We start from the raw sequence: 72089 nt of genomic DNA, 5'->3' as shown, positions 1-72089 counted from the left end.
TCATCGTTGCTTTTGTTTTTTAGATGTGTTCTGAAAGAATTGGAATCATTGGGGAAACCGCTGTATGGAGCAAAATTAATTGCCCAAAGATGTGAAGTTCAAAACTGTTCTCACCGTAAGGATCCTGTGAGCGGCTCGGCCTGTTTACTTTCCATGGTTGAAGAAGGCAACCCTCATCACTTCTTTGTTGCTACCCAGGTAAATGCTCATGGGAAATGTAACACCATTTCAAATGAATGTCGTCCTTTGATACCTAAGGATAATGAAATCTACGGAAACCTCGATTATGAGATTTTTAAATAGCTTGTGGAAATTAATCTTGTAAACCCTTCTTCACTCTTAAATGTAATTGCTAATTATGAAATAGAGAATATTCTGTATTACTTGATATTACTTGAACAACTTGTTTGCTTTACCCAGGGAAGCATATTACTTACTTTAGCAGGAAGTGGAGAAAATGCACTGACTACCTACAGATATGTAAGAAAAAAGCTGAATGTCAGTTTGCCTATTGCTTGTATGTGTATCCACAACCCTGAACTGCTGTGCACAGTAGTCTGAAAAGTGAAATGATATTGTGTTAAAACACCGTATAACTGCAATTTTAAGGATTTTTTAAGAAAGGCAAGTTGTTGTGTTTTTTTTTTTTTCTTAGATCTGGTATTGGGACTGTAGATGTAACACTTATGCAAGATATTAAATGGTTTACAGTAAAATTCTTTATCCCTATGTAAGATACAGAGAGTTTTAAATGACTTGGTATAGAATGAACTATGTCAGTTCTTTGTAAAATCATGGACTAAATACCAATAAACAGGGACTTTTTCTCAAAAATCCATATGTGCTTACACATCCAAGAAAAAAGGAAACAATAAATTTTCCGTCAGAAGTACAGCTAATCAGAAGGCAAAAAAAATAAATTTAAATTGCTCTGAAAGACTCTGCCAGTTATATCTACTAGATTAGGTTTCTTATCTTTTTTGTAATGTAATTTATCTTTATAGTTTTGTATTAAAAGTAGGTGCATTTGAATTGCAAATTTTGTTTAATCCCAAAATATTGACTAAAGTATTTAATTTTACAGGACCAGGATTTAGCAAACAAAGTGAAAAAGAAGGCTGGCGTTCCTCTCCTCTTTATTATTCAGAACACTATGGTGCTAGACAAACCTTCTCCTAAGTCTTTGGCATTTGTTCAAACGTTGCAGACAAGTCAGCTTGTTCCAGAGCACCAAAAGCAAAGCATTGTGCAACTTAAAGAAAAAGAAGGACTAGCAAAGCAAGAAGGTGAAAAGAGAAGAAAACGTAAAAGGGCAGGTGGCCCCAATCCTCTCAGCTGTCTGAAAAAGAAGAAGAAAACACAGGAGAGCAAGGAGCCTTCAGCTGAAAAGAAGAAAAGAAGAAGAAAGCGAAATAGGGTTAAAACAAAAGCTGTGCAATCAGTGCAGAAGAATGAGGAGGAATAGGTCCATGTTTGTGCAACAGCACAGGACTAGAGCATTGTTTGAACTTTGCAAATAGCGAGATTAATCTGTAATAATTGCAATTAAGTTGTTAACATTAAAACTTTATTTTTATGAGATGGTACTGCTTATTATTGCATTTTAAACATGTTGAGGTTATTGTCCTAATAATTTATTCTGTTGTTTAGAAATCGGGTGTGCAGCAAAATATTTAGGAAGCCTTGAGTTTCATTGTTCTCTCCAGCTTCATGATTCCTGCTGGAGCATTCACATGATCATTAACAATTTTTAGAAATATTTCTTTGACTTCATCTGGGTTTTTGGTAGGATACTAGACTTCTTTCTAAATCGAAGTTGCTATTCTTACTAAAACTAGTTTTGGCAGTTGTTCAGTTACAGAATGTGAAATGGACCTAGAAGAGTGTAGTATTTTCGTAGAATCATTAGGGTTGGAAACGACCTTCAAGATCATCTGGTCCAACCATCACCCTACTACCAACATCACCCACTAAACCATGTCCCTAAGCACCAAGTCCAACCTTTCTTTATTTATCAGTATTGTTTGAATGCAGATCTGCTTTTACAAAAGCTAACACTTTTGCAAAATGACTAGGTGACCTTAACAAGTCACTTCAGGCATGAATTACCCCATGTGAACTGGTATGTCTGTTCATCATCTTTATTAAGGGGATCCTGGAGTGCATGTGATTGCATTGGTATACCTGACATATTATAATAGCATCTAGTTTATCCTACCTTTTTAAATGGGAAGAATGCAAATTTAAAATGCTGAAACAAAGTACTGACTTATAACTAGAGCCATCACAGCATAGCGTGGCTGTGGAGGAGCCCGAAGACAGCCAGCTGGCCCTGATGGGACTCGTGTGCTGTTGCCCTTGTTTCACTGTTCTGGAAGGTTACGACCAGAACAGAACTGCGTTGGAGGAGGGAACTGCCAAGAATGTTCTGAGTATCTGACTTATCTGAGTAGCTGTTTCCTGTACCCTGCATGTCTGGTAACGTTAGGAGGCAGAAGTGAGTAACTGAGATGACATAGTGCAGGGATCAGCTGTATAATACATACTGTGGCACGGGTACAATGCTATGTTGTTGCCAGCCATCCCTTATCAGTCGTTAAACTTTTCTCCATGCATTTCTGCTTAACAGAAATGTAATTCTTACAATGAAAAGTTTCTTCCCCTATATGAGTTTAAGGCACGTTTGTAAACAATCCCTCAACGTGTGCATCATATGCTTGCAAAATATTTCTCACCTGTGCATTATCTGCACAGATTCCTACATATATAGGGTCTGTACACAGCTGTAGCATACGATGCCTTCTATTGGCTTTTCAGAATAGAAGGGCAGTTACTTCGTGGAGTTTAAGAAACCAGCCCGAGTGATGGGAGTTGGCTGGTCTTAGTGGAAACTGCAAGGTCAGTCCCTAGAGTCTGCAGATTTCCCTCAAGGCCATGCAAGAGAGGTTTATCAGTGTGCTCTGCTTACAGCACAGCGCGTTCCCATTAGGACTGCTTTGCCCCTTTTATTTTTCCGTATGAGAGAGTACGTGCACCTTGGGAACTGGCTGCCAGAGATCAAAACAGCAAGGAAGGTTAATGTACTTGAGATGAAAGCTTTAATTAAAACAGTCACACTCATCATGGTATTGTTCCTCCACTGATTGCTAATAGCGAGTGCTGAAGAGAAATCTAATAATTCCTAGAAATTCCTTAGTGCAGCATATTTATTTAATGTGTATCACCTTTTGCAAGCTGTCTTATTCCCTTCCTCATTTATTTGGGCACAGTGCCACGCTAATGTAGTTTGTTTCCTGTTCCCCCTTGAGAGTTGTTTGTATTTCTTCCCCCCTCCCCAAACCCAGCTCCAGAAAGCGCTGCTTTGAGTAAAGTTTGGAGTAGACATCAGAGGTGCCTCATCTTTAAAATCTCCTTCTGAGTAAAAAGTATATTAAAAAACAATGGCTTTGCTATAAATTTTATTTAAAAAAAAAAGGCAGAAAAATAAACCCTTATCATTTACAACAGTCCATTTCAGTGCAGTTGGGCCACAAAACTTAAATTCACCTTTGTGAAGACGAGGCAGACAGAAAAATAAAGATTAACATAATTACTGCGAAAAGAATATTTTAACAGTCCTCGAATGACTCCTACCTTAAGAAGTTTAAACAAATATTTATCTCTGTTTCCTTAGTATTCTGTTAACACAGACTGAGTCATGATGCCATTGGGAAGAAATGGGATGAAAAGGGAGTGAGCTCTTAGGAGAAAAGCTGTAAAAATTCGTCTGCAGCATAGCAGCAGCTCCCGACCAGCAAGGTAAATAACACGCCTTCCAGTTCTGGGGGAGAGCTCCTGCCCAGGCAACGAGCAGAGGCAATCAGACCGTGTGTTGTTACCATTTTGAAAATTGAAAAAAAATAATAATTTCCAAGTAAAACAAGTGTACCAGGCCAAAACTGAAGGGATGTATTTATATTATTAAATCAGGAGTGCTCCAAGCAGTCTGTAAGGCAGCCCTGCTGGCAGGGACCGGCCCGTACTGGGTGTTCGCAGCCCAAACTGGTGCGGCTGCGTGGTCTGGTGGGGCTGGGGCTGGTCCAGGCTGGAAACGGTGCCAGGATCCCCTACTGATTTAGCCATGCAAAGCACTGGGACTGGCCCTAGGTGCAGCGTACAACACCCCTGCGGAAGAGTCTGTTGGGCTGCTCACATCTGGCTGTCGGTGTATGCACCTCAGCTCCCTGCTCTGCCCACACCCACGGTGGCCGGTCCCATTCCCCTAGTTATTTAAATGGTCTGGAGGTCTGGCCACATCTCCCCTGCAGACAGGGTCCCCAGCGTGACTTTTCTGATAAAGATTAAGATTGTTTTGCTGCAGCGTGTTGGACGGACTGCTTTTGTTCTCGAGCCTACAGAAAGCTAGAGGTAAATGAAAAGGAGCTTGAGCGAAAACTTCTTCGGGGCTATTGATTTCTTCTTAGACAAGATAAATACGTATCCCCCATCCTCTGCAGAACCTCACTAAATCTTTTCTTCTAAAAGAGAGAAATAACCAGCGTTGCAGAGCGCAGCTCCGTGTGCACAGCAATAGAAGAAGAAAATAATGCTTCAGCCGCAGCCCGCAGAGCATTAATACTGCATTTAGGACGGAGCCTCATCCACCAGCAGCCCAAGATATTTACCCAGCCTGCCTGCCAATTCAATTGGCTGGATTTATACGTTGGTATTGTACAATAAATCACTCCCTGAGCATCTGTTAACAGCACTAAATAGATGAGTTAATTAGAAGCTTCTGGAACCTGGGCTGTTTATGAATCATTAAAGTAAATATGAATATAGCATGACTCGAAGAATAAACACGCGCCGAAAGGAAAATAGGATGTCCAGAGCAGTCCCGCTCATCTGTTTTCGGCTACGCTGATACAGCGCGAATGACTTCTTGATCATCTTTAGTGTGCTCCCGTAGCTTCCCGAACGTGTCCTGCCGCAGGCGAGATGAGCAATGTCAGAGCTCCGCCATCGCTTACGCTCCCTGCGCCTTTCGTACAGAAGTTCCCCGGCGCGCTGCAGCGTATTTCATGCCTCCGCGTGGGCGTAATGCCTCACCCAGGGAGCAGCCAGAGATACGGGGAACGAACAAATAAGAGCCCCACAGGTGTTATCATTTACAATTTCGGGGAGAAAGATTGCAGCGGAGGGAGGGAGGATGACAGAAAGCAAGGTTTTTGCACCCAGAGCGTCGGCGGCAGCAGCAGAGAGACGGCACCTGATGGCTGAGGGGGGACTAACGGATGCATTTCGGGTAATTACTGTGTCTGTGCACTCCGAGTCCCAGATTTATCTCGGAGAACTCAGCCGCCTGCCCGGGGAGGCTGACATTTCTCAAAAAGTTGCTTCAGCTTGTTAAGGAGAGAGGCTGGGCTCTCAGGGGACTGCGCTGCCTGCTTGCTCCGTCTGCAGCTGTGTGCACGAGCGGGGGAACAACCAGGCAGCTAACGAGGGCCCAGGCACAAACAACCCAGAGCCAGGCTGTGGGAGGAGGAGAAGAGACGGTGAATTAGGCACTGGGATTTCAAAGAAACCGAGGAAGAGAGGAAAATGTATATATGAAGCTTTCCGGGCGTTAAGCTGAGGAGAGGAGGATTGGTCAGGAGGGAAAAGTGAACCAGAAATGGCTTAGCTGTAGTTGAGAGTAGGGAACAAAATGATAAACCATAAGTAAATGAAAATAAAAAAATCTTCCTGATTCCCTCAGGAGAAAGGCATTGCCTTTTCTGACCCAGTTCCTGCATCCTTAAAACAGGGAGCTGGAGTGACCGGCCCTGCCGCCGATCCTGCATTCGTGGCCTTGGATTTCCAGCAGAACAAGCCTCTCCCCGTGCCAAAGGCGCCTCGGCTTTATGGTTTTTCAGTGTTACACTTTGCAGCACCGGCAGGTTTGCAGCCAAATCCTTCTTCTGTAGAGCTAGCCTGACGCTGCGTGTGGCTGGCCGCCCGGCAGGCAGATACGACATCCAGGAGCAACCTTGTCCGTGCCACCACTGATGGGGTGAAGCGATGCAGTTAACTGCTCCCGAGGGTACTCGCAGCGAGATACAGGCTTCTCTGGCCGTGGAAATCATGGCCCAGAGCATGGTATGTATTCTTAAAGTCTGATCTTCCGGAAACTCCACGGGGGACTTTGAAGATTTTCGTTGCAGTCCTGACTTCTCGCTGATGCAGAATGATCTTTTGGACACGTTCGACCCGTGGGGACCAAAGATGCTACTGGTCTGACTCTTCGGGCTGGTTTCTCTTTTGGGATGTCATGGAGAAATGCTGGGGATATATTTCACTGTGTGAATTGGCACCTGTTTTGACAGGCAGGTTTTGCAGAAAAAGTAAAGAATAGAGCAGTTTTCTAGATTTCCTGGCTCCCTCGTTCCACCTCTGACCTCTCCGGCAGCTCCTAGGAATACAGGCATGCCTGCTCGGGGACAGTCCAAAAATCTGTTGAGCCCAGCATCACGCCTCCAATAGTGGCCAAAAGCTGTTCCCCGGGAATGGGATGAAAACAGATAAAATGTTTCTTGGTACTTCCCCAGATTAGTTTCCAAATTTCTGACAATTTGTTAGGGAATTCCTGACCCAGAAAAAAAAATGTTGTTTTTAACAGCACACAAAAACTTTCTGTTTCACTAATTTGTCCAGTCTTTCCTTGAGACCATGTCAGGGTTTAACCTCTATTATTTTCCGTGGTAAGGAGCTGCACAACTTGAGCATATTTTGTTAAAAATACCTTCTTTTGTCTGCTTTGAGTGTGCTACTTACTAGTTAGCCTCTGTAATGGATGAAACATTACACAGGCATTCCTTAGTCATCCTTCCCATGCTACTCATGACTGCACAAAGCTCTGTGATTTTTCCCCTCTTTCATCTCTTTTCCAGGTTGAAGGCAGAGCATCTTTCTCTTCTTGCCACCAAACAGCAGCACCTAACATGACAAGTTTAATCTTTTTCAAGCCCACCCAAAGACCAGCACGTCTGCTTTCTGCTGGATATCCTCTGTGTGAGAGCATAGACAAGAAGAGTCTGGTGAGAAGAGGCTCAGGACAGGAGCTCTGCATTCATTCCTTCGCTTGCCACGAGCCACCCGGGTGCCTGAGCTCTATGCCCCTGGATGTGCATTGCCTGGGGACGTGTCTTGGCTCCTCACTTGTGCAATGATGGTGTAAACATTTCCCTGAGCTCCCAGGCTCTGCAGAGGTTGTGAACACTAGCATACACAAGCCAACTGACTAACACTATTGTAAGAGACCAGTCTTCATCCAACAATTGATAAATCTTTGATAAAACTCAGCTGCACACTTACCACCTGTACCCCTCTATCCTAAAATTATTATTTAAATGATAGTTTGAACAGAATTCTTCCCCCAGGTCTTGTGACTGTATTCCTATCCCACTTATCCACAATGCAGTTCTCAGAATTAGAGCTTTTTGTTTACTTGGGATACTTTTTATAAATTAACCGTTGATTACTTAATGACGTAAAGTTTCTGCATCATCAGTAGAATGCTTGCAGAATTGTATTTCCTTTTGCGTCATGCAGAAAAGAAGTCGGATCTGTAGCTGTGCTGTCCTAAACAAGAACAATACCATCAGTGTCGAGCTTGAGCCAGGGAGAAACTTGCACAAGTAATCCAAAATCGGTGACCAGGGTGCTACGAGAACCCAGGCAGGCCAGCCAAGCTTCTGCACTGAAGACAGTAAAACTAAGATGGGGATACGACGTTCATAAAAATCACCTCTTTGTGATACTTGGAGAACTTGATTTCATGTCTGTATTTATGCTCTTAATGCTAATGTGAGCTAGAACATTGTTATTACATATGCTTGACCATATCAAAATGGTAGATAATTAGTTTCAGTTACGTAGAATATCTGAGGGATGTTTAATTTATTAGATTTTTAATTGGTCTCTGTGTGTAATGGGCTAGAAAAAAAGGTAAGAAATGAGGCTGTATAATTCATCTGAAAAAAATCCTTTTTCCTCCCCTCATTCCTTCCTTTTCAACTGTTGAGATTTCTTTTTGTTATTTATAACTTATTTAATTATCTGCTTTGGAATAATTTTTAGTGGATACTTGCCAGTTTACTAATATTCACTGCCCACTACCTGATGGTGTCAAAAACATACCATCTGTTCACTTGTGCCTTCCAAAGTCTCTGAAGTAGCTAGCTGACTCAAGCTGCAGGTGGTAGGATTGCTCAAAGTACATAATCTCCAAACTTTTTAATAACAAAACTTTTCTTTCATGTCTGCTTTTTAAAACTACATTCACGACTTGATTAAGGCTTTCTCAGCCACCCTTCTGCTGTATGCAAACCTACCTCCACCACAAACACACCTGGTACTTCTGTACTAAAGAAGACTAGTGCCCTACTTTCACCTTTCTTTTCTTTTTTCTTTTCTTTTTTCTTTTCTTTTCTTTTCTTTTCTTTTCTTTTCTTTTCTTTTCTTTTCTTTTCTTTTCTTTTCTTTTCTTTTCTTTTCTTTTCTTTTCTTTTCTTTTCTTTTCTTTTCTTTTCTTTTCTTCTCTTCTCTTCTCTTCTCTTCTCTTCTCTTCTCTTCTCTTCTCTTCTCTTCTCTTCTCTTCTCTTCTCTTCTCTTCTCTTCTCTTCTCTTCTCTTCTCTTCTCTTCTCTTCTCTTCTCTTCTCTTCTCTTCTCTTCTCTTTTCAGTGTCTCTTTTTTCTGTTACACACACCACCACATTTCCCTCCAGGAAGGATTTCTCAGCATTTTTGCTGTGCTTGGGCCAAGATTATGTGTCCCAGCGCCTGGTCACATTTCTCTTAATATCCTACTCAATTCCATAGTGGTGACCACCACTTGTTTGGTATTTTTGAGAGACACGAACACTGCTCCTCTTTGCCTGGACCCCTGCACCAGCATCGCTATTTCAAAGCTGGATCCCCCCGGCCTTTGCATCTCTTTTCCCCTCTTCCCCTCTCCCTCCTCCTTCCCCTACCAGGTTCTCTCCTGCCTGGAAGCCAGAGAGAAATCCGTGGCATTTATGTGCGTAGGTCTTCTGCATGGACATACGGGGTGTAACGGGCTGTGGGCCGGGCAGAGCTGGCACTTACCAGGTGGAGATGAAAGTCGGGGGGGGCACTGGGTGCATTTACATGTACAGGTAGACTGGGCCCTGCAAATAAGATCTAACCTAAAAATTAATTGATAACTGTAACAGTTCCTAAGTTTAATTAAGTTTATCTAGTTGCTAAGTTTAAGTTAAAGCTTGAGACGGTGGAATTTCTGTGGGGGAGCTGGGAGCAAAGCAAGCAGCTGAAAAATGTGTAGCCTGAAAACATTTACTGTTCACTGATGCCCTTGGCTTTATGACTATCCTTATCTGTCTAGCTGTAAACTTTTGCAGAATCAGCTTTGTGATCAGCACTTTTTTATTAGAAATCTTAGAATCTTAGATTTCTTAGGATCACCTGGGAGTTTCCCAGTCACCCCGGGAGATGACCTGTTATGTTACCTTGGACGAGCTCCCAGGGGTGCTGGGTACCTAACTCACGTTGCAGGACTCAGGCATGGTAAAGGACCCTGTAAAACACAAACTTGGTTCATCCTTCTGCCAAATTAGGACTGGGAGAGTGGATCTGGAAGCTGGGAACCCTGGCTCAGCCTGCTGCTTGTACAGGACAATCACTAATAAATTAATCCCCATTAAAACATCTTAAATTAAGAACTATCAATAGGTTAAAAGGCTAATAATACAATAAAAACATATGCTTTTAAAAGGGAAAATAGTTCAGTGTTTTTGGTGGGAGAGTGGCTATCTCTACAGGCTTTTACTTAAACTCCATGAAACGCCCAGCGTTACTTCGGCCACGGAAGATTAATTTCAGTGCCATTATCAAACGTAACCCTTGAGGAATTAATTGCATTTATATCTCATATCTAGGTTCTATTTATATAATCAAGCAATCTGGAACAGATAAGCTCCTTCTTGAGAAACCTCTGCTGCTCAACAGCATTTGACTTTGCCTCAGACAGGTTACGGCCCCCTGGGACCTGAGGAGCTCACTAAAACGCCATTTGTAATGCAGCATGACAAATCCCGGAGCCAGGGCGATAATCTCCAAGAACTCTGTGCAAATAGTCCCTCTGTCTCCGCAAAAGTGATTAATGGGCTCTGCAGAATCAGCATACAGCCCTCTGTATTAATTACTTCAGAGGCCTGCTACATGCAAACCCCAAAGCCCTGCAGGGAGCCTCGGTCTGAAGCACCGAGCTGCTTCCCAAATGTGGGGTTGCAGCTCGGCTCCCCGGGGGACTTCATGTCCCCAAGCCAGGACTGATGGGCCGGTGGATGGATGGGAAAATGTAAGAGGAGCCTGGTTTTCACATGAGGATGGGGAGGACGTTCAGGTGGGGACCGGGAGCTGGAGGGAAAGGGATGGTCCAGAAGGGAGCGTGGTTTGCAGTATTCCCTCTGTCTCTGCCATAACTGACATGATTTAAAATGCATACGCCCTCTGTAAATCATTGCAGCTCTACTGCAACGAGTGAAACTATGCCAATTTATCTCCAGGGAAGATCTAAGCCTAAATGTTTTACAGAGAGGGAAAGGAGATGCGGAGAGAAGTATGCATTTATCTTACCAGTACGTTCTCTGGGCCTCATCCAAGGGGAAAATTTCTACGTCTTGTCTCAGGACCTTTAAATCCCGGCTGTGGGACATTGGTTAGAGGCCCCATGGAAAAGTCTTAATGAATTTACCATGGATTTTTTTTTTTTTAATTCATTAAAAATATGTTGAATCCAGTAAAGCACACCAGTCTGCCTGCGTATTTTTCACTTGTCCCGTAGAAGTCCATGGCAGGGAGATCGCTGCCTGCCCAGCCCTCAGGAGTTACCGGGTGGTGGCACAACCCCGCCTGCTCTGCCAGATAGGATGCGTTTATGCGCTGCAGTCTTAGCTCCCAGTCATTACACAGTAAAAAATATTTCAGCTGGAATAAATCATTTGGCCGTTCCGACTGTTCTGCATGGCCTGGTGACCACACGGAGCTTCCCTGCAGTGAGACAGGGATTGTACTGATTACCCGTGGTGCTGCATCAGGTGTGGGGCCACCTCGACCAGGAGAGGTCTGTCCCTCTCCCCTGTCACGCCGTGTGATGGGGATGATGGGCCGCAGCAAAGGAGGGCCCCGATTCCCTACCCTGCATTACGCACAAGGAAATAAAGGCAGAAATATCTTTTCCGTGTGAGGGAAAAAAAAAAAATGCATGCTGTGCTTATCGTAGTGTCCTAATGAATTCCTAAGGACCACATTTGTCTGATGGTCACCCTCTAGACTGAAACAATACATCAGAATGGATAAACATAGGAAAAGATACCCACCTGGCCACTTTGCCGCTAGCTGTGTAGTAACAGAAAGATTTTTTGAGCATTGGGAAATCCATAGAACAATTTTTCACTTGTTCATAGCACCCACTCATTAAGCATTAAACCTGATTTCCTAAGGCACTGATCTAAGTGAGAGTTAGAAACTCAAAAAATTCACACATCACCCATAAATGGGTAGGAAATGTCTTGCAATTCATCTGCCAGTATCTTCAAGCATCAAAGCATCTTTAAAAATCTGGTTCTCAAAACTTCACTGGTGAAGCCTGATCTGAATTTCCACAGATAAAAGCTCAGTTTTCCTTGTACTACTTTGTCTTGAAAGGAGTGTTTGGAAAATAGCACAGCATTTAGTTTTGCAGGGTATTCTCCCCCGAAATTGCCTGGATAAAGGCAGTGCAGCAAGAAAGCCGCAGCCACACCAAGGAGGCTGTGGTCTCTCTTCTGAGAAGCAAGACAGCTTGGAGTTAAAGGGACTTTAAGTAAAACAAGCAACAACACAGAATAATTATTCCAATCTCTCCCGAATTCTTTTCGCTTAGTTGGCTGATTAGCGGGTAGGGAGCAGTGGCACTTGGTCCAAAAGGTCTGGAGGGAGGATGCGCCGCGCCATCCGCACAAGGGGCTCTCTGTCTGCCAGGAGCGCTCTGGTGGACGTTTTATTCTGGCATAACAAATTCCGAGTAATTTATGTTGAGTTGTGGATGTACTCAAAAGCAAAGCGTCTTTAATCTCAAAGTAACTTTTCCATTGCAGAGCTACCCAAGTGGAGCAATTAGTGCAGGATCTGTTTACCTCTGCGCTGGGGCAGCCTCCCCGCAGGGCAGGCGGGTTGGACGAGCACCGCTTGGCCTTCTGCTGGTGGGAATAAGTGCCCGGGGAGTGGAAAGAGCTGTTGGTCCGGGGGAGGCAGGCTCCTCTTCGTATCCCTTCTTCTCCAGCTCATGGAAGGAGTCTTGATTCTTTTCCGAGAAGTTTCTAGCCGTTGTGCTGCTCGGAGAGAGCAGTTAACCCGTAACTGCTAGCAGCAGCCAAGCATGAAGAGGAACCACTGAGAACCTCCTAAATTGCATTTCCTTAAAATGAAACAGGATGGGATTACCACGTCTCCTTGGCATGGGCCTCAAACCAAAATGATTCTTCACTGGCTAAATGATTTCGTGCGCTGGTTAGACTGCAGCCTGCAGCCCTAGATGGGAAGGAAGCTGGCGTTTCCTTGAGTTTTGTCTCTTGTCTCCAGAGAGCTTGAAACAGGGCTAGCACCACGCGATTTCTCGCATTGCCAGCCTCCTGCTCCAGTCTGATTACCTGCTGCATTAATGTAGCAATGCCATGGTTTGAATCCATTGGTTTATTGATTTAGCCCTAATTGGAAGCCTGATGTAATCACTGCGTTGTTCCATTTTTAATTAAATTAGCCGAATTGTAGCAGGTTAACCCTTGCTGCCTGAAGAGTGTATACTCCCTTGCTTATTGTTTTCAATAAAATCCATTTAAGCGAAATCCACCACAGCAGTTTATTCTGTCAGACTGCACCACGGGTCAGAAACCCAAGTGCACATGTAATTTAAAATAAGGTATTTGCAGGCCTCTTGGTTCTTCCCTCAGATTAGTGTGAATCCCTCACATAATACTTGGAGAGTGAAAGCAGCACAGAAGGGAGCATGGAAAACAAAGCTGAAGGGGAAAAAAAAAAAAAAAAAAAAAAGACCTGTTTTCTCATACTGCTTATTTTTTCCAGAAACACACTGTTGAATCATGTAATTATTTCTAACTTAACTACTTACAGATTGAAAATGTTCAGAAATATGATTTAGGCATGGACAAAATAACTGTTCTTACTGGTAGATGGATTTCCAGGTATCAGACTATTCAGTAGGGTGGCTTAAAATAGTGGTCATAGTTCATACTTCTACAGTACCTTACAGTCTGCTTTGCGTTCTGTCATTTTTGATAAGGAAATAGCCCATTTAGTGTACCGAAATTTCAGCTGCAAGCCTCTGGTGTGGAGAGTAATCATACATTTTTAGGGCATTTTCCATTCTGGCTATCTGGTGCTATTACTGAACTTTTCAACAAGTTGCCCATGCTTTTTGCAGTGTGATCATCCCTTTTATATCTTTCCCAGCAAGCTTTACATTAGCTGTTGTTCACAGAAATCTCCAGTACCGAACACAGTGGCGCAAAGCAAGGCTGCACAGTCCAGGACCTCTGTTCTTATTGTCCCCACATCTTAAACAGAGAGCTCCTACACTTGCCGTGTGCCTCCTGGCACTGCCAGAAAGGTGCTGTCCTTTTTCCATTTCCCTTGCCCTACTGGTATTATATTTACGTCTGGTCTTCTTGCTTGGATGAACCGGAGACAAAACAAGTCACCATAGTCTGAATATGTGAATCTGCAGATTAAAAGCACGGTGAGATTGTTCACAAATTTTATTTTCTTATTTAAACAATGCATACAAAGAAGGGGGATAACGAGTGTCTTGGCTGCCTAGAAAAAGTAGGCTGTCTGTAAAGGAAAAGATGGGTAAGAAAGCACCAGAAATTACCAGAATGTTGCTGCAGCTCACTTTCAGTCTCCAAAACTACAAGCAAGAAAACGAACTGCAACTCAACAACTTGTAAAAGAAACTGGGTCATTGACTGCAAGGAGCCTGAAGCTGCTCTAATGGAATCATTCCCTCAAATGGGTGTAAACAGCTGGGAGAGGAAAACAGCTGGTAGAAATACTAGAGATCCCAGAGCCTGGGATAAATTGCTCACCAAAGTAATAGAAACTGCAGAAAAAAAAAATGTCAAATTTGCTCAGGTTTCAAGGAGAAAAGACAGCTGCTGACCACACTGGTGCAAAGGACAGGGTGGCTGCCAAGAAAAGGCAAAGGTTATGAGCCATGAAACGTCTACGGCGTCAGCAAAACAGATCCTCTCCTCTCAGCAGCTCGCACTGGGAATTTTGCCACTGCTGGGAGCTCGAAAAACGCTGGTGTCTGAGCGTTTACCCATGCTGATCCTGCACGGCCACGCAGAAGGGATCCTCCACCAGCAGCAGGGCTGCTCACTGCAGGGCCTTGCTGGTGGTGCTGGGACGTGCTGGGAACTGGTGGGATCCGCACTGGGACCGTGCTGGGACAAGGGGTGGCAGGAAGGGAGCTGGATTTGCTCCCCCCGTGGCTTGGTTTGCCAGAAGCTGGCGCGGCAGGCTTTTGTTTTCCTGTGTTCGGCGTGTTATACTGTCAATATTTGAGCTAACTTTTGATGCAGAACAAGTCCATCTGCTCTCTGCTAACGGGAGTATTTCATTTATCGTCACGCTTTTCCCCAGTTTTCAAACGTACGCTGCTGAAAGAGCTCAGAGGTAATCCCGTGCATCTTGTGAGTGGGACAGAGCAAACAGAAAGGCCACAGCTCTGCTAGCTCACCCACTCATCCCGTTGTAAATCTGTGCTTTCCTGATAAAGTGCTTTACAAACTAATATTATACACCCAAAAGATTAAGCTTTTGCAAAGAAGGAAGCAGCTGGGCCGCAGCTCGGTGTGCAGCGCGTGAGTGGCAACTGGAAAAAAGCCTGTTTAATGTCAAATACAATGGGATCTTTGCAGCGTCTGGTAGGAGATGCTTATTTTAAGTCTTATACAATGGACCTTCCTTCCTCTGGTCACACACCCAGTAAACTGGGCGATCCTTAACCTCCCGTGTCTCCCATAAGAGAGGAGGAGGCTGGATCGACTCAGCCACGAAAAGTGTGATTCCAGAGAGTCCCCGCGGCTTCGATTCAGAGCTCAGATCAATAAGGCATCCCTGTGCCTCCGAATAAAGGCTTGTAAATACGTACTCGCCGCCTGATTCTCTTTGTGATACGGCCAGGGGGTATGTCTCAACAAGTGATAATTGGAAAACAACCACATGTGCGAAATCACCTTCTTTCAGCAAGGAGACGGCCAAAAATAGAACCGAGCAGATCACAGCCCAAGGCGCTCCGGGATCTTTCCACATGAATGAGAGCGAGTGGAAATGAAATGGCAAGACCAGAGCTGACGGCAGGCTGCCTGCCTGCGAGATGTGACCCGCAAATGGATTTTAAAACGTTCCCAACTACTATCGCAATTCAGGCTGCCTGTCCCTGTTACCTGCGGACATTTTAGAGGGAAAGGGGTAGCTTTTTCCTGGCTCCCTCTCAGTAGGTGTGAGGCATCCCCAAACTCCTTGGCTTGGTCCGTGCTATCTGCCGTGCATCTTTCTGCGCTAAGCACCCCACTTCCAAGCTCAGCAAATCATTTCAGGAATAACGAAACATTTCCATCAGATGGGAGTGCTGAGCCAGCCCCGGCTTGGTGCTGGGAGGCAGGGTCTGATGGGTGGGCTGGAGCCTGAGCAGGAGGATGGGAGCGGGATGGCTTTCAAGAAGGAAGCAGGGTATTTAAGAGCAGGAGACCCAACCCCAGCCCATTCGGCCCCATACCCTGCTTCCAAGCACAGCCAGGGCTGATCAGAAGACATCTGGAGTGCGGGATTCGAGGACAGGCTTCTGGTAGGTGCCCTCCTTGCCTCCTTCACCCCGTCAAATATCTTGAGAGGAGAATGACTGAGAACCTTGTAACTGGGCATGGAAACAGCTGGCAGACAGCTAGAAGAGGACAGCAACACAGCAGAGAGCCCTTAAGGAAACAAGGTAACAGACTGGTGGTCAGTACTGAGCTGCCATGCTCGCCTGGCAGCTGATCTTGCCCCTCAACCATAGAATCACAGAATCATTAGGGTTGGAAAAGCCCTCCAAGATCCTCTGGTCCAACCATCCCCCTACCACCAATGCCACCCACTGAACCATGTCCCCAGGCACCACGTCCAACCTTTCCTTGAACACCCCCAGGGACGGTGACTCCACCACCTCCCTGGGCAACCCGTCCCAATGCCTGACTGCTCTTTCTGAGAAGAAATGTCTCTTCATTTCCTACCTGAACCTCCCCCGACGCAACTTGAGGCCATTCCCTCTGGTCCTATCACTGGTTACCTGTGAGAAGAGGCCGACCCCCAGCTCCCCACACCTTCCTTTCAGCAAGATCTTTGCCCATGTCTCCCACCTATCTTGTTCAATCTACCAAAAATAAAGAATCTGCCTTCCCTCTCTGGACTGCTGTTGCAGTTGCTCCAATCATTTGTGTTTCTTGTTCCGTTTCGGGGGAAGGAGGAACCTCTACGTGCTCCTGCTTCCAGGAGCAGTCATGGCATGGGTCATGGGTCAGGAGGAGGCCCTGGTTTGGACTCCCCCAGCCCTTGCCAGCTAAGACAAAAGGGCAGCACGTGAGTTAGCTGACCAATTTGGCACGTGGCTGTGTAGTGATAATGTCTGAATGCTAGCTGCATTTTCTCAGCATAAGAAGCGTCCATCAGTTCCCTTAATCCGGACAAAACAGCTTTTTATTTTCTCACAGTGTCACTTGCTGGTCTTGTTGCGAACTACTGTGTCTATAAACTTCCTTTCAAGAGGAACATTGGATGCTGTCTCGGATGGATATCAGGGTTAAATTACCAAGCCTTCTCTGGCACAGGGAGGAATAAGGAGCGCGTGAAACCCCGAGCGAGTGGGCAGCCACACCACCATTTCTGCTCCTTCCAGCACCAGAGGTGAGTGAGAGAGAGCAGTGGCACGCAGCCAGCTCCCAGGGGACACGGCCCCAGGGTGTCCCCTGGGGAGCCCAGCTCCGCGGTGTCAAAGCCCAGGGTGAAGCACTGGCTTCACTGAGATCCAAAGGGAAATTTCCTCTCCCTTCAGTGCGGCTGGCATTTCAGCTCATTTCTGTTTCACGTGACAAGACATCGCACTTCTCCATTTGTTCCATGGTCTGAGTTTAATAAAGGAAAATAAAAAATAAAAAATAAAATACAAAATAAAAAATAAAAAGAAATAGAGGAAGACAGAGCAACAGCCGAGGAGGCTAGGAGATCTGAAATGAGAAACTCCCATGGAGATGGGGTATTAGGAAGACAATAGGTAAGAGCTGCATGATGAATTTATCACCAGGCTGTTATTTTTTTACAGAGTTGTGTCATCCATCACAAGGGTGTTTCCTCTAAATGAGTGAAGTATATGGCAAGCTCATCTTACAGTTACAGGCATGGAGAGGAGTAAAATACCTTGTCCTAATTTTCGCAAGAACTTTCTGAATTTCCTAAGAATGCAATGAGACTTTTTTTTTTTTTTTTTTTTCTGCAGGAGCATTGTGCTGTAGGAACATTTTTCCCCGCTTTATAATAACCCTGCTGTGAAGGTGGGACATCAGTTGGATTCATTGTACTTCATTTATCAGGTTTGCAATGATACACAGAAGATATCCCTCGAGGGATAGGAAGTTCTGATACTCACAGAAATAAAATTTAATATCTACTTTGCTGGTGTAATGGAAAATTTTATTACTTTCAGAAATATATTTCAAGCTGGGAGACAAAGGTTTTAGGCAGATCTTTTGGAGAAAATTGTGTTTTATTGAAAATGGATATAAAAGTAGATTAAGCCTCTTCCCATACACTAATGCAACATTCTTTGGGCTGCTTGAAGAAGTCTGGCCAGCTGGTGAAAAATCTGAGCTTGTATAACTGACAGTCAGGTTTATCAGGAGACATCCTACAGGTAAGCTCAATATTTACATTAAAGCATCCTGAACCCTGGGAAGTGTCTGTAACACCAGACAAAAGAAAATAAAACTAAACAATTAGAAAATCCCTTGTAACTGAAAAAAAAAGAAATGCATATGACAGACATCTGGGCAAACACTCAAACGCTGGAAAATAATGTAGCAGCGGTAACGTCAGCAGACAGAGTGGAGCTGGCGTCTTGGATACATAATCACAGTCTTGTCTTCTGCTCTTCTGGCAACACCTCGATAGTTATTTAGGACTTGATACCGCTGCCTGAAAGTTGGTTAATGTCTCAGACCAAAATGTCAGCCACTGGTGTTAATGTTCTTCTTACTTGGCAGTAGGCTTGTAAAGCAGAGGGCAGAACATGCTTAGATGGGACTCTTGCCACCAAGAGTAGTCTGAGATTCCCGTCTCAGCATCACAAAGGGATACAAAGGTGGATATGCAGCAGAACCCTGTGGTGGACTGTAACTGGCACCACTGGTAGGCAGGCTGGCCGCCCTGGGGTAGTGACAAAGCCTGTCAGACCTGCCCCAGCCTCCAGTAACAGGTCGGGAAATGACAGCTTCCAGGAAAAGAAAATCATTTCTTTCTGAAGGATATAGGGGAAGTTGTTAGCCTGGTGCCATAAAGGAAACAAAAAGGAGAAAAGAGAAATTAAAAAAAAAAAATGAAAAGAAAAAAAAAGCAGGAAAAAGGGAAAGGGAAAGGGAAAGGGAAAGGGAAAGGGAAAGGGAAAGGGAAAGGGAAAGGGAAAGGGAAAGGGAAAGGGAAAGGGAAAGGGAAAGGAAGAACCTATGAAGCTCCTTGGCTATAGGTAACCTGTTGTTCCTCCCCAAAATTCTCCTGAACAACCCTTTTTTGCCACTTGCTCCCAATGCCTACCTATATGAACTCCTCTGTACAATTCTGCCAAACCCCGGTGTGTGTCAGCAACACCGCCCTTGTCTCCACCCTTCAGGTGCATCCCACACTTGATGCACCGACAGCATGAACTGCTCCCTGCATGGGAGGTCTCCCACAGCAGCTGCCTTGCAGTGAGCCCTCTTCCTTCCTGATGCTTCTCTTAGGACCTTGGCACCCACCAGCTTCTCCCATACGTCCTGGAGCTCCAGCCACTGGGGGGTTTCTTGTATCAGGGAACAGGCCCTGCATGCACCCAGATAAGCAAGCACCACTCGTGTACGCTTTCAACTTGATGGACAATCTGAGCAGATTCTGAAAAAGTGGGACGTCATTTGTATGCTGCTTCCACTGCATCTACAGGAGAAAACTAGAAATAAAGTGATTTATATGGGGAAAATGCAGGAGGGAACACTTCTGTGCTATTGGAACTGAATTTGTGATGCTTTGCTAAGCTGAGCATTGCTGTTGATAGCAGATCTGTGCCAGAAGTGCCCTGGGACGGGAATTTATGGTAGTGGAGAGAGAGCGACTGCCAGAAAGGGTGGGAAAAACAGTCCTCCAAGGATTTTCTTGTAAAGAACATTCCCTGCTGGGCGGTTTCCTAACTGGAGAATTTTAAATGAGATTTTAAATTCTCTGTCTAGGTTATTTAGCTTTTATTGGTTGTTTTAGCAGTTGAAGAGTCTGGGTGACTCCCTTTGCTAGCTGTGATTATCTCCAGGGCAGCTTTTTGGCCTTTCCTGGGAGGTTCTGCCCCAGCGCCGACCTTCAGCCACCTCCTGACCCCCCCTGACACCTCCCCTTGCTCAGGAGCAGTCCTTCTCTGGCCCACCTGGCTGTAAATGCCACCCTGAGAACCACAGCTCCTTCAGGAACAAGCTGGTTGCTTTCACCACCAGTGGCTGCTCAAACACTTTTGGAGTATGCGGATGACCTTGGCCTTTGGGATTTCAAACGAAGGCTCCAAAACAAGCTGGTTAACCTAAATCCGAGTCAAGAAGGAAGCGGGCAATTCCTTTCAAAACCCCGCCATGTATCTAAGCTATGTGGGAGCACTCTTAAGATGTGGTCTGGTTCTAACCAGCAGGATGAATGGGCCCACAAAGACTTTTCTGCCTAGAAGACCGCTCAGATTTGAGGGGAGAGGGCGAAGGGAATAGAAAGAGTCTCAAAATCTGTTTTCCATACAGCTAAACTTCTCCATGGCAAAGAAAGCATATGGTATGAATGCAGAAACTCATTAGCGCAGACCTTTGGGAGACACCACGATTAAACAAAACAGAGCCAGATGAACATTTGAGAGAAACAACAAATTGCCAGTGCTGGAGAAAAATAACTGAGCGCCAAATGACTACAGTTGCAGACTCATGAAAAGAATATTTAGGAATGTGATTTCTGAGAAAGAAAATTTCTGAGGAAGGTTTCTGATCTGCGAGACCAATCCAGGCACAGAAGGAATAGGTTAGGTGTCTCAGTGGCAATGGGGGCTGATATTTGGGCTGACAGCAGGTAGCTGATCACTTTTTTCTATGGACAGTCTCTGTTTCATACTACCTTAAATATTTCAAGAAGTTAAGATCCTTCCATGGATCACTTAGACTCTTGGTTCTTCTTTTACACTGGGGTCCTCTGAAATTAAAACAGCAGCACAGAAATGCCATGAAGACAAGTTCCCTTCTCCTTCCAGGAGGAAATACAGAGTTGTGATGGAAGATAAATACGTGACCTCATCCACAACCTTCAGTCAGCAGGAAATTAACTCCTTTAAATCTTCGTTTCTTGGCCTTTTGCCCACCATTGCTTGGCTTTCATCAAGCGCTCATACCTGCCAGACTATATTGTGCTTCGAAACCATAAGCCTGAAAAAAAAAAATCATCTAATTTAGCTGATTGGGAAAAAACAAAGCAAAACAAAAAAAAACAAACAACAAAAAAAAACCAACACCATAGGAATTGTAGTTTGCAAGGGGTTCGTTTAAATACTAGCTACTTCAGCTACATTTAACTGAGACCTAGAAGCTCCTTATAGGAGGACATTTTCAACATGCTGACTATGTATTGTACTGGTGACTTGTCAAATTATGAGCCGATTAGTTATGCAAGCAAACTTCATAAACGTAACGCCTCATTGCTACCTGTACTTTTTGGTTAAATTGGATTTCTCTACCCTGTTTAGAGCAGAATGATTTTGGACAGCATTAATTGGAAGCTGAAGTTTTCAAACAATAGTCATTTTTTTTTGTGACAGGATGGTCCAATGACCTTAAAACCCTATTTTTTGTTTTAAATATCAGTACCTAATTCACTGTGACATTTTAAGCTACCTCTTTGCATATAAAACCTGGTGCTGACTTAATACCTGTTCACTGTAATAGCTGGAGGACATCTGTGTGATGTGCAGATTAAATTGACTGGCATCCTGCTTGAAAGTTGTGTTGTTTTCACGTTCCTACTACAAAGCATAAAGATTTTTTTTTTTATTTTTTTTTTCCCCCTTCTCCACAGGCCTTGTCCTGGTGCTTCATTCTAAGTCTTAGCCAAGTGACAAAGACCTGACTGAGCACCACTGACCTGGGTACAAGGACCCCAGCCTCCCTGTGAGGCTCCCGGTGAGACAGCACTCTTTGCACCTCATTCCTCACTTCTGCCTCTGGCAGGTGAAGGGGAAGAGAGTATTGGCTTCCCTCTGCAGCTGCGAGGTGCTTGAGCTGACGAGACATAGCAGTGAAATGGCAGGGTACACACCTTCATCACCTTCGTGGCGTTCTTCACATGAGCTTCCCCCTGGTTAGCCATGACCTGGCTTTCCAGCAGGACAGGCTGGGAAATGCTTCTGTGGGAGAGGAATACCAGTGGGCATTTTGTGTTCCTGGTGAATTGCCAAGTGCAGTTCACAGAGGAGTATTTCCACATGTCCTTGCATAGTGCTTACCAAGAAAAATGTCAGTTCTTATGGAGCAGGCAAACTACTGGTCCACGGCTGTAAGGGAGCTCTTAGCAGCTCACTGGTAAGTACCAAACTTGTTAACTAAAACCAGACATTAATACAAAAATGGAAGCGCCATGTGTAGTAGGTAGGAGCATGTAATCACCAGGATCTAAAGAGTTGCCTCCTTTTTCTTTCTAGTATGGTAAATATGTTTTGATTGGGGTTTTCCACTGATGAAGCCTTATTTGCTCGTGAGGTAAAGGTGTGGTTTGCTTTCCAGTGCAGAATGATTTTCCTGGGAGGGAGCACATGGAGCCTTGGTTCCAGAAACCTGGTCCTTTGAGAGAAAAAGTCTTGGACCTAACATTAAGCAGGAAACTCGCTGTTACAGCTGAAAAACTGGGCCTCAGGGACCACAGCAACAGAGGGAGGCTTTGAGGAAAGAACACAGAGACAATACACATTCATGTTTGCACCTGTGAGTCTTTTGAACAGGGGGGGAGCTTTGTCACATCCTTGTCCCAGGCCCTGGGAATAACGTTCAGGTAGGTGTTGTGGCTACAGAAGCAGCCACACTGCAGGCCCTGGCCTTCCTCCTGCTGAATTCGTGATGAAAACCCGCAGTCCTCTCACTTTCAGACTAGCCCCAGGGCTTCAGAGTCCTACAGCTCATCTATATGTACGCTAGATGTGGTACCTGCTGTATTTCCTGAGGAGTTAATGATCCGCACCTCACACCGACCCAGAAGGGCCTTTCCATGACAGAACCCATGCTGACTGAGTCATAACAACAAAGCCTGCCGTAACGGCAAAACAACTTTGGGTAGGGATACGTGCGTACCTATCTAGCCAGATCTAAAGCTCCCATCTGAGGCAGGCTCAGCCGCCTTCCCCCGGGCTCTGCGTGTTGGGAGCAATCTGCATCTCCCGGCGAGGGAACAGCTCTTGGCAGCCAGGACGGGGCCTGCTGGCTCCCGGGACAAGCCGCACCAAAACTTCCTCCGCAGTCGTGCACCAGAGGTTGAGCTGCTTGCTCAGCTGCGTCTCATCAAGGGAAGCTCTTCGGTAATCATTAAGAACTGTCTAACGTCTGCAGAGCTCTGATGATCCTATCTCTGCTGCCAAAGAGACAACACAAACGAGACAGGGGGATGGCAGCCGCTCCAGCACGGAGTAACCAGGAATGGGTTAAGCATTCCCGAGACATTCCTCTCACATGCAGCAGGTATGCTGCTGTTCTTGGGTCTGATTTTAAACTTTTTTTTAAATAACAGGGCTCCCTCTTCAGCTCTGTACATAGCCACCGTGTAATTCCAGAGTCGGTGGCGAAGGCGACAGAGATCCCAGCCCCAATTCACACCGCAGGGAGCTGACTGCCACAATTAACCAACTGGAACCACTTCTGACAGATGTGAAGATGAAACTTAGCACTGGAAGCACCCGGTGTCTTCCGCACTTATTTCAGTCTTGAGAAATGATCGAGAAAACCTGCAGCTTGTGTTGCTAAGTAGCTGCCACCATAACAAATCTTCTCGTGCCTTTTCTGGCTCATTGCTGCCTCCCTCAGCTTCATCAAGGCTATCTACAAGTTTGCATTCACACGATTACAGAACTCAAAATCAGGTATTTATTTTATTTTCCGGATCTCTCATCGGTTATTTGACCAGTCAAAGAAACATTCCTATGCTAAGCATTGAATTTGGCTTTTGTATCCAAATGCTAAGCTACTTCTATTTTTTTTTTTTTCTCTCACAACATTGACTGTGGTTTCTCATTCCTTAAACATCAGCATTTCTTTTGTTTTGGAGATTAGTCCTCTAGTCAAGGAACATGAGAAGCAGTTTAATTTGTACAATAACAGATTTAGCTGAACTTTTCTGTAAAAATGCTCAGCAAGGGAATGGTTTGTGCTATCCCTATCCCTTCGTTTCAGAGTCAGCAATCCACTGTGATGTGTAATCCACACTGCCTGTAAAGTGCACGTTGATTCTAATTCTGGCTTACTCTGAATTAATGAGGACTGGATATATTAACTTTTATGAAATGAATAGGAAGCTAGTGCAGACATATTCTCTGGCACAGGTCAGACTTGAACTCTGTCATAGAAATATCTGATTTGAAGGAGAACATTCAACTTTTGCCTCGAAAATGCGGAATATTAATAGTCGTCCGCAAGTTGATGAAAAACATGCCAATACACCAGTTTTGGCCAGTGCTAGGACTCCTGAATTCAAACAGCATTATTATGAATAATTTTCTTAAACTAATACAACACACATGTAAAGTTGGCACACTCATCTAAAAAAGCAGTCCTCATCCCTTCCCTTCTCTATTCTCCTGCCTGGTGCTTCTTGTGTTATGCTGGCACAAGTTTTTGTAAGGCTGCCCAGTGAACAGGATGTAGGAATTGATCCAGCTGGAAAAAATAAATAAATTTGGTGGGTTTTACCCTGAATCGTTTCCCACCATCCCCAAACTTAGATAACTAGTACAAATAATTGCCAGCAGTACCTAGGCATTGCAAGACAGGGAAGGGGAAAGCATTCCAAGAAGGAAGCAGAATAGTTTAATTTAGAGAGGAGTCCATTACATAAAGAACGCTACTGGCTTCAAACCCCCATCTGCTCAAGATGAATGTTAAGTGTCAGGAGCAAATTCAGTGTTTCTCATTGCATGCATTCTTGATCAATGTCAAACAACATTTATAAACATCCATGATTAAAGGTCAACCACATAGTCCTCAATTATTCAGCCTAAGTTTCAGGATACATTATGATGTTCAATATTTTTATTGAAAACAAAAGTTGGGCAAGCAAGAAAAGGGGGGATGGGGCGGGGGGAAGAACATGTAGAGACCTAGCTCATGACAGCCAAACTACTTCTTGTATCCTTCCTGGCTGCTGGGAAATAGCTGGGGCCAAATGAAATTGGAGGGTGTGTTCTCCCAGAAAGTTTCTGGCACTTCACTTATAACACATTAACTTTAGCATTTGGCTAATACAAATATTTTCTCCTAGTTGCGTTTTTGGACTTTTTTGGACTGTGTGCATAAACTGTTTTGAACTAAAACAAAAGTAAAAACAGCTCCTGTGAGAATAGCAAGGGAAAACTTTCCTTTTCTCTAGTTCCTGTTCTTGCCTTTCTGGTGGCTTCATTAGACTTTTGGAGTTTAGTAAGAAACGGAGAGAACCATCTTTTGCTCTCTATAGGTACCTTAGGCTGTAGCGAGGTGGGGGTTGGTCTATTCTCCCACGCGCCTGGTGACAGGATAAGGGGGAATGGGCTAAAGTTGTGCCAGGGGAGGTTTAGGTTGGATATTAGGAAAAACTTTACTGAAAGGGTTGTTAGGCATTGGAATGGGCTGCCCAGGGAAGTGGTTGAGTCACCATCCCTGGAGGTCTTTAAAAGACGTTTAGATGTAGCCCTTAGTGATATGGTTTAGTGGAGGACTTGTTAGTGTTAGGTCAGAGGTTGGACTGGGTGATCTTGGAGGTCTCTTCCAACCTAGACGATTCTGTGATCCTTTTCCCCTTGAGATGGGACAATCAATTTCCTGGTCCTTCAGTTTTCCAACATACACTACAGAAATTCACAGTGTATAACCTACCCATTTTTTTCCCATGTTGAATAAAAGAACTGTTGAAAAGCACAAGCAAGAACATCATATGAACCTGAGGAATTAGGCACCACAAGGAGTGAACGCTTGAGAGGTTTCCAAATAGACTTACCAAAACCCCTGCTCCCTCTCCCCCCCCCCCCCCCCAGGTCATTTCATGTACCGCCACACAGACACATCTGTGGCAATGGGATGACAACAGGGAGTGGACAATAACCTTCTGAATTTTGACTTTATTTGCAGGTGGAGTATGTTAACTCAAAAGACAATCTAGTGAGCACTTAAAAAAGATGTTAAAACTTGCCTCATGTCCTGCCAATTATCAAGTCCTCTATACATATCCTTCCCAGAAAGAAAGGGCTATTTAACCCTACAGATAACATTCCCTGCCTGGCTTCCTTCCCTCCACCCCAGCTAGAGTGATAGCAGAGCTCCCCCAAGGTGCAGTTGGAGCAGTATGTCTTCAAGGTAGTCAGACACACAGGGAGAGAATTAATTTCACAGCTGAATCCGCTTACAGGAATGCTTTCCTCAGATTTACTAACTGCTTTCCCTTTCACCCACCAAGGACGAACAATTTGGAAAGCAGTGCATGGATGGTAATCAGTGATGTAAATACTTCAGATTTGAAGACAGAACAAACCTGCTGCTGATGATGATTGAGCAGTAACAGATTCACAGCAGTTTCTTCCCCTCACTGGTGTAGTATAATGCTATAGCCAAACAAGCTGGAGACATTCCAGCCTCAGTATTAAAGCTGCAAGGAACATCTTAAAGAAAAGGTATCAGTCAAGTCTAAATCTCTCACAAGATTGGTTCTGAGAAGTAGCTGCATTACTCACTAAATTGCTAGGAAGGCAGCTTCTTCACTAGCAAAAACGGAATGCTTATGGCTAATTCTTTCAAAGTCACTTAGACATTTATTTGAGGAGTAACTATAATAAAATGCAATTTTAAAAAAATGCTCCAGTATCTGTGTAAAGTGCAGCAATCATAGGATAACAAAATAAATGCTGTGCAACAGATAGCCCTTCTGCACCTCATCATCTGTCAGAGGCAGGGAAATACACTTCTTGTAGATATATGAAAGATACAGAGAGCAAGTTGTCTATCATCATTCCTTAGACCTTATTCAATAGCTAATAGTGTAATACCACGAAGCCTGCTTTCTAAGAAAGATTTCTCAGTACTACATACAGGCCGTGTTCAAAACTAACAACAGATCCTGTATGTACAAAGCAGAGCTTGCATAGGTTGCTCCAGATTATGTTTAGTGTCATCAGGAGTACATATTTGTGTAAAACCAAATGAGTGCTGATCACAGCAGTGTAACAGAGCAACATTGGTGATAAGTGTTCTAGATTTATCTATATGAGAAGACCCAGAGAAGTTATCTTTCATTAGTCTGAATGTCCCTGAGCAACCTGATCTAGTGGGTGGCATCCCTGCCTATGGCAGGGGGGTTGGAACTAAGTGGTCTTTAAGGTCCCTTCCAACATGAGCCATTCTACAATTCTCTGATCTGTTTATAATCTATTCCGTACTTTTTTCCTTCCAGAGAGCTTTAACCAAAGAAATGAAAAACCAACTCCTCGTTGCCCAGCACAGATGAGCTGCGCACATATGCACACACACAACCTAGCTCAGCACAGGCCAGCCTCCAAGTCTTGCAGCACAAAAACAAACGAGCTGCTTCCACAGGTAGCTCAAACTCCAAAGCAGCACTGTCACTTCTGCGTGGAGCCCAGATTAAGTTCTCTTATTGGATCCAGGCTGGTTCTTCAATTTCCAGAGACAGCATGTGTCAAACAGAATTCATTACACTGGGCTCTGTATAAGCCCTGCAGGTAACCTAAGTGACTCCATAGGATACCCACTGCTTCTACACGCTTGGATCCAAGTGTTTGGATCTACGAGGAGCAGAAAACACTGACATATCCAAAGAGGCAATTCTAGAAGCAAGAAAACAGCAGAGCTAAAAGAATTAAAGCTGGATATGTTCTGGCATTCAGAAGGGACTGGCATGGAGATGAATCGGTTTATAGACAGTCTCCTCTAATTTTCCCCACAGACATTCCTAGCATAGAACGCTTCAACAAAACCACAGTACGGCCACTAAAGTAAATCTTCCTTCCTAATGGCAAGAAATCTATTTACATAGTCAAGCTTTAAATCTCTCAAACAGCTAAATCATTACACTTTCACTTCTAATACTCAAATAAGCAACCTGTAAATACAAGGTCCCTATTACATAAATGAAAGGTGTTCAAAGAAGATACAGAGCTAATACATAACAGCTTATAACACAACTTTTATTAGAAAAGTTATACATAACAGCATCAACTATTTTCAAGAATATTAACCTTGAAAAGCAACAAAAACAGACTAAAAATGTGTAACAAGAAACTAATGACCTTTTCTATAATTAAACATTCAAGTTATCTACAATGTCTCTTTTTACAAAGGGGAAAAATCATGGTTTTACAGGCACATCATGTTGAAAATAAAGCTGCAGTAACTTTATACAATTAACTTTTTCAAGGATTATTAAAACATGGTCATCATGTTGTCTCAGATTTTTTTAAACATTCACATAATTTTACACTTGAGTATACACTGAAATTTCAGTCCCAAAATTATATCACAAAAGTGCCAACATTAAAACCAGAACCTTCAGTGTGAATAATTTTGCCCTAAAAAAAGTTAAGACAGGTTTCCATAATCAACATATTCACATAATTTCTGGTACTACCTGGTCTAACAGTAAAGCTTCATTCTTGATAGATAAAATCAAATGGGACTTCTTGCAAAACTGATAAAATGTTTCGAACACAGGAGTGTGCATTATTGGAAAAATTTATACTAAAACCATAAATATATCCAAAGAGTCATTAATACGCTACACAATTAAGTGGAACTGTGCCCGTTCGTACTGTATATTCAAGTTTGTTGCCCTTTCAGTACAGGTGGTATCTGAATTTAGCATCTTTACAAAGGCAATCTGCTCAACTTCTTTTATTCTTATCTTCATATGCCTGCTTAATAAAAATCAGATAATTTACAATCTAGAAGTCTGTTTTAAAAAGTCTGGAGTTTATATACAGGTCTAACAAACCTAAAGCATTTTGATATCTTAAAAGGTTTAAATGAAATGAGTAGAGTTTTCATTCGATACTTATTAACAGTAATTAGCCATTATCAGTAGTGGACCGTAATGAGGTGATAAGTGAAGAAGAATGTTTCATCTAAAATGCTTAACACATGTTCTGTCCTTTCATGTATGTAATAGTATCACTCACAGGAAGTGCTTTCCACAGACACCCGTTTCCCCTTAGCATCAAGGGCTACAAAAATCTGACTGCAAAAATGCAGTGACAAAGCAAGCTGACATATCAGGCACTACCTTTCATATTGGCAGCTGTAAGAGACCCACGGTATGCACGAAGATCTAGGGAAGGGGAAAAAACACTACTATGAGAAGCAGACTGAACATTTTGGACAAGTTTGGCAAAGTTTTTAATCAGACAATAGGTTGGCCATTCAGGTTTACTTGTATAGGTTAAAATATCACTATTGAATCAACTAGTCAAATTATAGTAAGACATTTTCATTGATACTCAACATTACATGCACCAATATTGCACACATCTGCTCTGCGCTGGTAGAACAATCTTCACCTGGGTCCTTGAGCTGTCTGGTTCCTGCAGCTGGAACTCAAGACACCCACCCCAGCAGTTTCACTAAAATTTTAAGTGGTAGATTTAAAATACAAAAACCAAAGTAACCCAAAAAGAAAACCAAGGACTTTATACAGACAATAAAATCTAAAATTTTCTGCACTGGTCTTGTGGGCCCTACAGATGGGGCAATACACGTACGCGCTAGTGAAACGAACACTAGGTCTGCTGTATCTAACCATTCAAATAATGTGAAATCTGGGACCAGGTGTCGCGATGATGTCACTGTAAGGCTCCTCCTGTGTCAGCTCTATAGCTTGCTGTTTTTTAAGTACCAGGAAACTGTAGAATTTTGCAGCTGCTTGTTTTCTATTTGTATTCCTGCACAGCTCAAGCAAACTGATAGATTCTGCTCCAGTCTTCGCAAGAGCTCTCTGAAAAACACAAACATCAATACCACAAACTAAAAAAATTACATACACAGGTGAACATCAACTGGAAGGTTCTGTTTGTCACCCCCAAGACACTGTGAAAGACTGGGAAGGACTCAATGCTGGATGGGGACATTATAACACGTACATAAAAATTCTGCATGGGTCTTATCTAAATGAAACCAAGTAGGTTTCCCAGGGATGTATGAAAAAAATCAATCCTGAGGTCTGTTCAACTTAGTTACATGTTCCAGAAACTCCAAAAATAATCATTATTTATTTTAAAAAATCAGGAGCTAAGGTTCTTTAATGAGGCATAGTTTTCCAAAGGTGAAAGCCTGTTTATTTCTAAAAATCTTGTTTGTCTGAAACTAAGTACCCAAAAGTTGCTTATGTTTTTTTCAAAGTCTTGGCCAGAATATTGAAAAAAAATCAGGAAAATACATCTGTTTGCTGGCTAGAACAACTACTGACGTCTTCAATTTAAAACAGAACCGTCTGCTCTGGAATATCTACGAGATGAAAAGATATTAGGCTGGCCAAACCAAATTACTTTATATTAAACAGATCTTAACTTTGAATCTCATTACAGATTTAATGTTTCTGTTATCCAGTCTGATCCTTTTTGGGCACATGGAAGAAAGAATCAAACGAAAAACTAGACATGGCCCGAAGAGAATTAGAATTCTGAAGCTCTTTTCAGAAATCCATGATGAAACAGAAAAAGAACACATCAGGCAATATTACCAACTAAACATCTGTACAATTTAAAAATACTTTTTAAGTGACAGTTGCACTGGTTTTAGCTGGGGCAGAATTAATTTTCTTCTTAGCAGCTCATCTGGTGTCATGTTTTGAATTTGTGATCCAAACCCTGTTGATAACACACCAATGTTTTAGCTGTTGCTGAGCAGTGCTCGCACAGCACCAAGGCCATCTCTGTTTCTCGTGCTATCGCACCAGTGAGTAGGCTGAGAAATGAACAAGCTGGGAGGGAACCCAGACAAAACAGCTGACCCCAATTGATCCAAGGGATATTCCATGCCATATGATGATGTGCTCAGCACTAAAAGCTGGGGGATAATAGGAATGGGAGGGGGCGTAGGACATGTCTTCAGAGTTAGTGTTACTTTCCTGGAAAATGGCTAAACATCTGCTTGCTGATGGGAAGTAGTGAATGAGTTCCTTATTCTGCTTTGCCAGCATGCACAGCTATGCTCCATTTATTACACTGCTTTTACATCAACCCATGAGTTTTCTTGCTTTTAACTTTTCAATGTTGTCCCCCATCCTGCTGAGAGGAAGGAGGGAGTGACTATGTGGTGCCTACTGGGGTTAACCCACTTGAACAGTTTAAAACAACCTTAAACTGGCAGAATTCTTGAAGACATGCAAGAGAACTGACTTAATTCACATTAGTCTCCTATGTAACACATCTGTGTTCCAAAAATTTAAAGCTTTTGCTTGATTATGTATTTCTGAGAAAATACAGATTATTCCTAAATCTTGTTTTATTGAAAACTCAGCAGCTCCAGAAAAAAACAAACTAATGGAACTTCAGAGATACAATAGTGACAAGAAGTTTCTACCAGGAGATAGAGCCTAATTTCAGACAAAAAAAGACAACTTTGGAAAATCTGGAAAACAAAACCAGCTTAGAGAGATTGGATTGACCCTTCTCAAGATTTGCCAAGACAATTAAGGGGGGGAATGGGGATAAAACCGCAAACCAGACTGAAGAGCAGAGATAGACCTCTACATGCAAGTAGAGACAAGTTTGCACTTAGGTTTAAGGATATACTACAGGTTTTCAAATTGATTATCAGAAAAAAGCCCTTTAGTTTTAGCAAGCAAGAATCCATTCTACAGAACATTATCTGTGCAGACGAACACTGGCAGTCTGAGGCCACATGCTGAAAAGTAATGCAGCACTTCAGCCAAGGACATGTTCCCAGTTGTTGCAGATTCAGCTTATCATAGCACAGAAGTTTTCAAACCAGCCTATCCAGGAGCAAACATCCTGTAAAATAGTTTTATCCCCAGACCTCAGTGATGTTTCCTTAGTCTTATAGAACACAAAGTCAGTGGTCCGAAGGTTTCATTACGAAAACACAATCAAACCCCATTATTTTAGAGTTTGTATTTCTGGGAATCTTACTTGCACACAAAGCATGTCTGTAAAATAATTAAGCGAAAAGTTTTGCTTCAAATATTCTTTGAAAGAGTGGCAATTATATTACAATTTATTCAATTACAAGCCATTTTTTCCTTCCCTAAGACAAAACAGATATTTTAAATCTATAACATCTTCTGACAATAAAGTTCTTACTTAAACTTTTAACTCCAGTTGAAAGCATCAGTGGGCACACTCAAAAGCTACCTTAACAGAAAGTAAATTATGATGCGTACCTGAAGCCCATGAAGCATTTGTTGAGTCCTCTTATTCCATCTCCGTTCCTCTTGATCCTGATCACCGCCTGTGCCATCTTCTTCCTGCAAGCAGCCAAAACTCAACACACTTACTAAAACACCAGAAGATCTCATCTACTGAGTTATAAGAGAGGCATTTCTAAATATCACTGCAGCTCTTTCATCTAGATAGACATGATTTAGCCAGGTTTAGACAACTTGATTCACAGGATACAGCTAGGAGAGGCAGGAAATGGGGTACAGAGGAAGACACGCATAAGCTGATGTACCTTAGTAAAGGTTGCAAGCCACTAGGATTATACCTCAAAATGTTATGCTGACAAGTAGTAAAACAAAGTTGTTCAGTCATGATGGCTGAAAACAGTCTACTCTAGGACCATTAGTATTGAGCATAGTATCAGCAATGCTTTTATTTTGTAAACATTAATAAACACAGACCTGCTCTCATTTCACTGTGGAAATAGAACCAGTGAAAAGGAAAATAGGTTGCTAAAAGCTGCAAAAGAGAGCTGAGTTGTTATTGCTGACCATGTCCAGTGAAGCACTTAAGACAGAAGAGTGCTTATTTATAGAAGATATGTTGCATATGGCTTTAAAAATGAAAGTTGTGTTTCAAAACAGCAATTTAAAAATCACCATATGCAAGCAATATCTGTTTTGTTTCCAGTCTTAAGAACTTCAAACTGAACAGAAAACACTGTTTGGACAAATTTTATGTTCTTCAAAATTAAGTCAGCATTTATTTCTTCATTGTATTACTGAAATTAACATTTCTCTGCAAACAACAGCATTTTTTTTTGCATTGCTAAGAAAACCATCTTGACTAAAGTCATTCACAATGCTTTGTATAAGTGATCTATTAGAGAAGAAAACTGCGTAAGTCCAGATACATTCTTTTTCCAACAGTAAAATCACTTTTTAAAAATCTAGTTTACTATTTTGGATGTAAATAAAAACATAAATAAAGTTTGTTTTAATATCCGCAAAATATTAAATATTGGGGCTAAGAACAACTTCACTTTTTTTTTTTCAATATCTAGTTAAGGTGGGATCAACTAGTTAAGTAAGATGAAATCATAAGAGTTCAAAACTTCTTGTGTAAGGCATCAAAACTATAATGGGTGGTTTAATCAGACCATACCTGAGAAATGAAGCACCCCCTAGTTCTAAGGTGAATGCATATGTAATTTGTAAAACGGTCATGCAGCAACTTTAAAATCTCTATTTCCAAAGTGTATCACTTCCCAAGTAAGGAGTAAAGATTTGGTTCTTATGAATCTACTAAATTCAAGTCAAAACAGTGCCAGGAAACACACAAACCCTTTCTGTATAGCTTGCTTTTAAAGAGCTCAGATCTTACCTCCTCTTCTTCCTCTTCCTCCTTCTCCTTTTCCTTCTCCTTCTCTTTTTCTGGCAGAAGTTCCAGCTCTGGTATTAGCTGGCAGATGTTTTGGGGCTCCTCTGGAGGCATTTCTACAGGTGGTATTTCCAACTGTTGTGATGGTGGATGCTTTAAGAGTACACAGTACAGGTAAGCAGAGACCATTAGCTTATAGATCCTTTTACCATAGAATACTGATGCTACAAAACAGTTTCACAAAATCCAAGTCTCTGAATCTTAGCTGTTTATCTGAAGCTTTGAAAAAAATAGAAGCTTTTTTGTTTTGCTCTCCATACCTGTTGTTTTAGTCCTCTAGGTTCTACTCAAACCAAAATCGTGGTATTACAACTTTACTAGGAAAAAGGCTTTCCAGCAACTTTTTTTAGTTAATCACCCAAGCTACCAATCTTATTTCTTGGATCAGCACGTGCAACTTTAAAACCCCATGTAACCAGATGCAGTGCTACATGAGCACACTTACTGGAACAAGACATATTCAGAGTATCAAAATATCTTCCTTTGCAATATAAGCAGGAAGGATATATTTTTTTTAAGTAGGCACTTTGAAAAGTTTCTGAATATATTATGAGTGATTCTGGTGCTAGATTATCATTCTTAGAAGATATTTTTATCAACAGGAAAATCCAGAAAAACTGTTTAGAATGGACTACATAAACCTTTTTAATGAAAAATATACAGTATTCCCCCCACCCCCAAGCTATACACAGTTAAATGTTTGCCAGTAAAGTTACTTCTGCACCAGAAACTGGGGTATATGAATACCCCAAACTAGGTCAAAATAACTTGTATTTGAGCATCATACTGCAGGTATTTCTAGACGTATGCTTCTGGCTGGCATGATCCATGATTTCCCAATACATTGTTCACTTCAGCACAAAGTACAAGCAATTGATGCAAATTTCATCCAGTGCCTCTCCCTTTTTGTAAGGCAATGTAACATTTAGTAGTTTCATTCAACAGGAACCCATTACCCATGAAACACAAGGCGCTGGATAAAAAAATTGTACAAATATGAGAAAGACCACACAATCCAGGACTGTTCTTTCTCACCAGATTAGCAATCAGAAAGAACACATCTTCATTTAACATTGTTTCTCTCCCCCTTGACAAATACGGTTTCATTTCAGGTTGTATCACAGTTTTTACAGAAGGGGAAGATATGAAACAGTTTCCATGTCTACCCAGCAAAAAAGCCCTTCCTGAAGATCGGAGTTTTGTTTGAACCCTTAACCATGGACCACTGGTACTGTCTTTCAAAAAGGAAGAGTTTGTGCAGTTTGCACTATCCTTTCTGATGGTGAAAGCTGTTCACATACACTTGACACAACAAAAGATCTTCATATAATTTACTCCTTGACGACTTCTTTTGGATGAAACAATGACACATCCCTATTCTACTTGACTTCAGGGAAAAGCTTAATCATTTAAGAAAAACACCGTAGAGACTACCCATGTAAAGAGATTCTACTATTCCAGCACTACAAAAAGACTACCTCAAATCCACATCACTTCCTGCTCAAAGATACCTCCCACTTCTAAAGTACAGAAGAAAAATCTTACTCACAGGTAACACTGGTTCTGGTTCCACTTGCTGCAGTTTGCGTTTAACACCAGTCTGAGGTGGTGGCGGTGGCATAACAGATTCATCTAGGTTGGTTCTGCTGCCTTCCATCATTGATTCTTGCAAGCGACTTGGTTCTTCCAGAATAGGTTCATCTATATTCCATAACAAAACCAGTTTTAGATACATCAGCACAGTTTGTAATTACATTTCAAAGTCCAATCTGTTATTTAGAATGAAGCACCCTAACAGTTTGCATAGTTTCTGCAGTGACTTAAATGGAATCGGTACAGATGTGCATACATACCAATACAATACCCACTTAATCCACTGGATCAAAACAAATCTCTGGTCTTCTATTTCTAGACAAAAAGCTATTTTAAGTCAGAGACTGTATAGAAAGCTAAGCAAACTAAGTCCTTTGCTTCATTATCTTTGGTGACTTAATATAAAGCACAGAGGAAAACAAAAGCTCTGAGGGAAAGCATAGCATCCTGGACAAGAAACAAACCAATGACTTCTCGCTGCTGTTGCTGCTGCTGCTGTTGCTGCTCCTCTCTGGGAACCTCTGGGTTTTCAAAGTCTTTAAGGAACTCATCAAGGTTGTCAGCTTCGCCACCTTTCCTCCTCTTTCTTAGGTCTTCTGGTACCAGGGGTGTCAGACAACGAGTAAAGAGCTATAGGGGAAAGGTTACATTATTCACTATTGTAGCTCACTGTCCTCTTAATTCAGATCAAGTAATCATAGGTCATCTTCCCTTCCCATTTTTAAGCTCCTCTCCAAGAGCAACATTAAAAAAAAAGATCAAGTTTTCATTTGTTTCTGTAACTGATCAATATTTAAGTACTGGTGTTTAGTGTTGTATTTAATTATTATTTTGATTATGAATACTCCTAACACTACATTGCTATTCATATACTGATGTTTACTATCTGAGGCACAAATCTGAATGCAGTCCATTTAGAAATAAACCTGTACAAAAACATTACCTTCAGTAGCCTGTTATTCCACAAAGGCTGTGCAGGCAGAGAGAAAAGCTTTTCAACTCCCCCAGTTTCTTTCCACATCATCAGTTTCTTTGTAGGAGGTGCCAAGTCCAAAGTAGTAACAATATCAGAGTAGTCACTTAATTGAGCTCGAATGGTCTTGCTGTCCAGTTCTTTCACACTGTCCACAATCAGCTTTCTCTTCCTCTTTGCTTTGGTTTCCTTGACTGTTGAGATTTTTAGTAATTAATGAAGGTTAGCTCAGCCAGATACCACGTTGTAGTAGGAATCTTATGGGGTCTCTACGGGTCTTCCTTGGCCATGCATAAAGCAGCCTCAAGAAAGAGGCCATGTTAACACTGGAAGGAATGAAAGCCTCTAAGCGCTATCAAAGGCTAAACACTGTGAATGCTGTCCCACAGCTTACAAATTCTTTTGTGTACGCTCACAGCCCAACTGAATCTCTCTAAACATCATCAATATCCTCAGCTGCATATGCCTCCCTCCCTCATGGCTTCCTTGTTAGACTGATGTTCTTCATGAGCAAACCCAAGATGTAAGGGCCCTCTGGCCAAAAAGCCAAAGTACTACATCAAGTTTTTTCCCTTAAGCCCTATCTGAATTTCAGTAATGTTAACATGGGTGGTTATCTTACCTGTGCCTCTCATCCTGCTCTAGAATGACTTTACTGTAAATTGTTTACAGCCTGGCCCTCTGCAGCAGACCCTGAAGCTCTGGCAAACGCTGTCTTTGCTGGCCCCAGCTGATCAGCTAGGACCTCTGTTGCTAGCTTGCCACCAGAGGGCAGTGCTAGGGCTTTCTAACTGGCCAAGCAGTAAATCAGAGCCTGGAGTTCAGTCTGAAAATACAGGATAAACTACATTTTTTCTAGATCTTTTTCTTTTTGAATAAAGCAGGGATCTGTTTTTATTGAGCCAAATACAGCATGAGTTAAAATACAGTGCCTTGCATTAGTGAAATTCCTCATCTTTATTTACTACAACTTCAATACAAAGACTTACCTGCTGGATTCAGCAATTCATTGAAGTCATGAATCACTAGAAAAGTAACACTCATTCTACAGGCAACATTCACAGCGTAAACAGGCACACTTGGCCACCAAAAATACCATACCAAGAACGCTGCTGTGCTACAGGCACTGCATTAGAATTGAAGACATGAGGAGGTCTACTCCAATTCATTTTATAACTCACACATTGCTTGAAAGCTACAGAATCATGCTGCTATCCATTTTAGCTGCAAAAGCTACAAACCAGTACTGTCGAAGACTATTGCTACAAGTTACCTGTTTGGAAAGCACTGGAAGACCACATTAGAATAAAAGGAATTCAGCACTCAAATCCCTGGTTTCTCTCAGCTGAGCAGCACTCAGTAGAAGCACTACACATTCATCTCCATCCATCAATCTAAGGTAGTCTCTTTTGACCCAAATAAAATATTCCCAGTTTACTCACCAGTAATGTCAATAGGCTCCAGAGCAAAAGCTTCCTCTTCATTGGGAACGAGCGTTGTCTGATCAGTCATAGTTGGTAATGGCTCTACTGGGTCTACTGAATCTGGACTATCTGGTCCACCCACTGCCAGTAAGAACAAATATCATGCACCGTAACATCAGAACAAACAAACTCTGCTACCCTTCCCATCCCCTCCTCCACGCCTTAAAGTAGACCACCACATTTCATACCTTTCAGTTCAACATGCTCCAAAGTCATTAGATTCTTAATCAAATTAGTTAAAAACAAGTAATTCTAGATCTAGTCCTAGATCACACTCACTTGAAACGTTATCATCATCATCCATATCATCATGGGGAGGTTGCTCTGGCATCATTACTCCACCTTCTGAGAGTGCAGGTGGGTCATCAAAAATACCACCATCATTATTACTGAGAAGTTTATCATCTGAAAAGAACGTATGGAAACATTAGTTTTGCATGTACAAATTCACGAAATCAGTACAAGCAAGTTTATAAAGTACAGAAATTTATGACAAGATGGATAAAGACAGTGCAAAAGTTAGTGAAACCTATACTTTCAATGCTGACATGAAAGCCATTAGGAGTATTTTTCCAAGGTGCATTTCAAATTTTGAGCATACACATAACCTTTATTACAATAACATTTGCCACATGTTTGCATCTTGCTAGGTTTCTTAGTACTTCAAAAAAACATTCAATAAAAGTCGCAGTGTACTAATGAAACCCTGTGAGGGGTCAAACAAGGTGCAGAACTGCACATTGATTTTTCTCTGAAGAACGTTATGTACACAAAGGAAAAGCTCTGGATGTTTTAGTTTTATTTCATTTAAAAATAAGCAGCACTTAATATGGTACACATCATCAATGCTGCTGTAGCACGCAAAAACCAGAATTCCACTCCTGAATGCACAACCTAGAGAGGTACCTCAGCTACAAAGGAAACAGCCTCCCCATCTCCTCCCCAAGAACTAATTGAGGCACAACGTAGGACAGGAAAAAAGTTAATTTCTCAAACATACCCAATATTCCACCATCATTTCCTTCTCCAAAATTATCATCTTTGTATTGGTCTTCGTATTCCAGGTGATTAGCTTTCTCGTTAAGGTGACTGGTGCTCTGTTCAGGTTCCAGCAGGAGATTGGAAGCACTGGTGCTCACTAGCATGTCATCCTCAAATGCACTACCTTCTCTCATCATCTCACGATCATCCATCCCGAAGTCACCTGCAAGAATATGATTTCATCGCTATAAACGCCAACGAACCATTATGTGAGAGACCTAGCTTATCAATCAAGAAAGACACGATTGCAAGACCAAAACTTTTTCATTGTTTTAATCTTGCAATTTTTCATGAAGTACAAAAATCTCTATTGAAACAAATTTTTCATAGTTATTGATTGCAGAGTTAATGACAAAACAGAAGAAATAACACCCAGGAATACTACAGCAAATATACTGTTCAATTACAAAAAATAACCATCTCTGCTCCTTAAATCATTTTTTTTTTATTATAACCTATTTGAAATTGATTTTAACAAGATCCTGTAACCACATACTCCAAAAAAAAGTTACATCTTATGCCTCAAGGTTGGGCTGCATGTGCAGAGACTGGACCAATAACAAATCAACAACCTAATCAATACCTAGATTACATTTCCAGTAAGATTTCTAAATTATAGATATTATTACACTTTGGAAATTGTTTATCTTTGGATATTCAAACAACTGCTTTCAGGCTTTGATTCAGTTCTTAGAACACTGTCCTTGCACAGATACTGGGAGCAGCAGTAAACCAGTCATCTCTAACTGCTCCAACTTTATAAACCTCGTAACAGTTACTGACTGAAAATATGCCTAAAACTAAAGTGACTGCTGACTTATTCATACCACGTTTTAAGAAGTAATACTGATACAGTATTTCACTAATTCACCTGACTAAACGTCCTTCGGCTTTGTATGGGCAGCTAGAAGCTTGCTGAATATTAGAAGACAGACTTCCTGGAAAAACTCAACAACACGAAAATTAAATGTATGGAAACACATCACGTTTGATCTAATTTGTTTTTTGTACTTAATAATGGAAATTCCATTCCAGAAGCGCAAGATTACAGCTTCTGAGTTATCAAAATTAGCTTAGTAACAACATAACACAAGATTTTACCGAAGTCATTATCCTGGAGGATACTGATGTTGCCTACTTCTTCTCTCATGGTAATTTCTTCCACTCTGCTCTGGTTTAAACTGAACTGCTGGGCCACATCAATATCACTTAAACAAACAGAAGGCAATTATTAAAATCTCCATAAGGAAAAGTAACAGATAAAGCCTTAGATAAATGTGACATTAATTCCTAAATAGTACACTATATGTTTAAGTCAGTTAATGAAAATGTTGACAATGAACACAGAATAGTAAGCACTACTTGTAACACTAAGACTATTAAAGGTTAAAATCTAAAATTCAAATTGTGTTAGCTTCTGGAAAACATATCAATAACCACTCTTACTCCTTGTTATGCTGGGTCGCTAACTTAAAGTCCAATTTAGTAAGAACAGCCTCTCCCCCCTTCAACTCCAAAAACTATTAATACAATTTATCAAAAAGCATAACTAGTACCAGGTTACTTTCTTAGCAATGTGTTAAAGTACATTTCTTAACAGAGCATAATTTTTCTGCAGTTGAAGTTTAGTACATAATCCAAATTGAGTATAAACTAAACAGAGCACTGATTAAAGCAAATTGGATCCCACAAAATTTCCTTATGAATAATCCACAAAATGGTAGCATCAACTTTTTAAAAGTTAAGAACAATTAAAGTTGCATATCGTCAGCGTGTTTACAGGCAACTCAGTATTAGCAAGTTATAACAAAAGTACCACTACACAAGCTCAGCTAGGACATTTCTGTAAAATTAATCTTGTCTAATTTGAGGAATTAAACGTTGTGTCAGGTACAGAAGAAAAATACAAAATGAAGAAACCTGAGTTTTTCCAAAAGTTTTTATCATAACAGTTATAACTTTGGTTAAAATCACAGGCCACAATGAGCTTCAAGTCCATACAAAGATGACTGCATACTTGCTTGGTGTATTTAAAAGCCTCAAAAGGTACCTGCTGCCCTTTTCTCTTTAAAGAACTTAGCAATGACACTGCTCTTTAAAACCAGATCCTCCTCACATAAAACCAAACAGCATTTGCATTAAAAAAAGCAAAAATAAATCATCAGCTTACTCCAGGTCAGGAAGTGGTTGATCAAAATCATGAAATTCCTCGGGTAAGGTAATAGCATTGTAAGCAGCCTCTCTGTTTTCCTCAGGCAAGTCGACAACCCCTGCAGAGAAGAACACTCAGAAATGAGTTCCCATTCCTTACAAGTATAGCATTTTTCCCTGTGCTTTCACTGAAGCTGTGCCTTCAGCATTATTCTATCTGCATAAACTTTTTATGGTCTTTAAACTGTTGTGTTGACCTGGTGCTAGGTATCTACGAAGAAACCTTAGATAATGTCAGTTTCGGGAATTCAGCCTAAATGCAAAATACCTATCTCTTAAGCCACTGTACTGCATTGTGTAACCCTGCAAGAACCACAAGCCTTCACTCACTCACTAATGTTTGTGTGGCACAATGCTGAGCCATGTGGCTACTACAGGCATTTTATGTCATCACATCACTGTACAGGCATCTACCAGTGCAGGTACCTGATAGGAAATAATTTTATGAAGATGCTCCAGATGGGCTAGTTGGTCCTATATTTTGGGTTGGGTAAAGCAGTGGCAACACAATCACTACACAGCTTCTGCTCACTTAGCCAGCTCAACCAACCCCTCAAGTCCCAGCACAGTACTGACTGTACTTGGGCTACATGCACAAATCTTCCATTTCAGCATTTAAAATACCTCGATTATCTAAACCACATATATGTATATATATATTTAAATCCTCCTGAGATGCTTAATCTGTTATTCAATGGGTATCCTCAGAGTATGACTATCAGGTTAGCTATCACACAAAAACAGTGCCAGGTGCCTGCTTTATTCAAAAGCTTAGAGGTCAGGACACTTGAAAGTAGATGGGAAATGCAGGTTCAGTTCCTGCTGTAACTTGCAGGAGATCTGAGCTTTATGTTCTGCCTCCTGACCCACACAACACAGGCCGTTCTGAGGTACTGATACTTCAGAAGCACTGCCCGCTGTATTTTCCTCTGCAATGGATAATCAAAGAACCACTGCCCAGAGAGACCAGGAACAAGCATGAGCCTACATTTTACTCATCTTTGTCCTTGGCTAGGAATAAAGAAGCTTAGTCCTCCTTTCAAGGCTATCCAATATTTTTACCTGCTAGCTGCTTAAAACAAAACATGTAAACGATCCTCAGAGCAGACATAAACAAGACAATGCCCAAGCCACAAATCTTGTCTCTGTTCTCAGTTTACAAGTGCCTCAGCTTGCTTCAGGTCAGCATGCTGTTTTTTCTAAGTCTCATTTTAAGGTCCTTCACCTTCTACGAGCACTCTGGTGGGAGCAGGAAAACTGGGAAAAAAAATTACCTTGTGAAAATACATAAACTTTTGACAACATCACCAAAAATTGGCAGCTTTCAGAAATCTACCACTGAAAGCTAGACAGTTTAAAAAGCTGAAAGCTAGAAAGTTTAAAACCTTGATCACAACATGAAGATCAGGAAATGAAGATAAAAACACTATACCCAGATCTAGAAATGAAGATAAAAACATTATACGCATTAATTATTCTCAAATTTATTGGTGCATTGGCTTCCAAAAGCTGCCTTTTAGAAGAGGCTTCCTGAAGTTCAGCTCTAAAATCTATTACACTCACACAAAACTAAAAAGGTGATTAAGCAGCTGTGAGTATCCAGCAGTGTCAAAGCAACAGCTACGCTCCATCTGCAGAAAATATTTCCCGGGATAAGGATGGAATTAAACAAAAACTATCAACTGTGTATATAACCCAAGCAATTCATTGTCGGACGGACTGTCATTTTCAGTATACGGCTCCCCCCTCAGTCTTTATTGGAAAAACTTAACAGAGTAAGCAACAATAGGGGGGAAAGCTGTGCGTTGCACCTACAAAAGTGAAAATACCTTTGTTCCGTTGCAGTTCACACTTCAAAAAAAAACAAAAACAAAATGCAAAAGCGTCAAAAAAAACAGCCTATTTCCATTTCCTTTTGTACCTCACAGCAAGGCAATCTTTCTCCCGACAGAAAAAAGCTCCCTTCTGTTCAGTACATGCAAATACAACTGGTATTTTTCAGACTTGTGCCAGAAGGTAAAAGCCACGCAGTATATTCCCATTTAACACCATACACCAACAACAGCCAAAATCGTATTTGAGATCATTTTACTGAATCAGCCCTAATATGAAAAGCTTTGGTTCAGAATTCAATCAAGAGATTTTTCAGCACACAACTCAGTCACATAGCCAGCCTGAAGCTCACACTAAAGAAAATAGCTTCTCCTGTAATTACCCTATATAAATTTATGCAGTTCTTCTATTAAGACAAGACAGTAGAATTCTGTATCTGCTTCATACATGTTGTCATAGAACTTAAGACAGGTACCTGGACGAAAAGCCATCTTAATCTTAATGAAGGCCTCATTACAGTCTGCAAGAAGGTATTTTGCTTTCCTGTGGTAGATCCTAACAACGCCTAGTAAGAGATGTCCTGAGGTTCGAAGTGCCATCTTCACCTAAAAGCACAGTGTACAACCAGTGAGTTAGATGTAGCCTTACTTTTTTCCTCCCATCAAGTTTAGTTTCAGTCAGCTTCACGTGAGTTTTTCAGTAACATCAAATATCCAAAACAAGTATAAAAAACAGTAGAAAACTCTAAACAAAGAATGCAAACTCTGCAGTTCTAGATGATCCTCTACATATTACCCATGGATGAGATGGAAAAACATTAGTAAATCAATAGGAATTTCACTCAAGAATCTACAAACACTGCTATGTCTACTAGGAAAGAGATGACAAGACAAAATCCATTTTACCACAACCTTTCCTGACACCTTTGTTATTTTAATTGCATATAAAAATAAAAAAAAAAAAGGACAGCCAGAAATTATGATTTGGTTAAGCAAAAAGTCTGGTTAAAACCAGTACCTCACTACCTCTCCATCATCCGTCCCTCAGTTAAGAAAAGCATAGAAGAACAGCTGAAGATACAGGGTATTCATAAACAAGCACTGTCACATTAAAATAAGCTTCAATTCCCCTCCTCTTTAACCTCACTGCTTTGCTATGAAATTGAGTACTTCATGAACTACCGGAACAGAAGACCAATAAAAACAATTTCCAGGGAAGGACTCAAATATTTTAGTCCAGAAGAGCATGAGACTTACATTGAAGCATATACGGAATATATTAGCTCCTAGAAAGATTAAACCATACAGGGTCTAACCTCAAACTTTGAGAATTCAAAATGGCACATATCATCTCATATTTCAGCTAACTGATGAAAGTCTTACAGAGTTAAACATATGAAGGAGTGCCTAGCAGTTCCTCCTTTCTCTTCAGGAACTCTGCAGCTCACTAGCGAGTCCATGAACATTATCTTCTCTCTAAATCCTTCCAGAGCTGACACTGAATGAAATCACCCTGTTCTGCAACAGTAAGCATGCCTGTGATTGTATTATAAATACTTTGCTTACAAACAGCAGTTCTTCTAAAATCCATAGCAACACTATTGAAACATTGTATTGGTTTCAACTAAAACAAAAGATAAAAATAAGTCTTATTTCTTTTTAACATAGTGGCTTTTCTTATAAGGTATTCAAACATCTGCTAAGTGACAAAGCTTACAACCAAATCAGTCCACTAGCTCTTGAATAGTAAATTCCAGTTTTATAAGCAGCGGAGGAAAAAAAACACATTAAGACCACCAAGTTCTTCAAATCTTCCCTCTGTTTCACAATAACCATACAGAAGTTTTACATTCTTTCAGTTTTGTCCATATCTGTTTGCTTTCTATAAAACCAAGCAAGAAACTAGAAACTTCAAAAACAAGGCTTTTACACTACAGTGCTGTATTTTTACTGCATGGAAAACCATCTTCACACCACCAGTAACATTACTAGCTACCGTGATTCTTCAGTTCTTTTTGCTGTGGCTAAGAAGAAACCTGCTTTGTACTTGAGTCACAAGCATAAACAAGAAAATTTCAAGTATTATTTCTACAGCTTCCAGTAACAACACCACCTCTGAAAGCACATCATCATAAGGCCTTTAGAAGTTACTTTGTAGGAAAGCCCAGGCTTTTTCTCTTCCAAACATTTGCTTTTAAATGATGCATGATACATCAAGATACTAGTCCTCCATTTAAGTAAAGCAAAACATTTTTTACAATAAATTGCACAATAATCCATTACTAGAAAATTGACAACAAAATACTTTCTTGAATCAAACAGCCTGAACAGACCTTTTCACCCTTTAAAACAGCAACATCAAGTGACCCAAATAGTAACTACCGAGGCATCCACAATTTCTTTTCAGTACAAGATAACATTACATCAGTGTAAAATAGATACCTTTGGTGAAATGATACTCTCCACGCTGCTCTCCAGGTTACATTCAAAAACATGGGCTTTGGTTAGCTTCTTATCCCAGTGGGCAGCCAGCCATATTTTGGCCAGTGGCCCACGCTTGCTGAGGACAAAGTGGGCATAGAACATGGTCCCAGATGTCTATAACAAAGTGCAAATCTGTAAATAGAAAGGCAAACACATACATATATATTTAGAGAATTCTTGATGGGTAACATCCTTGTACACACACCCCTCACATTTGCTTTGCAATCATTTAGATCAAACTATCTGTATTTAAAGAAGCCAACACTTAGAGGTGGTGGTCATGTTATACACACATTTACTGCAAAATATGAAGCAGGAAGATCAGTGACCAACCAATACTCCTTTCACAGGTTAAGACCATTTACATAACTTTAAAACGTTTACCATCCCACAAGGCAAAAACCCCTTAAGTACATTAAGCAAAGTTGATGAAGATGATACCAAGCTGTCATAACATAAACATACACACCTTGGTTTTCCCTCCCACAGACATCTTCTACCTCGTCCGTTTCTTTCTGCTCTAGCTTTTCCAGTAGCTACTACTATACTATACCATTAAATATTCAGCACTGTTTCAGTAACCCATTAAGCATTTTAAAATATATAGCTGTAAACTTTTCAGATTGCTCCATGTTTTCTTAAAGAGAAAGTACAACTCTCCTCATTTCGGAGCAGACTGCTCTCTGTTTCAGAATCCTCTTAGTAACACTTCATATATTTTATTCAAGAGTTGATTAAAATTACAAGAAAACTGCCTGCATTATCCCAAATTTCCTTAAGATTTCACTTCCTTCTTCCTCCTCCACTACAAGGCCAGACTTCCTTTGGCTAGTAGCTACCTGACTACCTTCTTACTGCTGGTAATGATGCCAACGCTGAAAGCCCCAGGGAAGCAGGACACCATGATGTCTTACAAGCTAAAAAAGCCAATGCCACACATGAGGCAAGCATTTGATTCAGTTCAACTACAAGCTGGAGATAAGTCTGCTTTAAAGAGGTAGAAGATTCCCCACATGCAGTTTTTTCTCCAGCAATATCCATAACCTAAAAAAAAAAAAAAAGGAATAATAAAGAAATGAAATAGAACAGGAGAGATGCAACAAGTGCATTGCAGTTTTTGCCTCCTCTGTGCCCACAGGAACACTGCCAGAAGCACACCACTGCAGTGAGCAGGGTGATTTAATCTAGGCAGAACCAAGGCGAGAAGCATTAATTCCTAACCATAAAAAACATGTTTCCCAAATGCATGCCAACGCAATTTGCAAGCAAATAGGGATCACAGGGAAACACAAAGCCTTGGTAAACATGATAGCCAGAGAAAGATTCTCAGGAAGCCAGTTTCTAAACCATTACAATTAACTTGTAATGGTAAATAGGTTTCAAAGCAGCTAGTGGCTGATATTTATAGGGTAAGCTTCACAAAAAGCACAGGCATCGTTAACTAAGTGGAAGCAAAGCCAGTCTCTAGATACATGGATAACAAATGAAAAATCCCTGAAAGTAAATGCCAACAATTTGTTGTTGTTAAGTAATAAATGGATATTGATGGATAACAAAGCATAGGGAAAAATAATCTTTGTGGTGTTACCATACTCCGTACTTGTACCCACTCAGAGGTACTGTTCAATACACAAAACGAAAGCTTTGAATTTCTGCTCCATTAAATACAGAGTCTGTTCTGTTGTCCAAACAATTATTAAGCCTGTTGGTCTAACCAACAGGCTGGCCAATAGTTCTGGCCGTAACCAAGAACGGACACCCCACACAAGATTTAAAGAAAACCAAGGCCACGTTCAGTTTGAACTAACACCGTAGATACCAAGCATTAACACTACTGCTAGGACTTTAGTAGACAGGTCTAAGTCATAACGGAGCTGCAAATTTAAAACCGAAGTAACATTTTTATGGTGCTGAAAACGTGCGGAGCTATGAACAGCACTGTACAATGCTGGAAATGAGCAAGTTTTGCTAGGAAGCACAAAAAAAATTTCAAAATCTCCTTGAGGAATAAAAGTATTTTTCCCCAGTGGTTTTTGAAAAGCATCACGCTGTCCCAAAGGTCACTGGACAATTCAGTCCCCCACACATTTTCAAGAGCCTCACAGTATTTGTGTATACGCAGACACCTAACTCTGCAGCACAGCATTTTGGTATCTGGAGTTGCTACCACAACCTTCCACGGCTCTGATGGCAGCAGGCCTGTAAATTACCCAGAAAAGTGAGGAGTATGAGCAGGGGAAGATGTGGTGCACAAAACCACTTACATTACTCTGTTAAAACCTTCCAACAGTTTCAAAAGAATGTGCTTTGATTCATGGAGTTTGGCATGATTATTCACTAATGTTTACAATCATTAAAATATGTAGCATGGAATTCATATGATTTCAAATATATTGTTAACTGTAAGCCTGAAAATATAGTGAAGATTTCCTGTTAAATGCAGAACGTACTACCCGGACAATTCAGAGTGAATAACTTACCACTGCTTTCCAGGATTTAAAGGGATAATGCAAATATAAAACAAATGGCTGAGATATCTAAGAGGAAGCAAGGTTCCTCCCAAAATTGAGATGTCAGAATCACAACAAGGCGGATTATGTCACAGAGTTGAGGGTTTCTTTTTTGTTTGTTTTGACTTGAAAAAAAAGAGCAGACATCACTAATAACTTGTCTTCCAAAGACGTGCCAATCCAAGCCAAAATACTCCCTGTAAAGGGAGCTCACACATGCCAATGGGTTTCAAAACATCTGCTCCATTAGCAATTAAATCAAAGAATAGAGCCTGAAAACTGTTACACCACAGAAACAGTAAATGGTCATCTGCTTGTAGTCCTGTCTGCAAGCCTGGTGAGAGGAGCACATTGCATGTAGATGGTATTTAGAAACTTTTGTAGCAAAGGAGAACCAAAGGTAACTGACTTCTGACAGAGGTTGTCTGTTTCTCTTCAGCCATTAATGAAGTCTTGCCAAGTGATGACCATCAGACTAGAGATCATTTAAAGTGCTTTAATCTGAACTATTGTTAATAGATACTGCTTCTGTTCATCAAAGCACCAGCTTCCTGCGTCACAACAGGCATCTCTGCCACTTCCAAATTCCAGCAAACATGCTGTACAGTAACACCTGGACTATAGCCAGTGCACAAAACACGTCTTTACATTCTTAGCGGCATCAAGAAGTTCTGCTGCTGTTGTTCAGAGCATCGGCACAACTGCTTAAAGCAGACCTCGATGGTTGCTCTCGTTTTCTTGATACTTTTCTTTTGCTTTCTCTTCAGATAATCCCTTTCCTTCTTCCAGGGTATTTGCCTGATCTTTTATTCATAGGGAGTGTGCTGTTGCAGAGGCATAAAAGGAGAAATACATTTTCTGGCATAATGTAAGACTGGGATGAATGTTAAAGGAACTAAAGAGTGTTTTGGAGTGGCAGAGTGCTCATGCAGGCACACAAGGAACATATGTCCTTGGCTGCAAAAGCAACTCCGTAAGAACCCTCAAAAGCAAATGGGTAGCTGATGGCTCTTAACAGGCTTATACAGTAAAATCAAATTGCTAATTTTTGAGATTGACTGGTTATGAACCAGGACCTTAAAACTTGTTCTAAGAGCTTCAAAAACGACAGATAAACACGTGAGGCAAAAAGTCATATGTACTCACACAAGACCAACTGATAGCAAATCCTGACCCTGCCCAATTGTGCTTTTAAGAGTTTTAGCTTGATTTTAATTAACTTTGAATTTGCTTCAATGTGCTGTTATTGTCCTCAGGTTCCTCTGCCTAACTATGTGCCCAAGAATTGCATGGTTTTATTTATTTATTTATTTATTTTAACTATTTTTCTTTCTGCAGAAGTATTAAAAATTACTCATTTTATACACAAAGTAACCAAACATGCAGAGTGACACAAATACAATACTGATAGTATTTCATTTTCCTACCTGGGGATCTGGTAATTGAGCCTCCCAAAGAAGCAACTAGAAAGCTGGGCAGATGCTACCCATGAAACTTCATCTTAACCATCAATTCAAAAATATGAAGTCTTAAAATCCTTCTGCATGTTAGAAGGACAAGTGTATACACTCTGAAAAGAACCCTCTCATGGCCTGAGTACCATCTGTCAACGCACTCAGAAAGCTTTATGAAATGACAGTTGACAACAACATTGCAGACAACAGAAACAACATTCAGCTGTGGCACTTTTTAATCTGACCATGGTTCATTCAAAGCAACTACCTTTTAAAAATTAGAATTTCAGATGAGAATTCCTCCATTCTAGCCCATTAAATCCACATCTGCTACCCTACTAGGCCATGTTATGCATACACACACCAGTTCTTAGGTCAAGTCTTAATCTACTGTCACCTATTCCTGTTATAAAGTTATTCCAGAACCACGCTCATCCACTGATCAGCAGATACTTCCCATATTAAAGTTTAAAATCAGCCAGTCATTTTAATTCTTTTGTCCTTATGCTATCCTTCTACTTCAGTTTCTCACTTTCTCTGTTGTTCCCACACATACACAGTTTCTGTTTTGCTAAGCTAAACAAGTCCTGGGGAAGAATAAGCTGACCTTGGGCACCTGCAGCTGTCAGAGCTGGACCTTGGAAGTCCCACAGGACAGCACACTCCCCACGAAGCCTCGCAACACTGTGTGACATCCACTCTTCCTCACCTTCACTAGCAGGGCGCTACTTGACTCACCCCGTGACATCTGTGTCTCCCTCACACATCACACCAGTGATCCAAAGCCTTCCAGATGCCAAGTTCTTCATCTGTTTTTATTTACCTGTTCCCAAATCAATAGAAGTGTCATGAACTGTAGCGCTTACTAATTCCCAGGTCCCCTGACCCTGCACATTGGGTTCTCTATTTTCACCTCATAGCCTGTCACCATGCAGCCAGCCCTGTCTAAAACTTCCTCAGTGCAGATACACCTACCAGCGCTGTCTCACTCCACGACCAACTTTCATTAGCACGCTTAACACCTGATGCCACTGAAAATAAAAAAATCGATCACAGGATCGGCCTTTACAAACTCCACTAGTAACTCCTTACAGCTCTCAATGCCTGTTTTCAGTATTATTTCCTCTCTTTTCTTCAACCGCCTTTGTAATATCCTTGTTAGTCTGCATTTTTCTACAATTTAATAGATTTCTTTGTGTCACCTTCAGCTTTACTGAACTTCAGTGACAAGTCACCTCAATTTCTTATGTCTACAAAATCAATTATTGAAAAGATGAAATTGAACTAGTCCAACTTGACTGATAAATGCATACACAGCGTTTTTTATTTGCCTCCAGATCTTTGTTTCTCCCATTAACTCTTATTCTAACATCCTATGGCCAAGGTTGCACCACCAGGTCTGTAACTGCTCAAAACACACCTCTCACTTACAGGAACTGCATTCCCTGTTCTCCAGTTACAATACACTGCACATCTACGTCATCGCACTGCTAGAACCAGCACCCCACTAATCCAAAAGGCAGATCTTTCAGAATGCTCCTACAGTTTGAGATGTTTAAACCTTATGAGTAAATAGGGCTTCTCTCACCTTGCCATCCCACCCAACTCTAGCTCAATATCTAAACCTCAGCAAGTATCCTGCCCTATCAGCCAGAGTCAGTACGTCCATTCATCCAGTAGAAAAAATAATCTTACTATTCTTAGGTCCTATCTCGACCATCCCAGACAGTTTTGTGCAATTGCAGTTCCAAGTCAAAACAGAGATGCACTTGCACAAACCATGTATTAACACATTCCTTAAGGGTACAAAAGTTAAGAGGCTAGAACTGCATCTATCAGACTTTTTTTTCCCAGCAGTTATTCCTCTGTGCTGTTCACCCAAAAAGCTGCATGTAAAAATACTTTCTTCAACTTTGAGGCAAGATGTGACACAGTTAACTGAACAACTACTCCCATTTCTGTGGGAAACCCCAATAAGTACACTATCAACATCCCCGATGGTAAGAAAACACTAATTTGTGTGGTGATTTAAATTTACCGTAGGTCTCACTAACTTTTTGCTCCTCCTTTTTATTCCCCCCCAAATGCCTTCTCTGTAGTTAACGTTTTAGATCGGTGTGGTCAGTGTTGCCAAGTTTCACAGAATGTCAAATATTTACAAAAGAACATTCGCAAAATAAAACTCAAGCCTAACCCTAGGAAAGCTTTGATGTTTCCACACTTTTCGCGTAACTCGTTTTATGGAAGAATGGGTCAATGAAACAGTATGCTTAATGTAAACATTCACACAATGGGGGCCTAAATGGTAACTTGCATAAACTTACAGCATTTTTTTCCACGGGTCTAAACCTAAGCGAAAGCCATTTTCACTTCGGCGGTGCCATGCCAATGAACCACAGTGACCCCGAATTCCTTTGTTACCGATACAAACACAACACCTTGCTGTACGCTCAGCAGAAGCCTTTCATTCAGAATCAGACAGAAATCACGAGGAGGACAGCAAGGTTAACGCGAGACCGGCCAGAGATACCGAAGAAAGACCTACGTTTCCCCGAAAAGTAAACATTTTTAAAGGGGCCTTTTGCCGGCCAACACCCCCAGCGCCCAGCAGCCAGCTCACACGCCATTAAGGAGAACCACGAGCACGCTCAACGCTCTGCCATTGCCCAAGCGAAAGCTTACATTACACCCGCAAATAAAGGGCCGGGAGACAAAACTCTGCTCCTCCCCACGTCCCCCCGAGCCCGCAACAACCCCGCGGACGCCCCCTTTACAACGCGGGGCAGTGGCCGCTCCGTTAGCGGGAGCGAACCACGGTTTCTATCGGCGTGCCCCGGCCTGGCAGCGGGGAGCCCCCCCGGTGCTCGGCGCCGGGCAGGCCGCAGAGGCGGAGCGCCTGGGCCCGACCCCTTAAGCGAAGCCGCCCAGCGGCCGAGGAGCCGCCGCGGCTCCCTCAGGGGCTGCTCCTTACCCGGGTCGGGGGCAGGCTGGCGAGGCCGGGCTGCGAACCCGCTCCGCTCCCTCCTCCTCCTCCTCTCGTCCCGTCCCCCGCGAGGCGCTCCCTCACCCGACCAAGATGGCGGCCGCGGCCCTTCCTGCCGCCCAAAGCGCCCGTTCAAATCGGCAGGATGTTTACGGTTAAACTGCCCCCCGCCGCCGACCGCCGCCGCGCATGCGCGGCACGCCACCGCCGGCCGAGGGAGGGAGGGAGGGCGGTGGGAACGGGAGAGCCGCGCATGCGCAGCGCCCCGCCGGCTCCCTCCGGGGAAAGGGGCGTGGTGAGGAGAGGGGCGGCGCATGCGCGGTTCGCAGGGATCCGCCCCCGGGGAGGGGCGGGAGGCGGAAGTGTGGAGGGGTGCGGTTGCCGTGGCAACGGTTGGGCTGCAGGGCCTGGTTGGGAAGGCCTGACCCCGCTCTGGTGGGGATGTCGGGGGGCTCGGCCTCTCTGCCCTGCCGCAGCCCCGCAGCCTGTTACGGACACTAAGCCGTAGAATCATACAATCATACAATCAGTAAACTTGGAAAAGACCTCCAAGATCACCTGCTCCAACCACCCCCCTACCACCAATGCCACCCACTAAACCATGTCCCTAAGCACCACGTCCAACCTTTCCTTGAACACCCCCACGGACGGTGACTCCACCACCTCCCTGCACAACCTGTTCCAATGCCTGACAATAACTATACTCCTGAACACAACATTAAATTTCTAGTTAACTTGTAAAAAAGGACTCTCCTTTAAAATAAATGGCCCTTTTTACAGCCTCCTTCCTTAAGGAGGTCAACGCGCTTGAGGTGTTCTTTCTGAGCTCTGCTGTGTACTCGTGCCATCTGGAACACTGCAGGTGTTATTTTTATGCTTTGTTGAGTACTTCAGGAACAGCTGCACGCACCATCATGCATTTTTCTTTGTTTGGAGTAATTTGACTTCAGTAGGACGTGAAACGGTTTTCTTGTTTTGAATTTGACCACCAGGGGTATAACAGAGAGAGAATTGTGGACACAACTAGGCTTAAACGGGAGTGGATGACTAGTAAATATGGACGGGAAAGCAAGGAGGCTCTTTTGGGGATTTTTTTTTTCTGGTCTTCACTCCAAGGCACAAGCAAATCTAAAGCTAAAAGTTCATAAAATAACACTCTGGATCAACAAGAATCAGGTTTTAACCCAAAGGAAACCAAAATACATTAAGGTTATTAAAATAGCCTTAAAGAAATAATTTGCTTTGTGTGTGTATGTAAACATGGCATCGGTTCACACACACACACTCACACACACACAAAACTGAAATATCAGAATACCTAGAAAATCCTCCTACCAAGGGTTTGAAAGCGTTACTGCTATTTGTGAATCTATCATATCAGATAATGTATTTTAGTAGATGATAACATCAACAAATAATGTGTAATAATATGCACGTTCAAGTGTCTTGATCCTTTTTCCTCAAACACAGTTATGTGGATTTCAATATTCATTTAATAATGCCTCATTAGAAACTTTATTCAAAACACACATTGATTCTCCATATGCTCCACATGGAGTTTGCTACGTATTGTAGTGTTTCAAGTTTTTTGTTGTTTGTTTGTTTGTTTTTCTGCAAGAAAACATCTGGTGTACCACCACTATTTATTTGCTCCTTTTACCTCTGTATGAAATGACTTAATGGTCCAGACATTGAACCAGCTAGTGTCTAGGTTATAGTCCACTGGACCACAGATTAGAAATTCATAAATCAGAGTAACATTACTGATATACTGGATTGCATCAAATCAAGCATCCACCAAAAGTGTGGACTAGAAAATATGCAAAATTTGCTGCTATAGGAAAGCAATCACTCACTCACTGGAAAAAAAAAATAAGCCATACCAGCAAAGCCATATTTTTTTCTTGTTCAACTATGTTAATAACGGGGCTTCTTCAGGCACAACTGTGTGAGTTGGAAATGTAAACTCCTTGTACTCCAACTTACATTATTACTGAAAAGTCTATAGCATATCCTTGCTTTTGCTTATGTAATGATGACTACTTATTTCAGAGTTGCATGCATTTTAATAAGAAATACTTCTTTCTCTGTCTCAGCAGATACTGCGTGTTAGCGGTTTTTGGCCAAAATTACTTTTCTAGCTAGTATTGGCCACTGCATGCTGCTTGGCTGGCTGGCAGAAAACGTCAAAATTGCATTTGACTTATAACAGAAATTACCTGTGGGAAAGAATTTTATTTTTCATTTTTAAATCTTCATTACCATTTCCTTAACAATTGCCCAATTTTTTTCATAAAGTACTAAAAAATGTCTCAGATTGTATTTATTTATTTATTTATTTGTCTCGCACTCTAAACTGCTTAAGCAAGCAATTCCGTATGTAAAATACATCTTTTGTTAAAAAACAAATCTAGGATGTTTGATGTTACATGTTTGAGGGCTACAAAGATGGTGAAGGGTCTGGAGGGGAAGGTGTATGAGGAACAGTTGAGGTCCCTGTGTTTTTTCAGCCCAGAGCAGAGCAGGCTGAGGGGAGGCCTCATGGCGGCCTGCAGCTCCCTCACGAGGGGAGCGGAGGGGCAGGCGCTGAGCTCTGCTCTCTGGGGACAGCGACAGGACCCGAGGGAACGGCATGGAGCTGGGACAGGGGAGGGTCAGGCTGGGGGTTAGGGAAAGGTTCTGCACCCAGAGGTGGTCGGGCACTGGGACAGGCTCCCCAGGGCAGTGGTCACAGCACCGAGCCTCCTAGAGTTCAAGAAGTGTTTGGACAATGCTCTCAGACACAGGGTCTGATTTTTTGGATGGCCTTTGGGGACACATGAGTTCAACTCAATGGTCCTTGTGGGTCCCATCCAACTCGGGATATTCTATGATTCTATGACTCTATGTTAAGTTTTTGGCAGTACCTACCACCTAATTAAAAGCATAAACATAGTGCATAGGTTCAGTCCTTTCCAGGTGACTCTTGGTAGACAGATATTGCAGTTCTTCCAAAGTTTAGTTTCCAAGTTTCCAGTCTTTCCATACTTAGTTATGATCAGGCTTTAAAAATGCATACTTCAAAGAAGCAAGTATATGCAAATCCCAAAGAGTTTATAGTCTAAATTTGGCTCAATTTAAATCTGAAGTATTTGAATTATCACATCTGTTTCTCATGGCGGTATGTGACTACTGTGAAGATCAGTCTGTAATCTTGTCCTCTAGTTTATTCTGAAATGTATTATAAAATGGTGTCAGTCTAATTTAATTTGGCTTATTTTTTCCAAGTTGTTTTAGTAGGTACTTTTCTGCTTCAACTAACAAGAATGCTTCCTTCCATCAAAATGAAAATCAAGACAGTCTCTTTGCATGGTCCAAAGCTAAGGTTAATTGCCCAACATAAAAATGCTTCATTTTTATTGTGGAGATGAATGGACTTGACGAGTAAGTCAATTATTTTAAACTTGTGCATATTTTTCAGGTATTCTGCTAAAAATGAAAATAATACAGTACATTAAACAAGAAAGACTAAAATACAGTGCATTGGAACTCATGTCCACTGAGTTCCATCTACTGACCTATCAGTTTTAAAGAACATAAGTTCTCTTCATAACTGATTATATATTGAATTATTGCATGACTGATTCAAATGTTTATGATGAAGTACATTATTTTTCAAATGTAATTTTTGCACTTTAGTTCTCAGGAAGATCAATTCTTTGGAAAAGCAAATTTTCTCCATTACAAATGTTTGTTCACAGTTTTCTTTTCACCCAGATTGGAAAGTGCCTGAATGTCCTGACCTCAAACAGACCATGTAACTCATCTTCCTGCCCCCCAACTTTTTTTTTTTTTCCTAAAAATCTAACACAAAGAAAAGAAGCATGCTGTTTGATTTGTGTGCTGCACTGAGTACTTTGCTGATTTTTTCCTCTGGCTCTGCTCAGCCACATGCATTCCAGATGGTACTTTAAAAAGCAAACTTGTGACTGTTATGTACACTCTTGCTGGCATATAGCAAACCACATTATGCAGTGACATTTAGATAGAAACTGAGGCAAAAAGCCTTTTTCATTTCTAGCTTCAGCCAAGTGTATCTATCGGGCTACACACCCATAATTTTAAAGTACATAACAGCTTAGTTCATATATAAATAACTTTTTCTTCATAGAGAGGACAACACGCTGAAGTTCATTTTGAATAACTGAAGTAATCATTTTTCCCTGGTAAACACTGGAATTTCAGATCCAGATCATAAGTCACACACCCATACTCCAGTTCCTTCCAATCTAAGCCATTTTGCTGAATCACTACAAATTACTAGTAACATGTTTGCCAGATAAACTGCTTTTTTGACCCATCAAATAAGAAAATCGTGACAGTCACAGTCATACTTAACATAAAGTTATAGAACAGTTTAGGTTGGAATGAACCTTAAAGATCATCTAATTCCAACCCCCCTGCCATGGGCAGGGACACCTCCCACCAGACCAGGTTGCGCAAAGCCCCATCCAGCCTGGCCTTGAGCGCCTCCAGGGATGGGGCATCCACAGCTTCTCTGGGCAACCTGCAACACTGCCTCACCACCCCCAAAGTAAAGAATTTCTTCCAAATATCTAATGTAAACCTACCATCTGTTAGTTTAAAGTTATTGCTCCTTGTCCTATCCCTACAGTCCCCGACGAAGAGTCCCTCCCCAGCTTTTCTGCAGGCCCCCTTTAGGTACTGGAAGGCCGCTGTAAGGTCTCCCCGGAGCCTTCTCTTCTCCAGGCTGAACAACCCCAACTCCCTCAGCCTGTCTTCACGGGAGAGGGGCTCCAGCCCTTTGGTTTCTTCAGGGCTCTCCTTTGGACTCAGTCCAACAGGTCCATGTCCTTCTTGTGCTGGGGTCCCCAGAGCTGAACACAGTGCTCCAGGTGGGGTCTCACAAGAGCAGAGTAGAGGGGGAGAATCACCTCCCTCGCCCTGCTGGCCGTGCTACTTTTGATGCAGCTCAGGATATGGTTGGCTTTCTGAGCTGCAAGTGCACATTGCCAGCTCATGTTGAGCTTCTCATCAACCAACACCCCCAGGTCCTTCTCCTCAGGGCTGCTCACAGTCCGTTCTCTGCCCAGCCTGTGTTTGGGCTTGGGATTGCCCTGGACAAGGTGCAGAACCTTGCACTTGGCCTTGTTGAACTTGATGAGGTTTGCACAGTCCCATCTCTCAAGCCTCCAAAGGTCCCTCTGGTTGGCATCTCTTCTCTCCAATGTGTAGACTGCACCACACAGCTTGGTGTCATCAGCAAACTTGCTGAGGATGTATTTAATCTCACTGTCCATGTCACTGACAAAGATGTTAAACAGCGCTGGTCCCAATAATGACCCCTGAGGACCAACTGTCATTACTGATCTCCACTTGGACAATGAGCCATTTACCACCACTCTTTGAGTGCAACCATCCAGCCTATTCCTTACTCACAAGTGGTCCATCCATCAAATCCATGTCTCTCCAGTTTAGAGACAAGGATGTCATGCAGGACAGTGTTAAACACTTTGCACAAGTCCAGGTAGATGATGTCAGTTGCTCTTCCCTTACCCACCAATGCTGTAAAAGTTGCATCCCATTGTAGTAGTAGTAGTTCCCCATCACAGAAAGCCACCGGATTTGTCAGGCATGATCTGCCCTTAGTGAAGCCATGTTGGCTGTCACCAGTCACCTCCTTATTTTCCATTCTTATTTTCCTTGGCATCGTTTCCAGGAGGAATCAATGATCTTGCCAGGCACAGAGGTGAGACTGACTGGCCTGTAGCTCCCTGGCTCTTCCTTTTTTCCCTTTTTAAAAAAGGGGGTTATGTTTCTTCTCCTCCACTCAGTTGGAACTTGACTGGGCTGCTGCGACTTCTGGCTTAGCAACTTCATCTGCCAGTTCCCTCAGGGTCTGAGGATGCATCTCATCAGGTCCCATGGACTTGTACACTGTCAGGTTCCTTAGCTGGTCTCAGATCTGATCTTCTCCTACAGTGGGCTGTTCTTCATTCTCTTGGTCCCTGCTTTTTCCTTCTGGAACTTGGGCAGTGTGGCTAGAGCACTTGTACTTGATGGTTAAAAGCGAGGCAAGAAAGTCGTTGAGTACCTCAGCCTTCTCCATATCCCGGTTAACCAGGTCACAATCCTTGCTAGTACCTCCAGGCAGAGAGGTTTTATATTTATTGGGAATTCTTCACATGACAAGTCAAAGATGTTTCCTACCACTTCATTTCTTTTGGGGAACACAAAAAAAAAAAGAGATATAACTGAGGAAAAAAAAAGTCTAGATGTTTGAATGACAATATGACGATGGAAATCCAGTTCTTGGTGTTTGCTAATACTGGATAGGTAGAATGATGCTAAGATCTGACACAGAAAATCATGCACCAAATAATCAATACAAATAAACTTGTCTCTATTGAAGTTTTCAGTGTCTCCTTATTTTATTTATTTATTTATTTTTCTTAGAATTAAAATGGCTTTTTTTTCCAGCTCAGGAGAAATGGTATAAGACTTTCAAATTTTCTACAGACTCAACATTCTTGCACCATCCTTTTCACTCAAATGTAGATATCAGCCCACTTCTGCTGAACATTTTTAAAAGATTTAGGGTTTTTTTGTTTTTTTTTTTTTTATGGGAAACTTTGAAAGTATCCTCCCTTTGTCTTCCTAATACGTTTTGTTTCCAGTAGACTTAATTATGCATTTAGCCAATTGTAATTTAATTTTCTGGAAAGGGTCTTCCTTTAAGCAGCAGCTTATCAGATGCAGTTTCTCTTATGTACTGGAGATTAATGTATTTTAATTTTAAGCAATTAACACCAGTAATGGTCTCTGGGTCCTGAAGGTTTGAAGTGGCTGCTCAGTTTCAGTCTTTCTCCTCTCCTATCTTCCCACACACCTCTGCCTTTCTCCCCCTAACCTGCAAGTTGTAATTTGTGGTCATTTTTAACTTTAAAATTGATCAGAATGGTGAAACCGAGGAACTTGACTGGTAATGGATGGACCAGGGAAAAGAGTACAGGGACAGCGCTGCAGGGGAAGCATTAGCAATACAAAATAAATATTGACTTTTAAATAGCTTTCCAATCAAATACACCAAATTTACACATATCTTGAGTGCTGTTGCTCTATAGCATTTTGGTTGAGGACAGTTTACGTTAATGTAAACTTTGTAGTAATGAAAGTACACATCAGACTCTATCAGCATGATGATATTCATGTGTATTGGGTTTAAGTGGCAAGGTTTTGGTAGTGGGGGCTGCAGGGGTGGCCTCTGTGAGAAGAGTCCAGCAGCTGCCCCATGTTAGATACTGTATGTAGTTAAAACTATTTAGGATTTTTTAAGTCTTTTGAGTTAAAGTTGTCCAAGAAAACAAATCAGAAGCTTTGGAAAATATATACCTGTAGGCTTTCCAAATTATGCTTTCCTGCTTTCCACCATTTGCTCAGACTGGTAGCCGTGGTGCAGGCAATGACTATAAAATGATTTTTTGGGTGATGTACACCAAGATGTGGCCAAACTATTAATAATTTCCTGCAGAACGGTGTGCCCTAAAATATGTGTTATCTATTAAATAATAGCACCTGTCTTCATCACAAGATTTATAAGAGTGAGCTCTGTGCCTCGTTATAACTTACCAGAAGCAATGTGGAGTGCTGAGCTTTCAGAGGAAAATGGCCACAAGTTTCAGCAGATGCAAAGAAGCTCTTACGCTGTACTGCCACTGAGGCGGGCTCTGCACAGATCACCAGGAAAGTACCCATTTTCCTTCTGGTTCGATTACAGCTACAAAGCTAATTGTAGCTAATGTGTCTGTATCTAGCAGCATGTTTCACAAGTCTGGAAAAAGTTTTGCACTCTCTGTCTCTGGCAGTACAGTGGCAAGACATAGCTGCTGTCCTGAAGACCAGTCAATGGCTGTGTCTGTCCTGCAAAGGTGCAGTTATTTGGTGGTGACAACTAGCAAAGAATCATGGAAACGTGGAAAAATCTTTTGAAAGAGTATGGAAAGTTATATCAGGGTTTTATGTTTATAAAGTTACAAGTAATGTTTGCAAACAAATCCTGCCCCTTTAAAAAATTGATTCCATTCCCGAAATGACATTGACTTGACTTCCCACCTACCTGGTTTCTGTTAGTTATCCTTCAGGTCTTCGTAGATTCTGTTCCGCAATGCATTGTGTTTGAAAGGGGAGTTTGAAAGCTCATTGAGCATGGATGAAGCATCCCTGTTAGAGTGACATGACTATAATGAATAATCTTATTGCAAGGTAACCTTCTGGTAGGCAAGGCTGAAGTCTTAAGAAAAAATGTGGAATAGAGATTCTGAGTTGAACTATGTGACATTAATGGATGTTGGGCAAGATTGCCCAGTGGCATAAATCAGCCTATCAATACATCAAGTACTGAAAGTTAGTAGAGATACACTATTTCATATCAGGTGAGTATCAGGTCTTGAAATCTTTTACTTTCAGAAACAAAAATGCAGTCTTCTCACTGAATGACCTTTTTCTTTAGCTATGGACTTTCCATTTGTGAGTTCTTACATTTCACATTTCCTATTTGTGTTACTTTACAGTTCAAAGTGGTCATATTTTTCAGTACAAATGTATGGAACTATCATTTGAAAAAATTCTCCTAGATATTTTATGGTTGTATGTAGGTATGGCTGTATTTGTTTCTCCGATAAAGTAGAACAATTAATTAAAACACTTAAGTAGACTAAGTGATTTACAGAGAATTATGGTATAAGTTAGAGCAATGTGGTAGATCAAAATAGCTATTAATTGAAGAATGAAGCCAAGCACTATTCAGCCATGAAAAATTGCATATTGCCAATACAGTACAATAGCTATACTATCCTATGTCTAGTATTATTGGGCATGTCTACGTAGTTTCTCTGTCTTTATAAACAAGAATGATTCTTATAGGATACCATAATTTCATTCTGCTAATAATAAAGATCCTTTTCATATAATGCAACCCCCTAAACAATAAATTTCTGTAGATGAATGAATCATACTTTATATGAAGGGTACATTTATAAATACTTCATGTGGAATTAATAGATGATCAATAAATGTTATAAGTTACATTACAGCTACATATAAAATAAGCTGAGGGTGACTGGAAGCGTGTAAATGGATGATGCTAGAGATTTTTATATACCAAGGTCATAGGCAAGCTATAGACATATTGGCTGTTGCAGCGGTTTTGAAGATTGACCATGCTATAGTTTGATGTACATTGGTAGACCGATGAACCAGAAGAGTCTCCTCTGGTTGTCATTCTCCTGGGAACAAATGGAATGACCTGAAAGAGACCAAGGATGACTATGGCAAGGTGGGAGATGCTCAGGTAATGGATCTCTCTCCATTTAGCCTCTACTCATTTAGCCTCCATTTATCTCCTCCATTTACCCTTTATTCAACACAGATGAGGTCACATCTCAAGCACATAATAAAGGCTTGGATCTGCCCTGTATAAGAGAGATGTCAACAGACTGCCGAGGACTAGTAAAACATCTGGTGAGAGAGTTTGAGCATGTGGTGCAGAAGGATAGGTAAAGGGAACCGGACTTCTTTAGACTAGAGAAGAGAAGGCTCAGTTGGGATCTAAGATATTCCACTTTCTAAAAGTGACTTCAGGAAAGACAGGGTCAGCACAGTGAAATGACAAGAGAAAGCTTTACCATGGATGTGGTTAAGCCCTTGAGCAGATTGTCCAAGTGATTGTGAATCAGTGCCCTTGGAGATTTTAAAAAATCAACTGGATGCATAGGAAATTAGATTGCAACGCTTTTAACAAATCCATCTAAAAGATCCTGTGGGTGTTAGGACCCTTAGTGCACCCATAAGCCTTAAGTGGCCTGACCAGCCTCATCTGGGACCCCTTGGGACACCACCTGGGGACCCACCTTGTGCTGCCTGAGCTGTGCTGTCAGTAAACCTTTGACCAGCCCTGTGCTGGTGTGCTCAGGAGGCTTCCTGAGTTGATCTTGTACCTCATCCATCACTTTGTGTTCACCTGATGGCCACACACAAGAAAGAAAAGAAATGAGAGCAACCAGCACAAACATGAAACTGGATGTTTCAGTAAAAACAGGAACATAGTGAATAGGATTAAATTTTGTAAAATATAAAATATGCAGAAATAAGTAACTGGAAATCATTTCTTCAGGAAAAAAAATATTAAAGTGAGTGTAGAATAGAAGAGATCACTAGATTTTAGAGACTATAATTGAATTAGAAGGGGTGTTACAAAGAAGAAAAAAAAAAAGTTATACTACCCTTGCTGACATGGTGGATAAAAAAAGAATGTTGCCTGAAGGGAGTGGTAGAAGTTTGACAGAGATCTCCTCTTAGGTTTCAGTTTAGACATAGATGCAATTCACTTAAGTATTAGTTTGTCATTCGGGTGCACATTGGAGAACAAATGGTAAAATTTAGATATTTCTGAGCCTGGTATCTGACAAGAACATGCACCAAGCAAAACCAATCACAAATGGCACTGTATTAGAGTTGTTTTGTTTTGTGATGTGACATTATTGAAAAAATAGTCATGGAAAATTACTTTCAAATGAATGATCAGAAACTAGTTCAGCTGTAATTAAGTTGCAATGTGAACAAAGGCAGCTTCTAAGGGCTCTGATGTGATGTAATCCATGTATTGTGTCCCTGAAAACAGCAAATGCAATCATTAACTCTATCCAAGTATTTCCAATGGACGCACTGACAGCATGTAAATGAAGTCTCATTAATGTCTGGAAAGCTGTGGCTAACATATATCTATATTAATAAATGGGCTCATGAGCTTCAATTGCATTCCTCCCGTCACATCATTCCCCAAAAAAGAAGCCCAGGTTTCATCTCAGAGCATCTGCTGGGAATTACCATGACTTGTGCTGTCCCCCAAACTGTGTTTTGTCTGGAGGAATGCTGGATGGCAAGGGCTAACGTTGTGCCAGGGAATAGGCTAGCGTTCTGATAGCATGGATGATCCTGTACTTGTGCACAAGACCATGCCCTCATGCCCTGGTGCTACTTCTTTATTATTATTATTATTATTTTATTGGTATAAGCATCATCTTCTCAGTTTTCTATTCCTAGAGACACGGGCCTGAACTGCAGTACTGGAAGGTGGAAGTACTAAGACAGTCAGGAGAACAGGAAACATGTTTATGAAACCTATTTATGTTTATTTTACTCTCTGTTTTTAATATAAAGCTCAGGTCCTTTGGGAAGGGGATGTTAAAACAGGACTGGCAGATTGTTTCCTGTTCTACGTTCCTAAAACCTATGATTTTATTTCCTAAACGTTTACGGATAAACTCTATTCAAGAAGAGCATTTCTATTTCAAATATAGATAGCTAAAATGCATTTAGGCTATGTTGTTATCTTTTCAGTACAAAAAATAATAATGCTATGGTAATTTGTCTTAGACCTTTTCTAAACTTTCATACTGTGGTGGGGATGATTACATTTGTTCCTAAATTACAGTGTGATGTGCCTACTGCTGTACTGCTTGCTCAATCACAGCTCCCCATAAGCTGTGAGAACCCAGTCAGCAAAGGAGCAAAGCAATCAAACTGAGATCAAAAGAAAGGAGGGGCTGGGTTGGAGTGAGAGTTAGGCAAGGCATACTGTAAGGCGAGTGATAAAAGAGGAAAATACAAACCATTAGCCTACCAGAGACCCGGGGTGCCAGGAAACACTAAAGTATTTAATGCCTCTAGCCACTGCCCAGAAAGATCAATGGAAACGGCCTTATTTACATCACTGGGATTTGAACTTTCCAGTGGAATTTATCTTGTTTAAGTTGTACAGAAGTCATATGTTTAGTCTAAGTTAGGTGACTAGGCCTTTTCACCTTGGGGAAGGTCAAAAAATAGGTAAGAATAATGAGGCGTTGGGATCATAGCCTGCCCCTAGTTATTAACAGGCTGCGAGGTGTGGCCACTAGCGAAAGATTGCAGTGGAAACCACGATACAATTAGAAGGCAATATTGATAAAATTAGTAAAAGAAAACAGGTAGCATCTAATGCAAGACTGCCCCACAGAATCACAGAATGGTTAAGGTAGGAAGGGACCTCTGGAGATCATCTAGTCCAGCCTGCTCAAGCAGGGTCACCTAGAGCAGGTTGTACAGGACCCACGGCACTCACGAACAGGTTCAGGTCAAGGGCTAAGTACGGTACATTAGAAACTTATATAGATAATGTTCCCACACTCAGACAGAATATTCTCCAGTGATACAAACCCTACAGGTCATTGTACAAAGTACAAAAACTGTGTTATGAAAATGAGGGGAAATTTTCTCCTATATGTAGATTATCTTGTCTCCAAATTGTTTATCCCATAATTGCTTACTGCTTGGCTTCCAGCATCTTCTGTTGACATCTATTACTGGTCAGTGTTTTATTCTGTGATAAAACAGTAAGACATTTTGATATAGAATATACTTTGCTTTGTCTAATAGAAATAGCACCAATGTGAAAGCAGTAGGAGAAATTCAGGTATGTATGCTCAATGATAAAGGATGCAGTAAAATAAATTGGCATTGCTGTACTGCTTTCCCTTCTTTGTAGGTCTGCAAACTCATCCGTTACATTACTGAACATTTTTCAGGCTCACCTTCCATTGAGGTGATGCAAAAGATAAAGGAATTCTTGTCTCTGATAATATTGTAGGTATTTTAGAATCAGCTTAAATTTGCTGGAAGCCTTTTATGGGCACAGCAATATATAGAGAAAGCTACAAGTAGTATTTCAAATCTAAATACTGCAAGCCAAAGTTTCTTCTGACACTTAGGAAAGAAAAAGAGAAAAGAAAAATATAATTTTTACTTCTTATTTTTATTCTTCCCTTTGCTTAAAGTACCGTTCTTATTGCCACCAGAAATATTTTTATATACCTAAGGTTCAGATAAAGTAGGGTTAATCAGAGCTAAATGCATACGTGTGTGTATGCATGCGCATATGTATTTACATATCCCAATCTTTTGTGAACTTCTTGCCAAATGTCAGTTCAGTGGAAAGTCTTATGCGTGATACTGGGATAATTATGTTTAATAAGCAGGAAGCCACACTAGCAGCAGAACTAATTAATGTCATTTCCTATCAAATTGTGTTTGTATTACTACATATTCCCTCCACCCTCACCTGCAAGAGCACTGGCCTCTCTCACAGTCCCTATCATTTCATATTTCCTGGAAATATTCCCCCTCATGTCCCTTAAGCCTTTTTTGTCCTCACCTTCTTCCCGTGGGCAAGGCAAGAGAAGGAATGCACTCTGGCTGGCCCTGAGCTGCTGGGATGCTAACTGGCTGAGCGTGCCTCTGCTGCCGGGCTGCCTGGCAGGCCAAATGAAATGGGTACTTGCCCTCTCCTATGGGTACACAATATTTACTGCTCCCTTCTTTTCATATTTGCTTCTTTTCTGAAAGCTTTTGGGAATTTCAGACTGCTGAGACTTCTGTCCCCTCGACTTTTCTTTTCTTTCTTTTTTTTTTTTTTTTAAACTGGCCATCTGGTTCAAAAGTTATTAAGAAAGGATTGACAGATACGTTAATTGAATAAGCCTCATTTCCTTTCAAATTCAGGCTAACAGCTTGTTCTGCTGTGGGCAGCATTTCACAGAGAAAGCCAAAGACAGATCAGTAGGACCATGCTTGTGCTGTGCCAGGCTGTTAGTTCTGCTTCAAGCCAATGGAAACTAAAGCTCCTAATTCACCTAAACTGCTTAACATGGAGTAAATAACTATTTTTACCATACTGTGACTCCCTCTATTCCAAGAAATAGATGAATTGCCTTTGGTTAAAATGTGGAAGCCATACTAGTTTATAATTACCTACCTACCTATACGTTCTAGTTTCATTCTGACAATTCCTCCTTATCTCTAACTCCAATATATAACAATCTCAACAACAAGAGATGTTTTTTCAGTCGGTAACTATATGTATTAGTGCGAACATTTAACAGTCTAACAGGGACACAACAGTCCCAGTTTTTTCTTGCCTTTATCAGAATAGTGTTTTAAGGATGAAAGCCATATATGTATACGCACCCCCTCACATCCTATTCTGAGGTCTTTATGCATCCTCAAAATAAGGTTTTGCATAAATCTTATACAATCTTTCAGCACAACAGAGAAGTTTGCCTAGTCAGCACATTATTGTATACTTTTTATTAAAATGAAGTTTTTCTTGTGTAGAAACCAGCCAGTGCTCTTTGCCAGTAGCACGATAATATTCCTTTCAGGATAAAATTCATGTCACTGAACCCGCCTAAGTTCTGATTCAAAATCTAAATATTCCCAGAGCTGTCATAACTAATAGGCAGAAAACGCTTAGCTCTGAGATTTCCAGTAAACTTCACGTATATAAGATCTTCACCTCCCAGCAGTTGAACATCACATGCTGTTATAAGTGTGGTTTTAATGTTCCTTCAAAATAAGTTTACCTTCGTATTGTTACCTTAGCACTGAAAAAAATCAGTGTAGGCAAGCATGTGAAAATCACTGGTGACTGGAAAATGTCCACAGTGACCCAGAGGAGAGCCTAGAAGTCAATCTATATCCAATGGCATGTAAACTTTGTAAGAATATTATTTAGAAGCATAGAAATCTCTGTTCTGTCTGAGAGAAAACTAGATTTCGGTATGATTCATTTATATGAATTACATTGCTTCTTAGTCATAATTTCTCTTTATGCCTATGCATATTTCCTTAGGTTTTAGTAGAATCCTGTTTTTACCTTAGGGATGGAAGGGAATGAATGAACAGGAGGTGCCGTGCAGTGAGCACCTCCTGCATGACTTTGTGGACAGCCTGGTAAGGAGATGCAGACTTGGGTGAAGGAGAGGGGGAAGGGGAAGGAGGGGGAGAAGGGGAAGGAGGGGATCTGATTTTGATTTAGGAGATTTGTACAGAGTGAAGCTGAGGTACTGAGCTAATCTGGCCTTGGGTCCTTGGGCAGTGGAGGCCAGTCAAGTTTAGCAACAGTATCGATTGACCTTTCTGTGCCATGATCTAACAGGACTGAGATACCAGCAGCTAAATTAGAAATAGCAGAAATAACCAGGGAGCTGCACTTCAGAGCAGGGCTTGAACTAGTCCTAGGACTTGGACTAGAGGAGACTGGTGAAGGAAGGGTATTTCTTTGTTCAGCTGAGCCTGCTTACTCCCGAGAGTGGCGTTACAGGTGAGCAGAGGTTGTACGGTGGGCAGGAAAAACAACTTAAAGTTACAGGGTTAATCAAACCCTTGGTTTGCTGGTCAGATACTCGGCTTGGATACTTTGATGCTTTCCAGGACAAGCTTTGGACCAGAAACACTCCAGCTGCTTTTGTTTGACACACAAACTGCTCCGTGCTTACTTCCATGCAGTACTGCCAACGGAAATCTTGGGCAATATGGTGCACAGGCTTCTGAAAACAAACAAACAAATAAATAAATAAAAAGCACTAAAATGTCTCTGTTCTGAAATTAATAAACATAGTAAGAGAGCAGTTGGCTCTTCATTCTAATCTAATGTTTTTAAGCTGTCACTTAAAAATAAGCAGAAGTGTAGTCATTAAGGACAAATTCTCTCCATGGACATATGTGGATGACTTAACAGAGTCTGTGCTAACAGCTGAAATCCTATTGTACTATGATTTTTAAAAACAGTTTACCATACCCATAAAGCCAACATCTGGTTTGCTCTTCTACTAAAACTCTCCAGGAGCTACTATTTCAGACGATTATGGAGTTGCCGTGTGAGGTTGTTATCGGGTATTGTTTATCTTGCAGCAATGATGGCATTGCAGTTAGCGCTGTACAGCACACGTAGAAATGCACAGTTCATGGGGGTTTAAGCTAGGGTGCATCCCATATAATGCTAACTGCTTGTCCAGGTTGCCTGGAATGGAACAGGCTCACTCTTGGCTCCAGCTGTAGTGTCTCAGCAGATTGTAGGTGGTCTGGACAGCCTTTGTCCCATCCCAGCCCTGGGGTATGGCTCACTCCCTGGAGGCGCCCGCCACAGTCCCCGCAGAAGGTCCCCCAGGCAAGTGACTCTTCCCTGTAGGTACTTTGCAGACAAAGGAGCGAATCTGGGCGTTACATTTTGCAGGAAGCCCCAGTGCCACAATGCATTTGTGGGCTTTATCTCACTGAACTGCAGTCATGTGAGAGCTGAGATCGTCTAAGCAACCTGTCTTCGCCTTTAGAGGGCTGACAGGGCACATCTACACAGCAGTTCATGTTATTTGTGCTAAGCACACATCTTAAGATGTGTATCTTTGCCCTTTGAAGATGCTTGACTCCCTCCACTGATTGGAGAGGTGCCCTGGACAACTGGTTTAAACTAGATAGCCAACATTTAGATGACAAATGTAAAGGTAAAAGCACCCTTGATGAACAGGTAAAAGTCCCTTTGGAATGTTTACTGAGACATTACCGTTGATAGCTCTGGCTGCGGACTTGCATTTTAGGAAGAGATCTGCATGACAAGACAGCCAAAATGTTGGAGCTGAGGAAGATTGTCCTATGCAGAAAAGCAAGAAAGAAATCTTCTATCAGCCATTTTGTTTTCTGCAGCTAGATCTTGCTTTGAACTTCTACCAGAGAAGACATTTAAGTACAAAAAGGAACTGTCATACTTTGGTATATTTTTGTAGCTATTTACCAACATATTTTTAAAGCACACCTGTATGCAAATATATATCTCTACAGTCTGTTCCCTGTGGCATTTTTAGGTCTTAAGCATCTTAAGTTTTTCCTTTTTTTTTTATTTTTATTTTTTTCTGCTTGTCCTCCTAAGACAGTGTAACACACCACTTAAGATCATCATGGAAAATAAGGAAAATAAGGTGATTGGTGATGGCTAACAAGGCTTCGCTAAGGGCAGATCTCTCTTGAGACCCCACCTGGAGGTCTGCGTTCAGCTCTGGGGCCCCCTTCACAAGAAGGACATGGACCTGTTGGAGCAAGTCCGGAGGAGGGCCACAAAGATGATCAAAGGGCTGGAGCACCTCTCCTACGAAGACAAGCCGAGGGAGGCTGAAGACAGGTTGTTCAGCCTGGAGAAAAGAAGGCTCCAGGGAGACCCTACGATTTGTGGAAATCAGACTATAACCTCGGGATGGTTATAAAGCAGGTATGTTTATTGGGCGCAGTGCACACATGCTGGGCGCAAGGGGGATAACTCCACCTAGCTTGCACACCAAGGGTTACTGGCAGTGTGCTTATATTAGTGGGATAAATACATATTCATTTCATTTCCCGTAAGTCTCTTGCATATTCATCAGATCTCCAAAGAATCATCATAGGTTCCCGCCCCTATTCACATGAGTACTGGAGTCCTTGGGTGGTCCCCACCCATACTCTGGTGGTCTTTTGATGAAGGCCAGAAGTCTTCCTCGCTGCTAAACTTCTGACCTTTCCTGTCTTTGGCAGACTTCAGCAGTCAAGCCAGTTCTTGCTGATTCCATTATCTATGCATATAGTCTTTTATTCCCTTATCTTTGGGTCGTTAACATACAATTGTGCTAGCCAAGACCTAGAGAATCAACATCCTTTATCTTGTTCCCTGTCTCATTATAGTGGACTTCCAGTACCTAAAGGGGGCCTGCAGGAAAGCTGGGGAGGGACTCCTTGTCAGGTGTTGTAGCAGTAGGACAAGGAATAATGGTTTTAAACTAAAAGAAAGGAGATTTAGATTAGATGTTAGGAGGAAATTCACTCAGAAGGTCACCACCTGAGTGGTACTGGCACAGGCTGCCCAGAGAAGCTGTGGCTGCCCCATCCCTGGCAGTGCTCAAGGCCAGGCTGGATGGGGCTTTGGGCAGCCTGGTCTGGTGGGAGGTGTCCCTGCCCATGGCAGGGGGCTGGAACTGGGTGATATTTAAGGTTCCTTCCAACCCAAACCGTACTGTGATTCTATGATTGTCAAAACTAAAGTAATATCTGACTCCAGCTCAGGCAATTCCTAAAATTGTACTGTGATAGTGTGTCACTTCGTGGAAAAATGTTGCCCCCCATGTGATGTTATATTGCTGAGATACCTTCTCACATTTAGCAGATGACAGAGTGCTGAGAAGACATGAGACAGGGGGATCTAATAGAAGAAAATGCAGCAGAGTCCTCCTACAGAAAATTGCAGGCTTTTAAAGGTGACCTGCAGAGAATTTTTTAAATGTGTTTGTATCCTGTTTGCGTTTCCTTACCATGCACAAAGAAAGCTTTAAACATGTTATTTTTTCTCAAAGCCAACAACAATTTCTAAAAGGAAGTGTATTTTCAAAGGGTAAATTTCATGCCTTCTATGGAAAACATAACAGCTGTGAGAAACACATACCCAGCTCGGAAACCCTCTTTATGCCAACAGTTTGTACTTCCAGCTCTCTCATCAGTTTAACCACAACCATTCAAGTATCAGCATATGTTTGTTCAGAGGGAGAGAGTGGCCCTTATAGTTGTGTGTGTATAAAATAGGCTATTATCTTGCAGTATGAACAAGAATGAAGAGAAATAATGTTTTTCACTAAGTATCTACTTGTTTTTCACTGGGCTTAGCCTTGGGAAAGACCATTACTTAAACAAGTTCATGTCCAAGGCTGTGCCTGTCCAAGGCTATGCCTGCACATCCTTTTAAGAATAAAATTACATCCAAATTAACCCCTCTATCACCTCCTATTTCTTTTCAAACTCTTCACTGAGGAGGTTTTTCTTCCCTGGATCTTGGACAGCTACATCATCAGAGGAATATTATTGTTTGGAGTTCATCTTATTGTTGAGATTACTGTGTAATCTTCTGATCCAAGAAGCAACAAATATCACAAAAGCTGAAAATACACTGCCTTTTCTGCTCCATGGGGCACCTGTCCAAAATGGCTTTGCCTCTGGAGATAAGAATTAAGTAAAAGATACAGTGATTTATTTTCTTCTGTACTAAAACTAAGGCCTGGCAATTCAGATACAGAGGTTGGAGGCTTGTTTCTCTCTTCTGTCAGTTTTGCACAGGAATAACTGATACAGTGGAGTAAAGAAGCAGGCCCAATATATGCTCTATGTGCCTGTCTAGTGCCTGCCTAGTGCCAGGACATTTATGATGAAAGGAGTTCTGAGGAATCCCTGTAGAGCTGAAATAAAACAGCAACTATTTAATGCTGAAGATTATGATAATGTTGGAGATTAATGTCAGAGCTTATGCTTCAAATACTTACACACTAGGACAAGGATATTTTAAAAAATTATTTTGTCAGTGGTTAGCTGTAGAGCATCCCAGTGAGACTGTTTTTATCCACCCAGTATCTTCACATCCTGCCCTGCCCTGCTGCTGAAAGCTCAGCAAACCTCACCCATCTCCTGTCGTAGTATCCCGGGCACGCATCCATGGCGCACACATTGCACACATCTAGTTCTCTCCTCTCTCATCTCAGGAATAAATCTCTTCCTCCTTGGAGATATTTAAAAGCCACCTGGATGTGGGTGGCCCTGCTTGAGCAGGGGTTGGGCCAGATGGCCTCCAGAGGTCCCTTCCAACCTCAGCCATTCTGTGGTTCTGTGAATGAATGACCTTGGTTGTAGCTCTGCACTGCCAAGTGCATCCATCCTCTGTGACGAACCTCAGACTCACGAACCTCAGGGTCTCAAGCTTGGCTACTGCACAGGTTTTCCATATGTGGTATCAAGTATCAGCTAGGGATGGGGCAAAGAAAAGCCACACCGCTCGTACACTGAACTGTCACTGTAGGCACAACTGATGGAGACGGCTTTGTGCCATGTCATTTTAACTATACTGGAAGAAAGCAATTTTTTGGCATTTGCTGTCCTCCCGCTAGAGGCCTCTGTTAGCATATCTAAGCTGACACAGGCTTTACAGTGGTGACGGGCAACAAAACGATGCACTGCAGGACAAGTGATTCTAAATTTATCCAATAATCAAAGGCATCAAAATCATATGATGACGATACCTGTACAATACCCACACTCCTGCTCTTTTGCCCAGCTTTACACTGCTCTGCCTATCCTTCCTCCTGTCCCCAGGGCTGTTACGGGTGTTGTAGTGCCTCTGGCTCTGGGCTTCTGGGCTACCTGCACAGCAGTGGTGGAAGTGGAGGGGTT

The 72089-nt window shown here is 41.7% G+C and overlaps 2 protein-coding genes and 1 long non-coding RNA gene across 5 annotated transcripts in view; 2 read left to right on the top strand and 1 right to left on the bottom strand.

Annotated features, from left to right (window-relative positions):
* Positions 1 to 1578, top strand: part of UTP23 (UTP23 small subunit processome component) — a 3573-nt gene extending 1995 nt beyond the window's left edge. Inside the window, exons 2-3 of the mRNA XM_083823823.1 lie at positions 24 to 198; positions 1085 to 1578. Coding sequence (XP_083679949.1) covers positions 24 to 198; positions 1085 to 1465 — 556 coding nt within the window. The 3' untranslated portion in view covers positions 1466 to 1578. The remainder of the gene's footprint in view (positions 1 to 23; positions 199 to 1084) is intronic.
* Positions 1579 to 20823: 19245 nt separating this feature from the next.
* LOC310893486 lies at positions 20824 to 24630 on the top strand. The gene is made up of 2 exons (XR_014579009.1): positions 20824 to 21932; positions 22134 to 24630. It is a non-coding gene; the product is annotated as an uncharacterized lncRNA (long non-coding RNA).
* A 3130-nt stretch (positions 24631 to 27760) lies between these two features.
* On the bottom strand, positions 27761 to 52293 carry RAD21 (RAD21 cohesin complex component). 3 transcript variants are annotated; one of them, XM_083822574.1, is made up of 15 exons: positions 51978 to 52175; positions 45882 to 46086; positions 45001 to 45174; positions 43035 to 43164; positions 40686 to 40785; positions 39617 to 39723; positions 38475 to 38678; positions 37754 to 37879; positions 37433 to 37555; positions 35961 to 36184; positions 35482 to 35647; positions 34974 to 35125; positions 33368 to 33517; positions 31987 to 32070; positions 27761 to 29580 (listed from the first exon to the last, which is right to left on the bottom strand). In XM_083822574.1, exons 3-15 carry the CDS (start codon positions 45142 to 45144, stop codon positions 29389 to 29391), a joined length of 1902 nt encoding a protein of 633 aa, XP_083678700.1. In that variant the 5' UTR covers positions 45145 to 45174; positions 45882 to 46086; positions 51978 to 52175; the 3' UTR covers positions 27761 to 29388. The 3 variants fall into 3 exon arrangements, with proteins under 3 accessions (XP_083678700.1, XP_083678699.1, XP_083678701.1); XM_083822573.1 differs by lacking the exon at positions 45882 to 46086 and having other exon boundaries at positions 51978 to 52293; XM_083822575.1 differs by lacking the exon at positions 45882 to 46086 and having other exon boundaries at positions 52074 to 52214.
* Between the last annotated feature and the right edge of the window lie 19796 nt (positions 52294 to 72089).

The sequence above is a fragment of the Anser anser genome, assembly GCF_964211835.1.
Source record: "Anser anser genome assembly, chromosome: 2".
NCBI classification, from domain to species: Eukaryota; Metazoa; Chordata; class Aves; order Anseriformes; family Anatidae; genus Anser; species Anser anser.
Note: the sequence above shows the minus strand (reverse complement) of the source record. Positions and strands in the feature narration are given on the sequence as shown.

Coding starts and splice junctions, on each gene's coding strand:
- RAD21 (XM_083822573.1), bottom strand. CDS start 45,144: ATGTTCTATGCCCACTTTGTCCTCAGCAAGCGTGGGCCACTGGCCAAA. Junction 43,165..45,000: donor AGAGTATCATTTCACCAAAG/GTATCTATTTTA, acceptor CTGTGCTTTTAG/GTGAAGATGGCACTTCGAAC. Junction 39,724..40,685: donor CAACCACTTCCTGACCTGGA/GTAAGCTGATGA, acceptor TGTTTGTTTAAG/TGATATTGATGTGGCCCAGC.